Source organism: Ischnura elegans, chromosome 5 (genome assembly GCF_921293095.1).
Source record: "Ischnura elegans chromosome 5, ioIscEleg1.1, whole genome shotgun sequence".
NCBI classification, from domain to species: Eukaryota; Metazoa; Arthropoda; class Insecta; order Odonata; family Coenagrionidae; genus Ischnura; species Ischnura elegans.
In genome coordinates, this window is record NC_060250.1 from 120,712,961 (window position 1) to 120,785,049 (window position 72,089).

A 72,089-nucleotide genomic window follows, 5' to 3' on the forward strand; every position below is an offset into this window, starting at 1 on the left:
CGTAAAACTCACCATTTTGAACCGTTTATCTTAAAATTCCGCAATTTATTACTCTCGTACTTACCGCTTATCCTGGTGGGTAGTCCCCACACAGCCCGGTATTAGTTGAACCTAAAAATTCCCCCCCCCCCCCAACCTTAATTCCTAGCTGCGCCCCTGATATCGGGCATGTTATAAAGGAAATAAAAGAGAAGAAATACATCACTAGTGGTTTGGAGAAAGGAATGGAGAGCTGCGTCAAACCAATCGAAGGATACTGACCAATGGTGATGAATGTGAATAGAATAGTTTTCTTCATCAAAGAAAACGAAAGGCATTGATAGCGATTCGTAACCCACCCTTAGTGTATTCATAATATACAAATTATTTGGTTTTAGAAATACCTTCCGGTTTAGACGAATGGCAAGGGTCAATTTTATCCTCATTTGAAAAAGTCCAGATTGGCGCCCATGCGATGCCACTCCACGTGACGTCACAGGGACCTAATTTCTATACGAGTAGATAGGAGTTATACATCGTCTGAGATTACCGATGCATGCATGAGGCACAGAGCTCAGGGAAAAATGTCTTAATAATCACTTATTAAAACTGGCTAAGGTCGGAAAGTTTTCTTCGTTTGATAAGGTATTAATAATCCTTATTTAAGCCAAGCGCTACCAGCTAGCAGGATACTCTGCTACCTGCTAGCAGCCTGCATCGCAGCGGCGCACATATCCTCGCCTCAAGGTCACCTCACACGGCGGCAGAGGGAACCAGAATGACTTCACGCGGGCTTTTCCCAGCATTCATACTTAATCGTCGCGTTTCGCGCGCTTGAAAATTTTCGATTTTCATTTAATCGCGAAAAATAGATATCTTCATTTAAAAATATAAAAGCGTGAAATGCGTACTCCAAGAGTAATAATCTTTCGATTTAGGCTATAAAAATTATAGGAAACCACCTTATTAACTGACAGTGAAAACACAGCTGTACTCAAGACAATTTTATAGTTTATTATGAAAAAGCCAATACGTAATAAGTTGTATAGTTGTACTTGAATCATTAAAACCTGTTTCTGTAAATATAGTAAAGGGTTTTAATGTATTTGAGGCGTGATAATAATTTCGCGGAGTTCCCCATGGTATAATACTTTTTGAGTTATTTTCAATTTGTTAATTTCAACTGTGATGCGGGGAGTTTAGAAAACAATTTGCTCAGGCCACCCCTCCTCTTCCCTCTCGATCCATTGATCTCGAACGATCTCTCTTTCGACATGGACCAAAAGGAGAGAGCTTTCAAGAGCGCTGTTATTAGTCAAATGTGGTCTCTCCTGTCAATACCTTGTTTTTATTTAGGTTCTCGAGGAGGGCTTAAGCTTGCCACGCTGATGGAAGTTTTGTTTTGGGGATGGCAGAGTTGGGCTAGGGGCAGTGAATACAGTGGTCAAGTGGGCTGCATAGAGGATCCCCAATTCCATCCCGTGGAAGGATGATTTCTGTTGCCTCATCGCTCTCATTTCCTTGGTCGCAAACTTTTTTCCAAGATTTCTTCGCAGTATTCTTAAGAAATTTCTACTTCACACTGTGAAGTAAATTTCCAGATTACCGTATTTCGTAAACGAATGATAATGTCCACTTTATTTAAAATTTCACGCGAAAAATGGGTACGCCATTTTGTGTTTGTAAAACCATGCAGGTGAGAACCAAAATCTTCAAAAATCATGAACAATATAGCCAAAGCATCTGTTCAAAGGAATATTGTGTTTTTATTCCATAAAATTCATACAACTACAACATTTCAGACCACTGTGCATCGGTCGCATTTTAATCGGTTTTCAAAAATGTCCGCGGCGCGGTGATGAGTGCAATGAGATCCATTTTGTTTTGCGATATTTTGCAGTATAATCGTTGTAATTTCGGGAAATAGCATTGATCCTTCATGAATTTGATAGATCACATCATCATTTGTATTAATTTGGTTAAAACCCCTAATTATAACATATTTCCCCGTGAAACTGGGATCAATTTGTCCGTTAGCGACACGAGTGGCGATTTCTGTAAACCCATTTAAATGCGCAGTGGGTTACAAAAATATTAAAGGCCGACTTGAGAATTCCCTATTGTAATGTATGATTGTAATGTATGATCTTAGGTTTTCCCGGCGTATCAGTGGCAGAAAAGTTTCTTGAGTTTTCCACCGGTTGATGTCGCCCATGTCTCCCGACGTTTCAAGCAGCGACTTGCTTTTCATACTCAGGGGATCTTCCGAATCAATCTTCGGAAGATCCCCTGAGGATGATCAGCAAGTCGCGGATCGAAACGTCGGGAGACATGGGCGACATCAACCGGTGGAAAACCCGATAAACTTTTCTCCCTATTATAATATTCGCGACAGTGGTTCAGCCACGCCAGCGCTTGGCTATGTAAAAGCGATTTCACGGCGTGGACCGGCTAACTACCGTATTAGTTGCCCGGGGCGAATTTCCGTCGTTTGAAACGGACATTTTGAGTCTCACAGTCATTTTTTCAGTCCTTCAGAATGATAGCAAGGTAGGGAAGATATCATGAAATGTGATTGCTCGACGTATCAATTTCGGAATCTAAATCATTTCACCGTCCCTTTTTCCAACGCTTCATTCGTCGTTTTGGAGAGTCTCCTCACGAATGACGGTGTCCCCAAATCGAAAATGGCCGGACGAAATTCCAAAATAGATTTTTTTGCTGTAACTTAATAAAAATAGGGAAAAATACCCGAAATTGATTGCGAATCACGATATTCTAAGTACGTTCACATAAGTATCACCCGTTACCTAGAGACAGAGGCTCAAACACGAACGAATTTCTAAAAAAAAACGCCAACTCTCATTGTCCTTCGAAAATCTTTAAATATAACCTAACATTGGAGTAATGTAACAATTTTTATTCAATAAAAAATTATCAGTTGTTAATAGAATGTTTTATTTATGCTATGTGCAAGTTTCAGAGATTTTTGAGAATATTTGAGCAAAGCCACTTTCTTCCTTTGGGTCTTTAAATAAATATATGCCCATTCTTCCCTCTGAATAAACCAAAAGAGCAGGCCTTTTGAAATAGTAATACTTTGTTGTAGCCTGTCTTGTAACCACAACGAGGCCAATTTTGCTTTGCTATCATGTTTTGAAAGTCCTCCCTCCTGCCAGGTACGAGGTAACCTTCTCATGCCTAGTGAACTTCACCTACAGCAGTCATTTATTTACATCCTTGCGATACCCTTCTTTTTCACCCTCACAGCTGGTTATGTATGAAAGTACGGGAGCTACTTTGAAGATCCCATGATCATTCCTGTGTGTACAGAGACCAAGGACAGTGGCATTGAGAAGACTACGATCTTACCCAATATTTACTTGCTATGGTAAAAACTGGGTCAAGAAATTGCCTGCATCTTTGAAAATATGACAGAATGGTTAGATTTATTACCAAGGAGGATGAAGTGAAAATTTTGTCGAATCAAGGCAATTTGTGAGCGAGAAATCTCTTATAAAATCGTATCCAGCTCGATTTTGTGGAAGTTCTTTATATCCATGATAAAAATAAGAACACAATGGTAATTTCCACAGTTTTAATGTCACAACTCAGCAACCGACCATGGTTTCAACACGTAAGTGTCATTTTCAAGGGAAGGGAGAAATCTCTTACAATTTTATGCCCAACAAAATACTTGAATCTGTCTCGTGAACTAAACTGTACATTATTCCATCCATAGTTAGCATGCGTGAGCTCGAGCTTTTTTCTGGCCATGAGCAGGAATTGACAAATGCAGATCAGTGGTGTCATGGCAAAATTAGCAGTCCCGGAACGCACTTTCCTTAATTTTTTTACGAGTGAAATATTATTACATGTTTTTTTTACAAGTTATCATTTACATTTTACTAGAAATTTTTGTTTTGTATACGAATGTTTTATCAGAAATGTTGAGGCGCCAAATTGATAATAGTGTTATTTGACTATTATGTCTTTTCTTAACCATTTGGTGCATATATGAATAGCTTTAGGCGAGTTTCTCGGAAAAACATTTCCTGTTCTAAATTTAAGCCCTTAATTTCCATTTTGGAAAGTATGCGTCTGTAAGAGAAAAAGGGAGCTTGAAGTTTTTGCGATCATTGATCATGCCCTTTCATGTATCCGTATTAATACTCGGCATGTCATATTGATTTTGTTCTCTTTCGGCACGCAGCAATTGTTTTTCTTTTCAACGTCGTTATTTTAAGAGAGAAGATTGATTGCTTTCGCTCGTATTCGGCGCTCTCACTATTTTTCAAGGCTGACGGGTGAGAGACGTGGACGCACACATATGCATTCCCGCTGATGAGTAATAGTTTAGCGGTCCTCGCGAGATGTTACCGAGTCATACATGTGTAGCGTGATGTCATCCGCGATGCCCACCATCCCCCCTCATCCCCAAATCGCACGCATCGTGTACGAGTGTCAACCCCCTGCAGAGTGCAAACGCCCACTCGCGATTCGGGCCAGCACGGATGTACAGGATGTCGACAACCGGAGACGAGGATTCTGACGAGATGTCGAACTCAGCGGGCGCTTTCCCTCAAGAAGCCGATCTCGGAGACTGCACCAGTCAAAACAAGCGGGCCCATGTACTGCCAGCCCATTTCAGGTGGGATGTACGAAGACTGCCAAGGCTATTTTCCGGAATTAGCAACATTTCAGATTTTAAAATTTTTCAGCTACTTAATTTTATTTAATACTAGTCTTAGATTTCTAGATTTTTTAAAAATTCTTAAGGTATATTTATTTCTTATAACCATTGATAGATTATGGGGGTTTACATAATTTACAGCCGTTGAAAAGGCCACAATCACGAAAAAAAGTGAAATAATTCGGGCCCCTGGCAGTTTTCGCTTAACCAGCGAGGGCCGATATATCGGCCCGGTGGCAGTGAAAGGGTTAAGTCCACTTGATTCCATTTATTATTCTGGATGGTGTCCTTCTGGAGAACCTGGACAGAAAGGGAAATACGTTTGATTTCGTGGTGTCTGAAAAGTCAGGCGTTAAAAAAATCTTAAGGTAAAGACAGAAAAACGTAGTTGGCCACATTATGAGGCATGATGGCCTGGTGAAAACACTCGAAGAAGGACAGGTGGATTGGAAAGAAGGTCATAAGAGCGAAGGACGGCGCCAAATGAGTTACATAGGACAGGCTATAAAGGACGTTGAAGAAACACGTCGCTATGAAAAGGTTAGCGGATAGGATAGAGGAATGGAGAGCTGCGTCAAATCAATCTTGGGAGTGTTTACTAATGATAATGGTTGTGATGACTGAAAATCCAATGAAATAAGGTGACGAATAAAATACCAGCAACATAATTTAAGGTTGGCAGGGCTTTTATGTGCTCCTGCTAAAGATATTCCTAGTATCTACCTATTGCATGCATTGATGGAGTGTAGGAAATTTTTATCTGCGGCCATTTATAAAATAATGTGAGGCTCCTTTGTGAGCCGAGTTATTCTCTGTCATGAATTAACCCTATGGTATTACTTTTAACAATCTTTTGTTGTTTTCATACTTTTTTGGAATTTATACTCTCTCTTTAGATGAGGCGTTCATTAATTCACCAACTCGTTATAGCACATATATGCATAGGTAAAAAATGTTGGATTCAAAACACTGCAGTGAAATAAATAGGTCACGGAAAATGACAACAATCCCTGGATAATTTGTTTTTGCTATTAAATAAATCAACTACCGATTTTTTCTTCTCATTTTATGCATGGTTCAAAACATACCATTCCCAAACATGTCATTTAGATGATGCTCTTTAGGTGTCGAAATTGATTTTATTATCGTGATTTTATTTAATTCGCATCAAATTTAATATTTTGCTGCTACAAATACATATTTTGATCACCTAATGAAGTGAATATTTGTTGAGCTAAATGTCTGAAAAATGCGAAAACCGTCTGGAAAAGTCTGGGAACATTTTCTCTTTGTTTGAGTGGCCAATCTGTTTTATGATAAAACTTTACTTTTCAGTAAGGAGGCTCGGGAGGATTCACCTATATCGGGTGCCAGGCTCGGGTTAGTCTTATATATTGTTACATTTAAGGAGATTTAATTTAACATCTATAAATTGCAACTGCACGATTCAAAACAAGTATATATGGTATGAGAAATGTATTTTCCCACTATAGACAACGTCCGCCGATTAAAAAAAGTAAATTTTAGGCACAAAGAAGGTCGGTAATGCAATTCTGTAAATTTTAATTAAAAGATTTTCCAGTTAATAGAGCTGACCTTATCGCCATTTTTACTTAACTAACGTGATTTGACATCGATTACACCCTTCATTTGCCAATTACTCGAAATGCAGTCCGGAAATGAGCCTACATTTTACTTATGTCATTATTCTTAATATACTTATAACGGAAATATTGTCAGTTTTGTTCGGAAGAAATTCAGCGTAACAATAATCAACAAAGTGTCCCCGCATGAAGTGGAGGAAAAATGAGGGATTTAAAAAGCATTTTCCATCAAATGCAACTTATGAAGCCAATATCTTGTGGCCGACAGCCGATGAGGTACCATCGATATGTTTTGAAAATTTCAAGGGAATGATATAATAATACTAACCAGACTCATTAACGCTCATTCAAAAATATTCTTTCTGCAGCAAGTATTGGCAACAATCGTAGTCTTTTAGATTTGAATTGAGAAATCTTCTTATCTTATTTTCAAGATTTTGTAAAGTTTCTTGGCTATTGCTGCACGGATCGCTGATTTAATAACATGTACTAACTATATACTGTGATACTAATTTTGGTTCAAGATTTTTCCGTTTTTTTAGCTACCAGTACATATTTCAACATACTTCACTGTATTTATCCACATTGAGTTTGCAGTGTTCGGTTTGGCGATATCTATTACATTCGAAATCTTTTCTTGTTTCAATTGAAATTTCAGTCTACTGTATAGACGAAAATACGTTTTATAAGGATCCAAGGTTTTCCCGGCGAATAGACTGGAGAAAGAGATCTCGGGTTTCCAGCTGAGTCCAAGGGTTTTTCTGCACCGACGCGACGTTTCGAAGGCTAAGTCTGCCATCGTCTTCAGGGTGAATGAAGACCCTGAAGACGATAACGTCGGTGCAAAAAAACCCTTGGACCCGGCTGGAAACCCGAGAACTCTTCCTCCACTACGTTTTATACTTTTGATGTAATGCAATTATTATTATGATTCGTCATGTTACATGCTTTCTGTCGGTAAATTAGGTTTTTTTATTACATTTTGTTAATCACCCCAGCCGATATTCCATCCTTCCCTCTATGAATCTAGTTCCTCAGTGGGGTATAAGTTTTTCCGTCCACCGCAGGAGTCCTATTCCCTTCATCCTTCTTCCTCACCTGCGCAAAACTCAATCCTCTATATCACGGATAGCAGCCTCCCCTCCCCTAACAGACTGGGGTGATTATTACATTGGGTTGTGTAGCATTACTCAGTAGGCTTGGTTACTCTAATAACAGTTCATATTGGCATTTATGTTCACATATGGTTCCATATGGTTGATATTAATCTTTCATTGGTTGGGGCTTCATTTCCTTCTTGTAATTAAGTGTCATTAACATGCTGATTATATTAATAAAGCTTACATCATCACCTAAGCCCGTAAAATATTTATTCAACTCGGTAGAATTCAAAAAAGCATAACTCATTGTTCTCTATTTTCCTCCAGAATTTTTGTTTTTGAAAAATAAACCCCCTCGAGATATTTTTTTTGGCCGCATTGGTCGCTGAATTTTAAAGATCTAAAGTGCGTTCATGCACGAATACAGTGCAATTGGGCTATAAATTGATGCACAATTTGGAAAAAAGTTAATGGGCACTTCGCTTGTTAATTTGCACACTTTGAAGTGCTGAAATTTCCAACTGAGCTGCTGAATAACATGATGGAAGACCGTTTATACTCAGTTATGCATAAAACAATTTCGTGTATTTGCTGAAAGCTTTGAGCGTCGATGGAATTTATGATCACGTTTTGAGCCTTTCTCTTGTGAATGGAATCGAAAATGTAACTTAAATACCGTGAGAAATTAATTTCCTGTGGTAATTAAAACGAATTACCCTCTCAGTTAACTCTCAATTAGCTTAAGAGGCGTTGTTTACCCTTTGATATGCTTTGAATGAGAATATTTACGTAGGTATCCACTCCTTTAATCAATAATCAGTTTAGAGTTGCTTTTATTTTCTCAGAATATTATCACTCAGTATCTACTTCGATGTGAAAATAGCATTATGGTTCACAGGCGTGGCCAAAGAATCTTTAACTTGGAATAATTTTCACCAATGAATTAATGGATGAATATGCGTTAAATACTAAATAGTATATAGGTGGATGTTATGTTAAATAAAGTTAAGAAAAATATAACCACTGAAAAAGTTAAAAAATTGAAATCCCTTAGCAATATCGGACTGAAATATGAAATTATCCTTAAAAATGTTACGTTCTTACGTTATGCTTGGTAACGCACGGCCTGTCATCATGTTTGACCATGGTATATTTCTGTAAGAGTTAAAAACTAAAATCCGTAGGAGCCTTGCTCCAGTTCTAACGTTGTAAGATAAGTTATATGTTTATCAGTCACTTATAGGGTTTTAATTTCACTTTTGCTTTGAATTTAACGCATCATGCATATGCATAATTTAATACCGATGAATGATTGGCAGAAGTGTCTTTTTTATCCTAATAAAGTTTTTCCATATATTTACCTGTTTTGATCGAGATGTTAAATTAAAAATATCCTTAGTGGATGAGATATAGCGGATTGTTGATTTGAGGTGTGTTATAGCGATTACAACTATTTAATTGGTACGTGTGAAAACTATCAATAACATGAATTTGAACCTTATTCACATTGCCAGAAATTTCCTTTCGTAAATTAGTTATTTTTGATGTATTTTACATTCGGCAATTCTTGTTTATCTCTCTTTTCGATCATATCTTCCACCATAAATCATCGAGGCATCCTTTATTTGGCAATGAATTAGGTATGGAGACAGTTCTAGAATGAAATATTCATTTGAATTTTCGCAAATGCTACTTATCACAGTTTGTCTGCCGCCGGAGGCTGTGATCTAAACATTCCTATAAAATTGCTTTGACCAAATTTCTGATTCATTTGCGCACCTTAATCAGGCAAGACTATTTTCTGATCAGTGTGCAATGTCAAAAGGATTAAATACGAGTAGGATATTTTACGTCAATTGTGCAATGATCAGCGTTAATGACTTTATGTTGGTTAGATATTGTCCAAATGAAAATACACTACCCTGGTAACTTTTCAGTGGAAAAATTATTTCTTGGTACGACGCGTTTCGATGCTGAGGCGTCATTCTCAAGTACTTATGTAAGTATTCTTAAGGTTGTTTATTTTCATTTCAACATGGATTTTCACAAAGTAAAAGCCGAATCAACTGAATTCATAGATATTGTCCTTTAAGAACCTTGAGAAGTTTACCCGTTGGTTTAAAAATTATGGGAATATTTGTATAAAATCCTCTTAAACAAAATAAATATACTATAAAATTTAACGTATTACATAAGTTAAATATGCTACTAATCAATCATATGGACGTGGAATCCGGAATTTGTTAAGTAGGTACTTCCTCAAGTGTGGGTTCGTGCTCAGCTGGCTGTGAAAAGGACACACTTCTTCAGATTCAGTTAGTCTCAGGGGACGCGGGCATCGTAAAACTAGCTGCAATGTTGGAGAGGCATCTTTGTCGGGGTCGTTTATAGTTTTGAAATGGCGATGAGGTCGGGAGTGGATAAGGAAGGCTCGCTTATTTCGTAATCATGGCTTGTGGTCGCATCACGCTTCTACACCGTCAAGTAAAAGGGTTTAATATTCCATTACCGTGCATGGGTCACGTGAAGTGCTCCCCTTTACCTGCGACCTCAACTGCAGTCGCACATGCAAATTGGAGAAATAGCGAAGTTAGTTTGCCGCTCGGAGGCAAGGTTATCTATCCTCTTACTCTTGACAGCCTTCCGACCAAAGGAATAATTAAATTGCTCTTGCGAAAAATATTAATTATTTTGAAACTGTAAATTTCATTTCAATTCGTAGGTAATTGACCTTTTTATCTGCCCATTTTGCTCCTTTATTCCGACTGCCGTGGTGGCGCGGTTAGGTCTTCGCATACTTATGACTCTGAATGTCATTACTTACTGAGGCTGCGGGATCAACCTCAGTCCGAGTTCAGCTTCGCTCAGAGCTTGGGGTATTAATATATATTTCCTGGCTCCCGCAGCTGCAATAACCGCCGAGCATATATGATAGCATTAAAAATAATAAATATTGAACGCATTTTATTCCTTGCTTCTGGAAAGTTGTTCTACTTTATCCGTGATTTGACTTTTAATGGGAAAGAATATTGATAACCTTTTCGAATAGCATGAAAATCTTGTTTTAATTTAAGTTTTTAATTAATAATGTTATATCTACGCTATTTTATATGAAAAATTGCGAAAATAGTTTTTAAATTGTTTATGTACTCAATTGGCAAGTTAAGAACCTATGATTTATGTACATTTTATCTTCATGCACGATATTGGAGGTGTTCTTCGCCAATGAGTGGTGAGGACATTAGATAGAATGATGACGACTTTGTTGTCAAATTTTTCGACTCTTTGGAAGTAAAGAAACTAAATTTTTTGAGTCGTAAATGCATGATGGCTGAATGAGTAACTTCTGGGTACCTGTTCTGATCACATTTAAAAGGGGAAATGCTTTATTTTGGCATTTTAAATTTAATTAAAATCGCTTTTCAGAAAAAACGCTGTGATTTTATTTTTGGAAGAGCGAGTACAAATTAACTTTCAAATATTTTACAGGCTCTTGTAGGTACTGATTTTTGTATTAGTGTGATGATTCGAAAATTCAAATGGATACTATTTAAATCAATGCATTCCTTCGTAATGATTGCTGTATACTTGTGTAACATTACGTAAAATGCTCATCGATAAGGGGCGTTAATCTAGCTCAGAACAGGACTTTCCGATAAGCCAGGGCATTGACTGCCAGGTTTAGCGGTAGTCCTTGTTATAGAGTGCCCCTCGAGGTATTGTTGATAAATTCTGGAACAAAGCCGAAAGGAGGACGCTTGTTCATCAAAATCCCACGAGAGAGCAGCACCGCCGCATCTGCCATATGCATTCATCGCCTGAACTTCGACGAGAGGCTCTGAATATGCGAGGCGGTAAAGTGAGGAGTGATGATGACCATGGCGGTGCATCGCGGTGCAAGATCGTATTCGCACTGGTGACCATCCAAAATAAAGTTATCTCGCGTTCTTTTTATGTAAATATGACCGTTCCGTTGCAAAAAGTAGGCAATTCATTTGATAATTGAAGCGAAAGGAACTGGGCTGTTTTAAAAATGTTTAATTTTTAAGGCCAAAGTTAACTTTTTCTTCAAATTCTCATCCGTTTTTGAAATTTTCTAATGACAAAACTATTAAATGATCGTAGTTTTTCCCGGCGAATCGAATGAATAAAATCTTCTCGGGTTAAGCACCGGGTCAGGCTTTTTGAGGCCAACTATTGCTATTGCTTGCGTTCTTGCTTTATACTCATCAACGGCAAGTTATGCCTCTCTTTTTTTTAGTGGCATGAACTACTACTACTCGTTCTTCTTTGGTAGGAAGATTCAGGGATATATTTAGGGAATATTTTATGAAGAAGAAAATTTCATTTTTAATTTCATTTAATTCGTCCAAAGATTTGCGGAAGCAAACATAGGATACATCAAGGTGATGCCTGTAAAGTAGTCGGGCTTAAAAATACATGATATATTATATATATTGTAATATAATAAAAATCAAGATGATTATATAGATAAAAAGCTGAAAGACAAAAGAATGGATAACTATTGGCATTCTTGAAATCATTCACACTTTAAAATGCATTTAATGACAAATTTTCCTCGAGATACTGTTTAAATGCATTACGTTCTTTTAATGACTTGAGGGCAAGAGACATTATTATAAAATCTAATACCAATGGCTAAGGGACTGCTCATTTGAAATGATGGCAGATGATGGCTCAGTTGAATATGGTGACGAGTATGAGTGAAATGCTAATGGAAATTGGCATTGGATTAAGCAAGGTGGAGGTTTTGTTTTATGAAGAGTGCCAACTTTAAGATATAGGCAAGAAGCACGAAATAAAGCAATGTTCGTAATATGCTGATAACGTAGTTTTCTTCAACAGAGGTCGGCGAGAATTATAATTTCGGACCCTTTCGCTGACATCATCGAGAATGAAATAAATGCAAAGCCTGTGACGTCAGAGGTATCTTCGTCATGATCACTTCGGAAAGCAATCTATTTCTCGTGACGGTTTTGCTATAAAATTAATAGCAATTAGAGGGTGTGATTTTTTTCATAGTCGTATTTTGCCTTTAATCGATAATGTTGCTTTGTTAAAAAACCCTTGAGGCAGTAGCTTTTCCTTGGCCATTTTCATCCGTTTTTTTCACTGACTAGGGTGAAAACAAAAAAGATATCTTTTTTTTGTAACAATAGACAATATTACGTACTTCATGCATGGAATATTAATTCATAGGTTTACTATAATCGCCAATTACTTCAAAACTTGAATCTATCCGTGCTTTGCACTACCATATGTTTCCAAAATGGCATTATTTTTGGAAAATATAAATCCATAATTTCTTTTGATAGGGGTTGTATGGATCAATTTACTTACCTAATTCAACCTAATTTTTGCCTTATGGAATTCTAAATTCCATTGATTTCATCTTTCAATGAAAAGCCTAGATAAACTGAATCGCATAATCTAAAAGTGTGAGTCAGAGAAATATGAGACCAATTGTGTTTGAAAAACTTTTTCTACAAGAAAAAATATAGTTCGTTACTGATCTCGAGAGCTTTTTGATCATTTTTAACACTCGGAAAAAACTTTTCTGGAGCAAATTTCTAAAAAGAATCATTTCAGAATCTGGTGCCTCATAGATTCTTTTTAAATGTGCGGTGACGAAGACTGTCAGATTTCCTTGTTTGTGAAGATTTCAATTGATAGATTAAATCACCGTGCAGGAAAATTCAAAACACATAGTCTCATAAAAATATCATTATTCTTAAGATTTGTTTGGCGCAGCTCTATATTCATTTCTGTGATTGGATTATCTTGGGTTCCAGTTACTTTATCCATATCATCTTATCTCTTTATCTTGTCATTCACTTTTCCCGTGACGATTGTCTTCATGAGGCTATCATGCCTCAAGATATCATCGATAAGTTGTTCTTTCTTCTTCTAAAACTTTTCACGAGGCTCCTCTTCTCTTCCGCTCCTCTTATAACTTCAGCATTGCTCACTGGGTTGATCAAAAACAGTTTTAATTATTAACATTTTTTGCTATATTGCCCACCTCAAAGAGAATTCCTCCACGTGCCGGTGTAATTATTACGGGCTGTGATGAGTTTTTGCGCTTTAACTGCCTACAGGTCCAGATTCTCAAATGTCAAATACTTCAACACCCGAGGGACGGATCAATACTATGCAAAATATGTCGCCTTTTTATGGACTGTATCCTCAAAGTGAAGTAATTTTTTCAAGGAATAGCCTCCAAAAGGTGAAATTAAACTTGGATGTTACTGAAACGAGACCATCGATCAACTTTTCTAAAATATTTTGCTGCACCTGCTTAATTGCTATTCTATCTAGGTGAAGTATTTTGGCATGAAAGTTTTCAGGCCAAGCGTACTTACCGAGAAATCGAGACTCATCGAATGACGGAAATACTTAGAGCCTTCCACTTTCTTTACGTGAGTAAAACGCATTGAATGAATTGTTATTATTAAATTCTCCTTGGAATTTTTTTCCAAATGTAACTCAACTATTGCCATACTTTAATTACCGGCGCACAATTTGTGTGAGGAAAGTTAAATTATGTCACAATATTTTTAACCGAGCGGTTTCGACACATATGTGCTATTCGGAAGATACCCTGAGGATGAACAGCAAGTCGCTGCTCGAAACGTCGGGAGGCATGGAAAACATAAACCGGTGGAAAACCCGAGAAACTTTTCTGCGCCGGATACGCCGGGAAATCCTAAGATCATACATCATATGCGCTATAGTTACGGAACAGAGAAAATAAGTAAGTAAGTGAGGCGTATATTTATTTTATGAACCGCAGTTAGCTGGGTCATTCGTGAGAATTTTTTACATGGCGTTAGAAAATAGATTGTCCTGATACATGTTTTTCAAGCATCAATTCAATCAAAGGAAGGATTGAGATGTTAGATTAGGGGTTAGCATGGTGGGGGACAACTCTTTTTCCGTGAGTGACACATACCACTTACACGCGAGAACGTACGCGAACTCATCCCTCCTGCGTAATACATGCCGCGTTTCTTCATTTACACCGCTTAAAGGAGACGGAGAATCGTTTCTCGCGGAGCAGATTTAAATCTATGCCGACTGGACCATTTGTCACGCGGCACTCCTTCGCATTTACACAAGAGGTATGGCTTTAACGGCGGTTATTACCTGCACTCCCTCTAGTAAGGATGAAAGATAGGGACTCTTGGCATGTATTCTATTACGGCGCTTTTGGACCGTATGGATGAAGTATTTCGTACGTGCCCTAAGCGTGGGATAGGTACGTCGAGCTTTTCTCCGCGGAAATTTATTTATTTATCTAGTTGTTCACATATATCATATTTGCCAGTTTACAATGGCACAGCATAACAAGCATAAAAAAGTACAAACACAATCGAACATAATAAATTATTGGTTTGAGGCGTAATTTTGTGAAAGCGATTCATTATGAAAAATGAAAAAGAAGAAATTTTTTTCTATGAATATTTATTCACACATTTCCACGACCATGGTTTCAGCGTTAGACGTCATCATCAGGTGCTGATGATGATTTACAGATCTAACGTCGGAATCAGGTCCTGATTATGACGTCTAACGTTGAAACCATGGTCGTGTATATGTGTGAATAAATATTCATGTGAAAGCACAAAGTTCCTTCTTTTCCATTTTTCATAATAAATTTAAATAAATAGAAATGCATTGAATTTAAATCTTATTGACCTTAGGAGTATTTATTAAGGTAGGAAACAGCGCGGTGTTCAAAAGTGTGTTTAGGAAAAGCGAACGGGTCGATGTGGTCTGGAAGAGAGTTTATGTGGGAAGAGAGGCGGAAGAGGAGGGAACATTCGTTCAGTGAAACTCTGGGAACGGGAATTTGGAGGAGCAAACGCGTGCGAGTGGTTCTGCATGGAACTTTAAAAGCTATATTGGAGACGAGATCGGGACAGTCGATGACAGAGATTAGAATGTATATAGGAGTAAGTTTGAAATCCGATTTGAGAAATAAATCTGGAATACTAGATGTAGAGAGTGTGGGCAAAACAGTATTAGGCTTATTACGAAAGATGACTCTGTACTTAACTATTTTAATGAAAAAATTGTCAATTTTTAGGGTCAACATATTGGATGGGGCTGAGATGGTCCAAATGAGGGAACGACAATAGTTGAAAAACATGCGCGTAATGCATTCGGGTCTGCAACTTCTGATAAGCGGTAGAGGTGGCCAAGGAGAAACATAGCTTTGTTTTTAATTTTTGTGATATACTCACAGCACTTTAATTTTTCATCCATTAAAACACCTAAGTTTTAATTGGTGAAGAATCGACTGAGAAAAAAAATTCGCTCTTATCCACAGTATCCGGGCATTAGATCACCGTTACGCCATCTTTATTGTGAGAGAAGTATTCTCTGTACTTAACTATTTTAATGAAAAAAATTGCCACACTTTTTAGGGTCAAAATATTGGATGGGGCTGAGATGGTCCAAATGAGGGAGCGACAATACTTGAAAAAATATGCGCGTAATGCAATCGGGTCTGCAATTTCTGATAAGCGGTAGAGGAGGCCAAGGAGAAACATAGCTTTGTTTTTCATTTTTGTGATATGCTCACAGTAATTTAATTTTTGATCCATGAAAACACCTAAGTTTTTGATGGTGAAGACTCGACTGAGAAAAAAAATTCGCTCTTATTCACAATATCCGGGCATTAGATCATCGTTAGGCCATCTTTATGGTGAGAAAACTATTTTAATGAAAACTATTAAGTCATAGAAGGAGGAAAATGGGCTCCAACCAATGGGAAGCGACCACAACTGCGATACAAGTGTAAATTCAGGTCACGGTCATGGCACTAGCATCATTCCCTGATGACAAAGAAAGTGCCGGACCTCGAAGCGTTGGAGAAAATGGATACTCTCACGCGACTGGGTACGTAAGATAAACTTATGCAGACATATTACTGCTGAGAGGTACACCAATCGGTGTATACCTTCTAGTAGCTTCGGAAAGTAGTTGAAAATAAAAAACTCTCAAAATAAGGTATGTAATTAATAGCTTCGAAAAGTAGTGGAAAATAAAAAAAATCTCTCAAAATAACGTAATTATTCCGCCCCTACATTCACAATCATAAATGTGTCGAAATAACTTCATGTTTTTAAGTAAGTATGTAGCATATGTGAAATCACAGTGCAGTGTTTTTTTTGATAAGTAGATTGCAATGTATCAGAATCGAAAATAGTGTGGACTTTATTCATAAGGCATTCATATATCACGAATCATAGTTGATAGGTGGATAGATCCCCTGGGCCGGGAGCAGAAAATCTAGCTCATTCAGTTTTTTTGCGGGATAAATAAAGATTTTTTCCATCTCCAATTCAGAGTGTAGCAGGCATGATTTAAATAGCTTAAGCCAACGAAAAACCCTTTGGTAATATGACTTAATCCTCACGTCAACTTATTAAGTGTATACACAATGTTTTTTTTGTATGGGAAAACATGGCACTTGAGAAGAGAAATGCTTCTGTCTAATTTTAAACCTTATTAGATCCCCGTAGAAGGAAATTCGATTGTGTTCACATTATATGGGGTTCAAAAATAGTTTCATACTCTAGTTTTGGATGAGATGATTATTTAATTAAACCCAATGAGTTATTGTACATGATTTTGAAGCCGATATTTTGGAACGCAAAACCTTTAATTTGCAGGCGAATGATATCTTAAGGCTGAATAGAAATTAATCGCCTGTCCGTATGCATTGAAAAATGCAACGAATACTTTGCAATCGGAGCTTCATTGGAGCCAATGTTTATTTGAAAAATGCTCACTGATATCTGATAGCGTCGGTAAACCATTTTCCAATTGATTTTTACCCGTTAAAGAAAATTTGCCTACACGTTTAATTTAAGAATTCCGGTTGATGCCCCTTCATGCCTACTCCATTTTTTCCAGCAATTTTTGTCGATCCCTCGCCTCTCTTCAAATGAACGTTTTATGGAGGATCTGAAAGCCACTTTGAATGACTTTTCGATATTCCTTGTAATACGTGTTGAGCCGAGGGCTTTTCCTTGGAAATTGATAATTATCATCCCCACGATGCCTCGGCTTTTACACCATCTTCTCTCCCTGTTGGAACGTATTGCTTTCCTGCGAGTGTTCACTTGTTTCATTGAATATTTTTTTCGAGTATTTGCCCATCCATAGTAAAGCCTTGCCCATCGATCTGACTGGATGAATTGGATGAAATACTTCCTTTTCAGTCTGTATGCTGTGGGTGGATAGCCATATCCCCCAGAAGGATACTTTATTTATTATTTTATCGATTTATTAACCGATTTTGAGGAATGCTAACATGGGGGAAACCAATTTTACTCTCGTAGTTAATGGAGTGAATACCAAAGAAAAAGAAGACAGGTTGTATATATAATTATAAAAAATATTATATTTCTCAGGAGAATTCCATAGTAACTAAAATAATAATAGTGATATTTTGCTGCTACATCTATTTTAGTGATTAAACATAATACTTTGTATTCTTAAACATCAACAATATATGTCCTTCCATTCAATAGCACAACAGATGATTAATTACAGATATGCAATATTCATTGCTAATTAGCAGAGGTATTTTCATTGAAAATTATTTTAGTTGATTTTGTATGTCATCTGAAGACGTATAATACATTTGGATGCGTTTATTTAGAATTGGAAAAAATACTTCGATGTTATCAACATTTGTACAGATCTTTGTCGCATGCTGTTAAAAAAATTCAAACTTACGGTTTAAAACTTCAATTCATTACTCAATTTTAGTGGTGGTATGTTCATTGTAGATTATTCTTTCAACTAATATGTTTGTACTTTGATTGAAGAGTAATTATCTAAGATTGGAAATAGATTTCTGTGAATTTTATTCGTCGGAAATGCAAATAGCTGATAAACACCAATGACTGGAGGCGTCGCATTTTTACGAATAGCAATTATAGCTACAGTTATTTGAGCAGAATTCATATCCATCGTTGTAAAAAATGTTAAAAGAGATTGCGTAAGTGGGATGGTTAGCATTTATTCAGGAAGAATTTCAAAATAATGTGGAGAAAAATCGAATCACTGAATGCGGAAATTTCGTAATTCGCGAAAATTCGGTACCTCTACCAATGAAGCTATTGGAAGGTGCTATGGGAGACTTTTATTAAATTAAGTAATGCATGGATTTGATAGAATAGTATTAAAATACCACGACTAGATTGTGAACGTACGCTATCTTTGAAGAGCTATTCGCCAAAGTGAGATTTTATGGCATTTTTCCTCCTTGCGCAGCGAGAGGCTGTTATGGCTTCCTGCTTGCGAAAATTCTCCCGTCTCTTGTTTTTGCTCTGAAATCATTCCGCTGTGCGAATGCGCTTGTATCGCATCCGTCTTCACTCCCGGGGAGGTCTTAATTACTCCTCCATTAGCTCTAAAAAAAAACTGTAGGGAAGCCCTCCCGTTTTCCACTCCATTCTCTCCTCCTACTTCGCCTCCTTTTGTCGCTCCGTCTGAGACAAATGAATACGCACAAGCGAGTGTGGTCGATGAGTGGGCGCTTGAAATCTTCGTTGCGCCCTATAGCTTTTGAGCCGATGGGCTTGTAACCTTTTCTTGTGGGATAAACTCCCCCGGTGGTGCTCTCATTGCAAAGCTGTTATGCCATTCATTTAGGGATACAAAAGGGAGACTGTTGTAACAAATCGATAAAGAAAGGCGTTGGATAGCTACGGTGTGTGACGAAACACGTAATGAGGGCAATGACTGACATATTTTAGTTGCTTGCTATTATTCAAATGTGTATGGTGTTATTAGTGATTTTCTTCCCGTTTAACTGCCTTTAAAATATTATTCGTGGATCAAGCTATTGGAATTCAGTGCCAAAACCAATTTGGTTTACATTTAAAGAGCTTTTTAAATGCAATTTAAATTGTAACCCTTTGACATGTGTGGTGTTATTAGTGATTTTATTCCCGTTTAACTGCCTTTAAAATATTATTCGTTGATCAAGCTATTGGAATTAGTGCCAAAATCAATTTGGTTTACATATAAAGAGCTTTTTAAATGCAATTTAAATTTTATAACAGAAACAAAAAAGTTTAAAGCCAATAGTCTATCATGTGTGGTATCTGCTAAAAATTATAATATCTCGTAGAATTTAAGTTTTAATGGTTTAATGATAATATCTCGAAGAATTTAAGTTTTAAGTCAAGGGTATAAATACCAGCAAGAAATTGACTCGACATTTAACCCCTGAAGACGATGGTGGAAACGTCGCGTCGGGCCTGTGACCCAAATCTACACCCGGTGGGAAACCCGAGACCTATTCCTGCATGATAATATCTTACGTATTCTGCTATTCATTTAGCAGCGTGAAATTGTAAAAATGCTTTTAATAACTATTGAGGCTGGAATCGGTAATTATTTCTGTCTGAGGATTCAATATTGCTTCAAAGTTTCATTATGTGCTGTGGGTAGCCGAAAGATGAAGAATAATGAAGGTTTTTGCACTGATGTTAAGAGTATTTCTATTCCTAATTTTAATTTAACAAATAAACAAACAATATAATTAATTTTTATAGTCATAATCATTAATTTAACAAATTTTGTTACATTTAGAACAACTTGGATTATGTAGCTGGTCCATGCTGTTCAAATTGCTTTTTTTTCCCTCCGAAAGCAATAAAAAGTCGTTCACTAAGCTGTTTCGGAGGGCTTTAGCCTTAAAAGATTCTTTTGAACATTCAATAAACTTATTTGATTAATTTAATCAAAGTTAATTCTAATTAATTCTCACTATTATTTAAACCAATCATGGTGAGAAACCCTTTAATGGAGTATATATTGAAGCAAGTACTTGTTAATTATGGCTGCTAACTATTTTTGATATTAACGAGACATGACTGAGTTTAGATTTTCTTTCTTACACAAGTATTTACTTAATCTCATTTGAAATTAGATCAAAGGAAAAAATATTTTACACTTGAACAGAGGCTACTATGTTTACATGTTGACGGCTTGCATTCAAATTTTCCAGTGAAATTTATTGATGTTTACGGCTTTACGATTACGTTTACGATTTACGGCTTGCATTCAAATTTTCCAGTGAAATTTACTGATGTTTCAAATTGAGCCACGGGTCTTCAAAGTCAACTTGCGTGGTTTTACAGATAATTATCTACTCGTTTGTGTATTTAGAAATAGAATTAGAAGCTTGCTGTCACTTGATTACTCTTGGCATTCTTCATTGTTTTTGCTTTAATGACATTCAGGACTTCATTTCCACTAGATATAATTTTACCCCTAAGAAGCAGGCACATTATCCAACATTTGGAATTTGAATAATGAACTTTTCTTGGGAATGCTTAATGAGGGAATCTATTTTGGTCCATCTCGGAAAAGATTTATTAGTAGCCTTTCGTGTCCACATTACTCAGCCTGTCCGGAGGCCACGCCAAGTAATTATGCTTGTTAGCATAATTTATCTATCGGAAAAGCTTATATTTAGCATAGGTAATGAGAAGATATCAGTGAAAAGAAATCGCATCTACGATGATGAAAGCGCCTAATTCTTTAAAAATTTTACCTCTCTCAACGGGAGTGTTTTTGTTTTGGTAATTTATTGTTATTGAAGTATAAAAAACAACGCAGGCAGCGAATGCAATCGAATTTAGAGTTGGTTGAAATTTGAGCAAACGTTACTTCTGCTAATTTTTCTTCAATGAAGAACTTAGCAGGTCTACTCAGCCGTTGAGGTTTTTTTATATGTACATTAGAAGTATAATTTATAATTTCACACACAAATATTTATCATTCCGACCTTTTCATCGTGAAATGTGCCGTTAATAAGGCTAAATACAAAATTATCGAAGAATTCTGACTGGCGATTAAAACTTTTTATGAGATAATATGAAGTTATTATTCATCTTCTTACTTTATTTACTGACGTTACTTCTTTCATAGAGAAATTCCACTAAATAGCCAGAAACAGTCAAATAAATACTACACCCTTAGTTATTGATTAAATTTTGCGGTGTCGTACGTATTATAGTAAAAAAGTAATATATTATTAATTAAGAAAATAAGATACAAAAAAACTAAGATAGATTAAATAAGCAAAGAGTGATTTATCTTTAGATATCTTCTTCCAAGGACATTAATGTATTACAAATGATGACATTCGTACTGAAGGGTAATCATTTAAGTACCATCATAAACGAAGCGCTAATACACTATTAATATGAAATGTGTTTTTCCTCAGTATCCTTTCATACGGTATTATTTCGATTCGAACGCCGATAAATTAATATTTATATGAAGCGGGAATATCAGAACGGTAGAGGATGAAAATATTGCAATTACTGGAAATATCGTATTACCAGAAAAAAAGTGCCCAAAAAGTAGAAAAAATACCTATATTTAGCCATTTAAATATTTGCGTGAATGGCTGATGAAATAAAAAGAATGTATCAATTTCATTCCTCTATTTCCCTTAATTAATCAGAGGAACGCTATTGATTGAAATGGATGAATGAATCCTCTGTAGTCACGCGGGCATGATAATTAATTTTTTATATTAATTATGAGAATATTAAATGCCCTTTTTTGTTATGGAATGCGTCCCCAATTAAAATGTATTGAGCACGGTGGGATGCACGTCTGATATAAAAAATAGTTGCTCTGTGTTTTTCTGACTTTGATGACCACCTATTTAAACCTGATTACCTAAACCAATGATGACCGCCGTTATTGGATTGTCAGTTGTTTGCTTTTAGCTGGAATAGGCCTCCGAGAGTTGGGGTTACTTAAGTCAGTTTAAAGTAGGTGTTCAAGTTATTACTGCAGCAGGAGTTAGAGCGGCAGTGGCGCAGCGAGGGGGGGTTTTGGGGTAAGCTTATACTTAAGTGATTCCCCCCTCCTCCCCCCCCCCAGAGCTGAGAGAAACTTTTAAGTTTAATCCATTTTACTTAATTTGATTGATGTAATAATAGAAGAGTGCAAGGATTAATAAAATATCCCGCAGAAAGCCATAAAACCCACTATTTTAAATCATTTGTCTTAAAAATTTTCTGGGGGAGGGCTCCCGCACCTCCTTCTTATCCTGGCGGTTATACCACACACCTCAGGTCTAGTTGAGCCTAAAAACCCCATAGCTTTGATTCCTAGGCACGCCTCTGTAGAGCGGGTGGGGAAAAACCGGATTTTAGATTAGTATGTATTTTAAGAAAGACCGAATGCTGTGTCTAAATTTTGTGTACAAGGCACAGTACCTATCCGATCGGGGATTGACATTAACTTGAAAATTTCCCACATCATGAAACCCAAGACTATTAGAAAGAGAAGCTGCTCCAACCGCGTGCTTTTTTCGTTTAATACTGTATGCTATTATTTTTCTGAGTGCAAGGGTGCTAACAATCCATCATTTCGACATTTTCTCCAGAAATGTGTTGAGTCGCATTCTCAAACCCAGTCGAATTATTATAAATTTTTATTCTCTTAAGTAAATACATAAGTCATTTCATTGATTATATTGGTGGAGTTCTCATCATTGAATAGCATATTCTTTTTATTATCGTATATGAAATGATTTGCGATGGTTCATATTCCGAGAGATGTTCCACGAGAAGAACTTAGTTCGTCGGAACTGTAATTGCTTCTAAATTACGTGTTAAATGCATATTGATGACGTAAATTCACGATTAATTATTCAGTACGAAGATTTATAGCAGAAATTATGCTTTCCGTCCGATTTATGCCTCTACTCGCGGTTTCGGTTGTTATATTGATATGAGTTGAAACTTTGTGAGTACCTACCAAAATATTCATATCTCAATTTGGAACGATACACTAATGTACGAATATTGTCGGTTTGCTGGGGTTTTCTTGCATCTAATGAATAATAACCGTCAATTATGCATCATGAGCGTTGGCAGTATATGTTGTGTCGAGCGATAAAATATTTCGATAATTCATGGAATAGATTACGGAATTTTTGGAACAACTTGGGTACGGCATGCGGAAAACTCTAACTCACTCATGCACTTTTATCGATTGATAATGATAATATGAGCCTGCTTAAAACGAAACTGTTTCATTAATACAGATTTAATTAGCACTATTTTGTTTTTACTACTAATTAACACAATTTATTTTTTGAGTATTATCCTGAAAATAACGTAACTATTCTAATCAAATCCTGCCATTCATGAGCTAATAGAGGCGACATTCCTCGCTGTGAATCTCATGTCCAGATGAAATTTAGCCGCGCTTTGTATGTGTGATACAGAGATAATTGAGCAGTGGGGGTAACTAATTCTTACGTGACGAGAATGAAAAGTAACTTTATGCCCAAGAAACATTCAAGTACTTTACGCCATGATTAACCCTGTGAACAGTATTTTTTTTACCTCGTTTTAGTTTGCCAAACGCCTTTAAAACCCACCCTGAATAGATCCGACGATGAAGGACCAATATAAGCAGCTGTTGCGTGTTATCTTTAATTTTGAAGTCGAAACGACGGGGATGTTGGTTGTAAAATTGGGGAAAACGTTTTTAGGCCTATTCTTCCTCTTTAACGTTAAATATTTTGTCACAAAGGCTGCAAAAGTTCAACTTTCCTTACCTTAGAATGTACGTAAAATTCATGCGCACTATAGCCTAGGTTAAGAGACGAAAGGGGAATCTTTTAAGCGTGAGTAGTACCTGATCTAATTTGGTTCATGAATTCGTACATGTTCCGTTCCGGTCCACAAAATCTTCCACGCAAACAGAAATTAACTCTTGTGTGATGTGGGGCACGATGTGTTGGAAGTTTTTATATATTAGTAAAAACAGACATTGTAACGTTTACACTGGATTTTATTACACGACGAGTTTCCTTGTCACAAGCAATTGATAATGATGTTCATAACGACTAAACGCGTCGAGTAAAAATAAAAATCCAGTGGAAATATCGCTATTCATCATGTAAATAATAACACAGTAACTCGTACGTGTTAATGTGCCATGCATTCAGGCCATAATTTGAAGAGAGTAAAGAGTTTTTTTTGGAAAAGAGCAATATCGTCTGACGTTACGTGTGATTCAGGCTTAGCAGTCAGTTATCTGTTGCTCCGTCGGATGTCCCTCATGAAGTGGACCAGTCCGCGATGTGGAATATTTTGGCGTGCGGGGGAAACGTCGGGGAACCCGTGGGTGACGTAGTGCATAGGCGTGGCCAGACGTGAAGGGTTCAATGGACGCCCTTCCCCCCTACTCTCCCCTCCCACCCCCAACCCCCAGTATGTTCGTCTGCTGTCTCGTCTGGCCGCCGCACCCCTTCTTCTTAGCAGCCACCCCCCTTCTCCTCACCGCTCCTTCTGCCGCCGACGGCGTATTCTTCCGCTTGCCAATTCCATCTTCGGTCTCCCCTGATTTATTTTTTTCCCTTCCCACCCTCCTTTCCTCTCGTCACCATCCCCTGGGAACTTCAGAGATTTTTCTTTAAGTTTTTTTTCATTAATTTATTTTTTTTCTATCGCCTCGCTCCTTGTGGTTGAAGTTCATCCTGAGCATCGAACTCAATTTTCAGCAGTGTGAACGACAAGTTTCGCCGAAAAAACTTTTTCGATCTTAATCGAAAATTCTGTTCGATTAATTTGAATAAAAAATATTTTGTCAAAATTAGTGAGATATCATTAAAGAGAAATATTATATAAAATAGATTAGATTGTGAATGCGTAGCAATGTATGATATTGTTAACAAGTAAATCAAAATTAACGGAGCAAATTTAATTGAAATGAAATAAAATTTGAATAATTTTTATTGAATGAGTGAATATCGTATGAACTCAGCTAACGGAAAATCACATGGTGACATAAAATATCTAAAATCTCCTCTCTACTTCCTTGTTACTGAAGTGTATTCCATCATCATGCTACATTTACAGCTGTGTTAACGACAAGTTTCATCCAAAAACCTCTATCGATTTTAACCAAATATTCATTTTCAATAATTAAGTGAGTTGTAATGTATTTTTTTGATAGTTTGTTAAAAAATAGTACGTTATAACTAATAGGATAAATCTGAGAAAATAAATGCGGTTTTTTAATCAAAATAAATAAGTATTAACGGTTATATAAAGACGTATATATAAAAAGTATATATAAAGAATAACTATTCGGTCAGAATTAAATGGAAATATATTTTATTGGAAGCGAATCAGGTTTCAATGAATTTGAGTCGAATCGGGATTTAATAAATTTGAATCGAATCGGAGGAACTTTACCGATAAAATCATACCATTAGTTGATGAGTTGACACCGAATCGAAAGATGAGAAGCTGATATCAATGGGTCAGAATCAACTCTCAAGACATTTGTAAAATTTCGGTCGATATTTTTATTATGTCTTAGAGGAATAATGCTACTTTTGTATCTATTGAGAACCATATTTTAGCCTCCAGTGATTGTATCTGGAAGGGAGATATGGTGATGTTTTCTCTCGTGTTTGTGCAACGATTATTGACGGAGTGGATGCTGGAATTTATGTTAGAACGAAGGTTTTCGCGATGATGGTTTGATCTTTTAATTTTTCTCGGCATTTCTTCCGCGTCATTTGTCTTGTGGACAACAGACGACATGGGGACGCTGTCAGGATAGCCAGAGAAACTGTTGTCCACAAGCCTACTAACGCGGATGAAAACCCAAATATTTAGATATATGGAAGAAAGGAATGAGAAAATATATTAAAATATCCATGGATACATTTTCTTACATGGTTGTGTGATAAAAGGGCGTGTGACTTATGAAAATCTGATGGAGGAAATCCAAGAGTGGATGATATTAGCGAGTTTTTCATCGAATATATCATTGTCTTTTTTCCGAAAATATAAGATTATGGCAATAGAGAAAGGAGGAAGAAATATTTTTATTGTGTTGTCTCATTGAAAATAAGTGATATTCCATTTATTTAATAGAGGAGATGAATTTGAAGTGTAATTAATGCACTTCGAATTATTCATAACCTGCATGTGGATCCCGTTGTCAGTGAAAGCTACTTGATGATGGTTTTTTGCAGCTACCCAAGGCCAATGAACATGACTGATTGGAGGAAGACTCGCTAAAATTCAGTAACACTGAGAAAACCAAATAAGTGGTCCAAAGAAGCGAAGGTAGGTATTTTTTGTGGCATTCTACGAACTCAACACCGTCTTTATGATTTTACAACTAGGAGAAATTGCAGCACTTGAATAGAAACTTGATGATACGTCCTAATATGATCCTCACACCCATTACGCTAGAGCAAGGTGCTCTTGCAAGCACTTGAAGAGTGATATCCGTGAGAAAGGTCCTTTTCTTGGCCTTTTTTTGGCACTTCATTGCCCTCCGAAGTTAATTTTTGACAAAGTCGTTGACCTTTCCCAACTTCTGACCTTCAGGTCTACATTGACATGTGGTCAAAATCTATTCACAACTAAATATCCCTTCCCATGTATTGGCAGAACCTTTTCATCATAACTCCATTCACCACATAGCTATTTAATTACCTAATGTTGCTACGGGTCGCAAGAAATTTCTTCGGTAGGCCGCGAGTTCTATCGAGCTCTGCATAAATCAGGCTCTTCGGAGAAACCGAGAAAAGTATAGCAGGGTATGATTAGCGTTTCAATTATAATTGTATTTGATGCTATAATTGCTTTTGGATATGCTAGCCCTAGAATATGGTAACAAAATACCTCACTCTAACGAAATTCCTGGGTTAAGTGAGAAAAATGCAACGCTTCAATAAGGGGAATTACAAGCCACCCAATGCATGGCTAGCAAGGGAATTCCCTCTAGTGTCAGCAGATCTCATTCAAATTTTGTTAGATGATAGGAAATGGAGGGTATTTTTTGCTTCAGCTGCCAACACTAAATACTTTTCGAGTTATTAGCGATGGAATGTACAGGCAAAACTTCTAAGCTTATGCAACCCGCAGCTCAACTACAGACCATTACGATACCTTCACTGCACAAACACTCAGCAATCCCCCACCGAATCAAATCCACTCATCTATTAGCCCACAAATACGAATGCACTCAGCTGGAAGTACCTATTCGAAACATAAACGCTCAACTCCGGAAAGTGAAGAATTGGAGGTGAGCGTTTATGCTCCGAATACTGCTAGCTGAGCGCATTTTTATTGTTGGGCTACTAGATGAGCGGATTTGATTCGATAGGGGATTGCTGAACGCTTGTGGAGTGGAGGTATAGATTACACTGAGTGCTTTCCATTCATCTGCACACGTCGACACAAGTCGACTTGAGTCGTGGTTTTACTGTTCCATTCTGTGTGTGTCGCCGACTTTTGTTACACAAGTCAACACACGATTACGCGCAGGAATTGGAGAGTTATAACCAGTTTCAGTGAGTCGACACTAGTCGACGCGTTAGTCGCACGAATGGAAACCATCCACTCAGTTACTAGGAAAAATGAGCCCTGACGGCGTATTAAAGCGATTCGGATTATATAAATTTAGGCTTTTATTCCGGTAACCTTCCGTCCGTGATATCTCGAAAAGTATTGAGTGTTGGCAGCTGATACAAAAACCATACCTCACTTATATCCATATCCTATTGCCTAGCTAAATTTGAATGAGATCTGCCAGTGGACTTCCCTTGTTAAATATAATGTATGCTGTGAGAGAGTGCTAGAAAACTGGAATGAGAAGTAGTAAATAAGTACAAGCGGTGGTCATTTCCTGCCCCGAACTTATATAATCTTAAACCGAGAGGCGCACAGTTGATTTAGAGGTCGATACCACTTGAATAGGTGCCCAAAATATTTTCTTTCCTTAAGAGGGGATTCCACTAGAATGGAACTTTATTAAGATAACGCCAAAGTTTATCCATCTGAAGGAAAAGGATAAACACTAAAAGACATTAAAATATCCATCGGTACATTTGTATAAACTGGTTGTGTGTGAATACTGAATAGGTTGTGCATGTCAATCATTAATGGAAAATTATTCTAAAATGAATAGATACTACATTGAATTTGATTATGTATATGTAGTTTATTCTAGAATTACGGATATTTAAATTAACTCCGAAAGTTTCAAGTCGTGAATTCTATATGGATAGTTCTGCATTAGTCAGACAAGGAAATTCTCTAAAAACTATGATCTTTTCTCAAATATCTGCGAAAAGAAAATTTCCATTTCATTTCGAGGAACTTTTTTCGGTACATTGTTAATCATAAACGGGATTATTTTAGGGATTAGGTGCTCCAAATTTTTTTCTCTGTGACCTTTCCCTAAAATTACTCGAGTGCCCTGCCAATACGCTCACGTGGCATCGCAGGTACTCAAAGGGAGGTAATTTATTCTCAAATCTCCTGGGTTATATGACGAGGAACATCAATCAGAGGACTTATCGGGAATAAAATGCGGCAAAGACAGCGGAAGGAGGAATTTGTGAGCATCTTTTGTGAAGGGCTCACTCAGAATTGATGAACTCATATTACGTGGCATGAGAGAGAGAGAAAGAGAGGGGACCATTCTCAGCCGTATAGAGTGGGAAGGTAGAGGGCACTGCCGCATCGTAATGAAAAACGATATCATCTAGACGGCTTAAAGAACGGAGGCCAACGAAAGAACCCCAACGTAGTTTCGTGAAATGAAGTCCCTATATGAATTAAGCGAGATATAAAAATGAAAAGTGCTGAAAAGACGGGAAATTAACACATTAATGCCGATTGAAAAATTTTATTGACAATTTTTATCAAAATTTAGAATGATTATCTCCATAGGTACCTTATTTCGGGATGAAATAACTTTAAAATTATATGATACAAGTGTAACAATGTTTTTTGCTGTTAACTTTAGTTGCCAGCAATGTTCCATAGTTTATAAATCACAAGTAAAATACACGAACAGCAAAACCTTTTTCTCAGTGGCATTAAGCGTGTGTTACGCATGTGCATACCACAGAAATATTCAGAAATATGCAAAATATATCATGAAAGGCACGAAAAAACACTTCAATGTCATGCTCGGGTATGACCACTTGTGTTCCCTTCACATACTCTCCCTGATAGATGCGATTAGGTTTAATATTATTTTCTTTTTTTCTCTTATCCTGACCTCATTTAATTAATGATTAAATAATTCCTGGGGTATATGTCAAATGTTATGCAAAAAGTTACTATCCAACGTTTCGTTTTATTTAAAAAAAAACCTTCATCATGGCTATGATTGAAAAAATGAGAATAAAATAAAATACAATAATATACAGTGTTGATACATAAATAAGGATTACAAAACAGTTTTTTTACAATAGTATAATTTAAAAAAATGAGAAGGAAATACACAAGAATTTTGACATACCTTAGTTTTAAACATATTTGTTTGTTGATAGTAGGTAACTAAGCTATTATCAAACCTATTTACCATTTATTTAATTAAAAATTAGTAGTGTAAGACGCAAATAGAGTGAGAAAGGAACTTTCATAAACGAGAAAACATTTTGGCAACAATTGACACTGATTGGTTAAAGTTACGATGATGGCGTGTGATATTTCAATTCTGCTGTTTAAACGGCGGAAAAATTCTCAAGTTTGGCCGTGAAGAAAATTTCGCCTGGACCGGGAATCGAACTGCAAAACTTTGAATAAGTACAATTCAGGCGTGAAATAGTCGAGTTCGACGTATTAAAATGAAAGACAGTTGCACCTTTCCACGATAATTAATTCGCACCACACGTTTCGGCTCATGGAGCCATCATGTGGTACAAGACATTGATGCGATGTTCTTATGTACCACAGTGTCTTGTACCATATGATGGCTGTGTAAGCTGAAAAGCGTCTTACGAATTAAATTATTGTGGAAGAGTCCAACTACTAGTGATGAGCGGAACTTTGATATTCCAATCACTTCGTTACCTGTGACTAATACTCATCAGTAACGGTGATTCTTAAATGTGATAGCGATCACCGAGGAGAATCACTCTTAAAAGTCAGCCGTGATCTTAGGCGCTGCTATTCCTGCTATTTTGTCCAATTCCAAGGAATGAGCCCTCCGTAAAAGTGACGAATAAACTTATTGAAAATCGGAAAATTAAGCAAAATAATGTTTTGAGGGAATAGTTCTGATTATGAGTTTATAATACGATAATTAGGTATATTCGAGATGGTAAAGTAATTGATGAGAGGCACTCATTAAATTCCCGTCTGCATTTTGTAGCATATTTTATATTCAGACAATTAGCTATATATTTCGTAAAAATGTATCATTCATCAAAAAAATGAAAATGACATCCTTTATACGATTTCGAGTATTTAGTGATTTAAAACTTAATCACGTAAGGAAACTTTTACTAAAGTTACTAAACGCTAAGACGTTGAAACCCGGGTCGTGTTCTAGTTTTTATTTATGCGGTTTAGTAAAAGTTTCCTCACGAAATAAAGTTTGTGATGGAATACCATAAAGTTTCCCAAGATCGTGTTTTATTCTTTAGTGATTTAGTCACTGGCAGTGACGGCTATTTCTTTTCATTCACAGGTAGCGATATATCGCAAATGACTTAGTAGAAGCCTTAGCTATCTTCACGGAATCCACAGTCACAATGATTTCGAGTATTAACTCACCGGCAGTGACTGCTACTTTTCAGTAACGGTGATTTAGTCACAGTTAGCGATATATCGCCCATCACTATCGGCACCCTTTCATTTCAATATACAAACCTTTAGCTTTTGTGGTGCACTGCGCAAATCACTACATTATCCAGGTTCCTCTCCTCACGGCAATTGTAGCGAGACACTAGATGTTAGCATAAAATCTAATACCATATAGTACTAGTACCATTGTTATGACATCTATTACCATGAGCCTCGTTACAATTACCTACCATGGAAAATTGGAAATCTGGATAGCGCAAGGGTCTGCGCAGCGGCCCCGAAAGCCTGAGGTCGCGGTTCGAATTCTTGTCCGGGGTATTTCTTTTTACAGCAATTCATGTAAATTGCATCTATGATGTCTAAATGAAATGGTTTTAAACTATAATTTTCTATTAAATGCAGAATTTTTTTTATTTGAGTGGTAGCCATTTGAAGAGTAAACGCCTATTGCATAAGTGACTAGAATATTTTCTAATGAATGAAAGGACCCACCCAGATTTGCATTCTTAAGAAAATATTTTTGTATGTGTATGGCATGCAAACTTGTGACCCCTGCAAGATTATTTAACGCTTTTTGAAAAGTAACACCGGGTGACATTTCACCTGGAGCGCATTCCAGGCTGGAACGCATTGAACTCGGGAAGGTCGGAAAGGCCATTTGCTGGAGTAATTTCCCTCATATACTGAAAATTAAATTCTCAAGAATATTTCCTTAAATTCTGCCAGTTTTAGGCTAAGATCATTCAATTGCATTAGCTCTCATAGTTAAAGAAATAGTTAATTCAAAATCTGGGTTAATTTCTATGATTTTCTACGTTAAACGTTCGGAACATTTCCTTTTTAATTTCAGAAAGCTTCATTTCGTAGTAAGGTTCTGTTTTTGCTAGGACAATATAATTATGACATTCGAAAAAATATGGATACTTGTCTTCATTTGAAACGTGTGCCACCCGTAATTACGCAAAACAGGCAAAGTACAATGCGTGTAAAAGGATATTTTTTGAATGTGTGCATAGAACTGGCGAGAAAAGATAAACACATATTCTGTTATTTAAATTGACAGCAAAGTTTCAAAACTAACTGCTTTATATTCTTTGGATGATTAAATGCATGGTAGCAACTACGGTCGTCTTTCAGCTCAGTGTGTAGTTCAAAACCAAAATTAGAAAAATATATGCGGCTAGTTCCTAGATTTTTCCTATTAATTTTTTCTTTCTGGGTATCAATTAGGTTTCGAAATATAAGGTGCTTGTGATGTGTGATGGCAGTGATCAGTATCTTGTGAAAACTTCAATACCTTGCAATGAATTACTTTTGCCGAAAAGTACCAGTACTATAATTAATAAAATACTATAATTATCAGGACTATAATTACTGTTTTATATAGTACTATAATTCATGTTTTTTTTCTCTTTCAAGATACGAGATCTATTTTTTCTCTTATCCACGCCACGCTTGCAGCTGTTAGAGATAAACATTCCCTTAAATTTTATTGATGCAATAATTTGCACGTGCCACGTTAGCCCGATTAAAAAATCCATTCAAAATTTTGACTTGAACTTGACTAAAATTTTTCATGGTCCTTTATTTTTCCATGTGAATATTGGTTCATGGATGTTGGTAACGAGAAATCTGATTCGTAAGGGGGGATATTCGTCTTTCCTCGTATTCTGTAGTGATAGGTAACATGGATAGGATTTTATCTAACCCACATTTAAGTAAACCGATAGAGAAAATAATGAGAAACCAGAAAATGTTTTTTTGGAAAGGACTATGCTTCGTAGTGCTTCGAAAATAATTAATACGGGACGCTTAATATATTTGATACGCTATTGATGAAGAAATATTTGGACAGCGACATTCCCATTCCTAATGCGAAGGAAACAATGAAAAAAAACGGCGTATTCATTTCGCCAGCTGTTTGAAGAGCGAGGAAAAAGGCGCCATGAAAATTTTGACAGAACGGCCGAGAATAATTTCTTTCTCTGAAAAATATGCTACTAAATCGCTAAGATTTTTTCATTGAGGAAATTGTAGTTAATATTGGAAGATAAGAATAATGGTTTATCATGAATAGACATTTTATGATTTTTACGTTTGAAGTTCGTTCTTGAGGAGATATGGAGTCGAATTTTATTCAGAAACTGTAGAAAGACTGTATTTTGTGCACTATTATAAAGCATTTATTCGTATATTTAAAAATTATATAAACCACCAACAAATAGCTTCATTAAAGCGAATTATAAATTTTTTTGGCTCTGTCAAAACAACAGTTTTTCTAAAGATTTTTTTCCGTCGATTTGTCTTTACCTTTAATGAAACTCTGTATATCACCCTTATCAATTTCTTCCAGCAATCTATTCTCTCTCTTTTATCTCTTCCATCGTCTCTTCACCGGTTGCCTTTAGAATTTTCTTGTTCCTATTTCTATTAACTCGTCTCCACACAGGGGTAGTTTGGTATATCTTTAACTTAAAAATAATTACCTTTATTCAAATGTCACAAACCAAAAATTGAAGTCACCGAAGCAAAAGGTTTTGGGAATTATTCCCATATTATTATTGGGATTGGGATCGGATTGGGATATTAATGTATTGGGATTATTCCCATATTTATCTACATGAGTGTTCTTATTTATATGTGTTGCTTTTGTGGTCCATGGATACCTTTGTTCCGGTGACTATTGTTATAAAAGACGCTTCTGTCTTATTTAGTGTCGTCCACTTTATTAGGTGGTAACTACGTAAAACAAAATGTAACCCTTTCCTGTTTGTATACCAGTGTTTTCTCCCGTCAATTGTCTTCCCAACGTTTGATCTATTGGCAATGGTGGCGATGAAATCAATTTAAATACTTGCATCTACAAGGTCTGGGTGTAATGAAATGCGTATGTAATGATACCTTTTTGCTGAGAATCCCTCAGCGAGTCATCAATGTTGTTGTATGACCTCTTCTGCAGTACTTGGGACATTGTCTCGTCGAACTTAACGGAGATCCTACAAAAGTTCACAATTAGCAATGGCATACACTCGCAATTCAGCAAAATGCGAAGTCAAATAAAAATCACAAACCCGATGAACACATTTTATTTGACGCAGTGAATCTCGATTTCATACCGTTAATCTTTGTCTTCACCTTTTCGCCATTCGTCACAAACCCTTCCATCTCCTTAAAATCTTCGGCAAATTCCGCCCAAATTATTTTCCTGACAACGTAGCTCTCAAACTTATTTTAATTTTAATAGTCCTTATATCGTATGAGGAGACGAGTCTCGTCGTCGCTAATCTTTTGGCTCTAGGCAAACAAATAAGTGTACCTTCTCCACAAGTGCGAGTGACTAATTACCCAGCGAAATCTCTTTAAATTTCAGAGTAGTAAGTGTCACTTTCACTTACTTTATGATTCCACCTTCCCTACCTTTCCAAACATCACTTTCGAATTGCGAGTGCTCTGCCCTTTCCGCCATATTATCGAAACTTTTACTATTTTCCCTGTGATTTACTAAGACGTTCCTCCCGTATTTCAATGCAGCCCGTTTTTAAGAACTCGGTTGACATCTAAGAGGCTATACTTAACTAGGGTAGTGGTTAAAGATGCATTTAACTACCGTGTGTCGACGAGGCATACCTCTACTTGTTAACGGAATGCGTGTTCCTCTGAGTTCTCTTTTACCGCTGACATGCTCACGTTCCAAATCTGTTATGAAGGAAATAGTTTAACATGTTATTAGTCGTACATGTATGTAGTTAGATAAAAATCATGTTATTCTAGCCCGTTTGAAGCTTTTATTTTGTGTGCTGTAATTAAGGTTGCTGGCAACGAAAGTAGCCCTGACATTGGGTAAGAAAAATCTTTATGAAAGAAATTAATTCTCATTCGTGATACATATCCTCGGTAAAATGTTATGCATACAAATAACATATTCCACGTAGAAGGTCGTAGAAAGAAGCAGCTAGTGTCTTCTTGGCTTCATTTTATACTTACTAGGTTGTAAAATGTTACCTATTGGGTCATTTAAATGCAGCTTAATCGATAACTCTTTATCTACATTCATTCGAAAAAATAATTTATGATGACGGTCGGTTTTAACGTGACTTCCTTGTAGAATAATTTCGAAGAAATGTGAACTTGAGCATCGTAGGTTAACACTAGGGTGTTGAATGATCCTGTTGTGGAATCTATTGTTATTGAATCCATATGGTGACCCGTATCGCATGAAGTGAAGCACTTAAACTTTATGAATAATTTTTCATAATCGCTCGTTTTTTTACCAAAACTTTACGAAAGAGGCTGCTGTCTACACTCCGCGAAACCGTAAGCAGAGATGGATATACTGCTAATAGAATCTCCGTATACACAAAGTAATGGGGTGTTTGCTAAAATCCACCTCTATGCGTCACCTTGATCGAAAACCGGAACAAAACAGTGCGTAGTTGATGGTTTTAATAAAAAATGGTTAAAAATTCAATTAATACAATACATTTTTCTCCTTAATATATTGACGATAATGCTCTGATGAATCGAGTATTTAAGTAACAATTTAGCAATATTTTCAGTGAACATCAAAATTGCAAATAATTAGACAAATTCCTAATGATGGACTATTCCTCGATAATTTAGATAAATAATCCGACAAAAAATTTAAAAAGACAAGGCGTCCGTAAATTGCAAATAAGAAGTCGGTATAAATCGTTCTATGGCAATTCTAAATTGTAGAAAGATGCAAAGCACGCATATATATTTTTTGTATTGCTTTCCAACATCTTTGAGTATCCTCACATTCAAATTCGTACTGGAATTAGAAAAATTTGGTCCATGAAGTTATTTGTTTCATTTCCTGCGCGCTAATTTAGGGAGATTTGCCTCTGAAAGAGAGAGGAATCCAATTTTGGTCGTAGATATTACACCCAATTCCGTTTTGTTGCTAAACAAATTCCTTTGCATTTGACAGGAAATTAGATAACCCCTTAACTGGCGCTAATAAGTTGTCCGACTAATACCTATTTAATGTAATTATGACTGTGATTTCGTTTGTAATTGATGGCGAATAGTGCGGAAAAGCTCAAAAATTTATCCGAATTGACGTAAGCTGATTCGGTTAATTCTATGGAATATAGTCAACTTCGGAGGCGTTAATAAACGTAAACCGTATTTAAGGATCGGAAACAAAATTCGAATCTAGCTGAATGTGACAGAATAAACCAAGGTTGGTAGGATTACAAATAATGCTACATGTGCCACAAACAAATGGCGGAGCAGTGTGTCAAAATAAAAACCAGAACGTCAGATTCAGGAGTGAATTATAATTGTGTAGATGTTGGAGAAAATATGTTTGAATTGAAGTTTTCAAGCAACTACCATGGAATAAAAAAATAACTATTGCGGCGAATAATGGATATGTGACATTAATAATGAATAATTATTTCAAGGAAAGCAGTAGTAATTTGCTTGTCAATTAGTAAATATAATTTGATAAATACCTTGTTTAAATAGCTTGCAGTAAAATATTCCCTAGAAATCCTTTAATTTTAATCACTATCAATTAACTTCATATAAAAGTTAAAAGTATTTATATCAAATGGGATCCAAAGTATGGAGTTAAATTTTGAAAGCTTTGCTCAATCACAGAAAATTAGTAACGTCATTGCGCCTATGAAAGAGTAAATTGATTCACTGTACGCATTGAATATGCTTGTTCAATTCTACTGTTCAAGACTCCAATAGCTGTCGCCACCTATTTAAGTTTTATTAGTCTTTTTAGCTGCATCTTTACAAAAAAAGATTTATGAAACGTGTTTACTATGTTTTTGAGTACCTCATTCGAAGTTCATTTTACCGTCTTTACCGAGCGTTGCTTGGAAAATTTTCATTTTGAAATAAGATAATTAAATATTTTGACATAAAGTAGGATGAGTTTTATGTGGGTTGAGAAAAGCTGTAAAGAAGACAAATATGTAAGGAGAATACTATCCACACTATCCGTTTCCTGATGAAGCTCTTGTTAACATAGTTTCCATAGCTCCATTATCATCATCGATTAATTTTTCCTTTATTTCTGCACTGGATTCACATCGCTCGTCGTTCTTTTTTACTTTTGAATTTCGTTTAGAAATTTTTCTGCTGTAACTAGAGGCACCAAATTTTCGTCGTCCGATGTATTGGAAAGCTTTCATGAAGGATAATTCGCAAGAGTTTGGCAATATTTTTAATATTCCTAAATAATGAATGCATGTGAAATCGAAGGATGTCGCATAAATTATTTTGTGCAGGAAATGCTCGTAGAAAAGTTTATCGTGTCAATTGTTTTAGTTCTCTATATTAATGGATTCTGGAGTCAGGTAGCTTTTGAAACTCCTCTTTCCAATTATTTTGTTTCTTACTCTCTTGTTTCCTCACCATTAAGCTGCTTTATCTCTAATTTCACTCAACGCTTCCCCAATCAGTCTTCTATTCAATTAATATATGTTCTCATGTGTGATCTTAATGATTTTTCTTTCGACTTTCCTCATCGCATCATCTTCTTAAACGATATTAGTTTTTATTATGCTTCCTGAATGCTTCACTGCAAGATCATGTGGGAATCCTTCGTCTTCTTTATCGGGGAAGTTCATTAAACCGTGATGATCTTGAAACAAATGGGTAGTTTCCAGTTTCTCTTTCAATTTCTCAAGGTGGTTATATAGCTTAGATGCTTCGTCAAATTATTTGAGAATTGTTATCGCCGCTACCTTGGGGGTACTTGGAGGAACATGAGGCGATGGCTCAGTCTCCTTCCTATTAGAATCAGGGACGTAGGAAAGGGGGATTCAGCTACACGCGAATTATTCCCGTTGTGGCGATTTCCCGCCATACACCCCCTAAGGAGGCATTTAGACCTGGGACTTTTATCTTCTGATTTTCTCATAGCTATTAAAATTGTACACTAAGGTCTGGTTCTAAGATCTGGTATTTGCTCAAAAACGGATATTATACACTTTTGCTCCTGTTAAAGGAAATAATCAGCTCTAAATCGCTTACTGTTTGACATTACGTATGTTAGTATGGGTAAATGTAGGAATCGATCTTTGTAATTGAGCGTTACGTTACCAGAGCAAACGTGGAATTAAATTTATAACAGTATCAATCGCGTGATTTTAATTTCACAACATAAGCTAGAAAATTATTGAAAAATTTCAGCGTAATTATGTCTCTTCTATGGAAGGAAGTTTAAAAAGTGGTTTTGTATCACAGAGTGAAGATAGACTGAGGTAGAATGTGAATGTCTCATTTATTTTCTTGAGGAGTTAAATTATGGAATTGTTCGCAACTACTTCAAGCTAACAATGATGAATCTACACTGTTATTCATTGAATCGCTATAATTTTACTTATTATTTCGTAATATCTGTAACTAAAAATATCAATTTTTTAAGTAAAAAATAGTTACATTTACAATAAAGAATAAATAATTTATTAAATAACTTGGGATGTACCCAACACGTCATTTTGGAGGAAATATTTAAGCATAAACATTAAATGAATTTACTTGCGGGTCAAGACACTTTTTTGTACATTGCGTGAAAGTATTACTTTTAATGTATAAAATATTGTTGAATGCATTAAACTCAATCATGTAACTGCTCATGATATCGACTTTAAGCTACATTGGGCTTCCTTGTCTCTGTTAAGCATTATGGAGGCCGATATTGAGGAGTTTTCGGAGTCAGATTTTGCGTTGTAATGCATATCTTTATTTCTTGGAATAAAGAGAGAATACGAGATGTTATCAACCGGAATATATGGCGCAGAATCTGTCCCTTCGCTCGTAAAAAGGGAATCCCGCCGTTTTGCATCCAATTCCCCATCGCGTAGTCCTCACGGGGAGCCCCCGGGACCCTCAGCGGCATTTACCCGTAGCATACTTACTTTTTTATGGCTTCATATATTGCGTCACCAGCGTGAAATTTGGAGCATTCTCATTTTCCAATATGTAGCAACGCATCTTGATGTAATCTTTGTCGCTGCGTCGTTTAAGGGCTGTTTCAGCTTTTAGATGGAGATTTTCACGAATGACGTTTTGGATCAATTTAGATGTGTTCAGACTTGTGCAATGCAATGAAAATACTTGCATGTGCGTCATAATTTTTTAATATCTCTGTGTGCTGAGCCGTAATGAACACGCATTTAGACCTTTTTCGTGCTTGTCACTTTCCACTCACCTTTCGTCACCTTTTTACTTTTCAGAGCACAAAATTTTCCTCTACCCAAGAATTTAGATTTACCTGATGCAAATGGCGACAATAACTTTATTTTACCTTCGAACCCATGAAAATTAGCCTTTCTCTTTGTTATGGAAACACAAAATCAATATAAAATTTAAAAATTGTTTTCTCAAACGTTTCCTGCAAACAGCGTCTACTTCCTCGTTTAGCTTATTTGATTGTTGATATTGACTCTCCGATAATTGCAATTTTATTTTTTTTCCATTTTAAGCCCTTGCGAAATTCGTTTTTCTCATTCAGAGAAACGAATATTTTACTTGAGGTGAGATACGGTGACATACTCGACAAAATGAATGTTTGAACATTATCGCATGAATTCCTTCCTATGATGAGTTTAACAGTTATGTTTAACAGCCTCGGTAGCGCAGTAGGCAGCGCGTAAGTCTCATAATCTTAAGGTCGTGAGTTCGATCCTCACCCGGGGCATATTTTTTTGCCGGCCTCGGTGGCTTTGGGGTGAATTTCTCGCCTGCTAAGGTCGAGGGTTTGAGAACCCGCCTTGGCTGGTCGTCCTTAAAATAGTGAATTTAAAACCTATATACAATAGTGTAGTAAAACTAACTACGATAAAATAGTCTCCTGAGAATCTCTCAGGCCTACCGTGATGGAATTATGACACAAAATGAATGAAATATTATTTGCTATTTTCGATTTTCTTCTATGAAAAAAACAATCAATTTTAACACATTAGTAAGCATAGAAACCTAATTATCTGCGGTTTAATTGTTTCTTCTGCAGGAAAATTACTATGCACACACTATTTCTTGATGATAATAGACTTTAAAGTTCTACTATTTCCATGAAAGTTCACAGTAAATTCTGCATACTCATAGGTTGAGGTTATTTGCAATTAGATTTGAATTTCGTGATCGTCCTTCTACGGAGATTTAGAAGTTTTTGACTCACCTGGAGTACTCTTGAGTCGTCGGGTTTTTGTTCGGACAATTTTGTCGATTAATCAATAGAGTGCTCGTGTGAAAATACGATGGCGAGCGGCAAAAATTTATGTTCCACTGTCTTATTCACCGAAAGAAGTAGTGTCTGCGTGGTAAAAAACCTTGCACCTTCCAGAAAGGAGTAGAGAAATGAAACTAAGATATTTTGATATTGAGTGTTCGAAGTTTTCACCTGGGATTTGAATCCGGGACCCCTCGATCAACAGCCAAGTTCTCTGCCCATGGGCGAAGTATAGAGTTTTATGTTGGTGAAGGGGGGCGAAGCAATCATGCTGGGGATTTAGCGGATTTGGATCAACCCTCAGTGAAAGGAGGGGTGTTCCGTAATGTTCCTGGAAAATTTGTATAAATTTGCCTCTGAAAACAGCATTTTAGATACTATCTGAGACTAAAATTTATTCAAACTTTTGATTTTTTTGTTTTCATTGTACTTGAATGTGCAGGTTTCGCACTTTTCATTTTGGACAAATTATCATTTAAATTGGGGAGGGCATGGGGATTCCCCTGGAACCCCCCAAGACTTCGCCCATGGCTCTACCCACTGTGCTACCAAGCTACCCAAAAACATTATCCTCCCTTTTTGGAACGATGGTTGTCATCAAGGGGACTACATTACAAGGGGCCCAATGCCCCTGACCGATGTTGACTTCGGTCGCATTTTAAACGGTTTTTAAAAATTGTCTGCGGCGCGGTGATGAGTGCAATGCGATCTGTTTTTCAACGGTTCTTTTCCAACGATTTGAATACTAGGCTTGAATTGTATGAGTCCACATACCCGTATTACAGTATAAAAGGAATCCAAGTACATGTGTATCTTAAAAGTGCGTCGTGTTACGACAGGAAAATAAAATAAAGCAAAGAGAAAAATTGGGAAAACATCACATGCCGCATGAGGACAAAAAAAATGTGAAAGAAAACGTGAAAATGTCAGTGAAAATCATGAAAATAATTGTGAAATGCAGACTTTTGCAAAAGAAAAAGTAGAAAGAAATATTGAATAAAGTACAGCAGACGAGACTCGAATTTAATACCTAAGCGTGGGAGTGGAACACCGTAGCCACTGTGTCACGACAATGTTTGTTTCGTCAGGAGTTCTGAAGGGAATTCAAAGCCAAATGCATTCACAGCAACCGATCCTTGCGCCACTAGTGACTAAGGTTGGAGTGCGAATCTGTGAATTAATGTGCGGAGACCAGTTTCACAGTAACGCGGCAACTGCTCCCAAGTGGAGCCTCCTGAAGTAATATGAACTCTATGCATAGAAGGCTGATTTCAGTTGCCTCTATGGTCAAGTTTTAATCTTTTTTAAAAATGTCCGCGGAGCGGTTATGAGTGCAATGCGATTTACTTTTATCCAATATTTTGCAGTATAATGTTTTTAATTGATGGAAAAAGCATTGACCTTTTATGAATTTGATGGATCATCATGCATATAAATTTCTATCAACACACCTAATTACATCTTACTTCTCCGTGAAACTCGGATCATTTTGGTCATGAGCGACACGAGTAGCAACTTTTGTAAACATATTTAAATGCGCGGTGGTTGACAACACATGTTGAGGCAGATTTGAGGATATTATATTGTAGTATTCGTGGTTTTTACTCTCGCGCCCACCGATATACCGAGAGAAATAGCGCAGTGAGGAATCTTTCTCTTTTCAGGAGAACGTGCTCTCCCTACGGTTTTAAGTGTCTCGAGATCCTACCTAACAAAATGAGTAATTTTTTCCGGGCAATTGTCCGCCAATTATTTTGATCGCATACCACCGACGCGGGAGCGCTCGTTTCCGTGGCCCCTGCGATCGTGCGGTTAGCTCCAGTTCCTCATCACGAGCGTGCGTTTAAGCCTCCGTGGGGCATCACGCGATCGCGGGTGACGGCCACAACTTTGACGCGGAGCACGTACTGCCAGCGCACGCGATACGATGAAGAAAACAAGGGTTATAGGGAGTCGGTGCCGGTGTATCAAGGCGCTCGTGCCCCCAAGTACTCCGAAAGGAATGGTTTGAAGTCCGCGGTGGCGGGGCTGGCGCGATGGAATGTACCTACGTATCCGAGTAATGGTTTCGGCCATTTGAGTCACGCGACCGGCTGCACTCCGAGCTGCCAACTATCGCCACGTCCCCCTCTGGAACGACCTTCGCGTCATTTAATTGCTATCGGCCGGGTCAATGCTCCGGTATCAGTATAAATCAGGGCTGTTTATTCATGGTGATGGTATAGTATTTTTGTTGCTCCTGAAACATTGTGAAATATCATTGATACAAAACCAGGTTGGAGCTTTAAATGACCCTAGAGAATTTTGCCTATTAGTGAGATCATCTTCAGAAAAAAGTCGTAATAATTGGTATTGACAAATAACAAAAAGTCTTCTAGATACATAAGTAGAAGATTCATTGCATAAATAACATAAAGTAGTGATGCATAAGTAGTGAAAAAGTAAATAAAAATTAAACATGTTAAATCATCATCGATACAAAACCAGATTGGAGCTTTAAATGGCCCCAGAGACTTTGGTAGATTTTTTATTTAAATAATTTTTCACAGGTATCCATGACGCCAGTTTAAAAAAAGATACGAAAATTAAAAAAAGACACGAAACGAGAAAAAATACATTAAAAATATAAAATATAACAAAGGATAAATTAGTGGAGAAAAAAAATGCAGTTAGTAGACAGATGGAACACATCTTGTTCGATGAAACTGTTGTATTATAAGTAAAAAGGATTCATGGGAGGAGGGAGAGTGTTTTGAAGGGAGGAGAGGTGATATAAAGGTGAGCGCTTGGTTCGAGAGATCCTGGGAATAGGCTGATGGAGGAGGGAGAGGGGGCGGGTGGATCGAGTTGGTATTCAACATAGAAAGGAGTTCAGGGCAGTCAGAAGTCGATTTTAGATTATTATGAAGTAATTTCAAATCCATTTTAAGTATCTGATTCTGTTGCTTAGATAAGGAGGGAGAAGGTAGCAGAGCATCAGAGGCCAAATTTTTAATTTTTTAACTAAAACCATACCAACGAAAACAGCCCTATACGGCCTTTTAAATCGACGTTATTAGCATGTTAACAATTTCACGACCACAAACGACCATGCTCTGGATAGGGGTAACGTACCCAGGCGGGACTCGAAACCGTGACCTCCTTTTCGGCAGGCGAGGACTTTACCCCGCCATCACCGAAGCCGGCAATCCCACATTGTGTAAATATGGGATTCAGTGTCTAACTACTTTGGAGAAGAAGTGAGGGATACAATCAAGGGATTTTAGATTAGTCGGGGCTGACGTGGACAAAAATTGACCAACTTCGATCACTGGATTGTGACCGGACATGCGGACGCTAATTTTGAATGTGCTCTTCTCATATGCAGCTTACTCAATGTTTTTTTGTATCATCATCAGAGAAACATCAACTTTAATGAATGCGAGCAAAGCTTGACGGGATGGTACTTAAGAAAAACAATATTTTTGTTTTCCCCATCACGTGTTGCTAAAAGGAAAATTTATGTAGAGAAAGGGCGATAAAACAGCTTGGAAAAATACATTAACTTTACTGAGATTTGAAGACAGTTATCGATCATAAACTCTTATTCAGGCAGTGTGGACATCTAATTCAACCGGGAAGCTACTCTTCTTATAATTCAGGCAGTGTCCATAGAGACGTACGGTTGAACCAAGTGATTAATTTTTACAAATGGTAGCAATTTAATGATTGAAATTGCAGTAATTATTACATACACATTGCCAATTGAAATTATTAATTAAAATTTAAAAATTTGAGTTGTTTGTTTTGTTAGTACCTTAAAATTGTTTATAGTTTTTATGGCATATGCCGTAGGCGAAAACTTTGTTGCTGTTACTAATGCGATAGGTACACGATGCATGAATATTATTGCAATAGTTTCAAAGATAAGTATAAGAGCCCAAGAGTAGAAGTCGATAAGAGAACGACTTAGGTTTATTTTATTTATTTATTAATGTTGATCACAAGAAAACAATGGACTTATGAGTTATTGGCAATCTTATGCACTGGTAACAAGAGAAACCAGAAAACAAAAACGCTTAAGGATTTAAACATGACTTTTAGATTGTTCGAAAGTCAATTGATATATCCTTGAACCTCAAGGTGCTCTTTTTTAACATAAGTATATCATGCTCTGCTCTTTTTGCCGGGATCTTATTTTAGTTGAATGACCCATTGCCGAAGACTTAAAATATATTTGACTCCATGTTTGAGATAGTAATATTATCAAAAATCTTGCGTATGAAACAACCTAACTTGTTATTTCATTTTAAGAGGGATCATGACAGTTGTATTCTTATCTTGCTACTCATTCAGATTTTGGTAAAAATTCAGTCCGTGGTAATTAATAATTTACCCAGCTAAGAATTGTATTCTCGATCTTCAGGGAGGATTTCACCCCGCCCCTGGTGAAATTGAACGTTCGCACGTAAAGTTAAGGATAGCATTAGTTTTTTATGAGATTAAACGGTATTATGGGCATCTCGTTTAAGTGCAATCGACTACTTGTTGTTTCAGGTAGAAGTTAGCAGCGCATTCAAAAGTCATCGGTGAAGCGAAGTTACGTTTATTTGTAGGCGCATTAGTCCGCTTGGAAATTATTCCGACAAATGAATACCAAAGACTCTCAGCTCCCACTTAATTTTCAGATTAATCTTCAGAGAAATCTTTCAATGCCAAATATTCTCTTTTGCCTGCAAGGGTTCACATTCCATTTTTTAGCGGATGTTTGTATATTCGTACTTCCCTATTGAGAGAATTGCTCGATTTCCTTGTTGAATCGAATCGCGGCACTGAGAATATCTTATTAAAATCCCACTTTATTTCCAGGTCCAACAAAAATGATAATTCAAGAGAGAAATTTTTCCGAACGGATAGGCATTGGAATTCCTTTTTGACTTTAATAAATGTTAGGAGGAACTTTGTCTGGGAATTTATATTTTTTATTAACTGCTGGTGCACTAGCAACCTCCGCCACACACCTATGGAGGTGGCTTGCGGTGTAGCATGGAGATGTAGATGAAAAGGCGAAGAGTAATACCCTTTTATTTTAAGGGAAATAAGCCACCAAAGGCGACAGGATTGCAAACTTTATTAACTGCAGTGTGAAGCTAGTTTATAGACGAGGACATGAAATTAATCGGACCCAGATACACTGGACTGGAAAATTAACAATCTCTCTCACAAATTGGCCGAGATCGCCAAATGTTATGGCGCCGCTGAAAGGAATTTCTCCTAATCACCAATCTTAATTGATGAGCGCAATCTGGCTACAGGTGTAGTGGAAAGTTAGGCGCGGTATGAAGTCGTCTCCGAAAAGATATTTTATTCGGAAGCTTTAAATTAAAGAGAAAATCACTTTCAGATACATTTTCTCCGACAGATCGCTCCCTTCTTTTCCGTTCATGGAACGGTCGTAATTATCCCTAAATCTTTCCGAGCTCCCGTAGACCATCTCGTCCTCTATTTTTTTTCCTCGAGAAAATAAATAAAAGATTCTCGGAGAAGAAAAAGGAAATTCGCATTCCATTTAGGCGGTAATTGCTTTTATCCGAATCTCCGTTTCCATGGCGACGCCGATCCGCTCCTCCAGTCTTGTCTCCTGTCTTCCGAACACTGCCTACTTCTCTATTCCTGGTCGAATTCTCTCTCTTAGGTCTTCCCGACTTTCCGCGGAAATATTTCCTCCTCCATAAGTCTTAACTACCCCCATTTGAGCAGCCCTCGTCCACCGATTATCATGCCTTTTCCTGTTCCCTTCTGTTTCTTGATGTTATATATCCAACCAATTCACTCAACACTTTCAGCGCGGCAAAAATTCTCGTGAAACTCACCCCATGATGGAATTTTCTTTGTTTAGAATAATGGAAAATGGCGTAGTTTGATAGGATAGCAAAGGAAGCAAAGTCTTTTTCCGTTTCATAAATAACGTATTCTTGGCTCTCTATCATATATTCATGGAATTAATCACATTAACTGATTTTGAAGATTTCCGTGTTAGCCCTGCTGTTTTGACGATATGCCTCACCTCGTATTAGTAGTTACATTAGTATTAAAATAGAAAATATTGGTACAGCTCCCCCGAAATCCCATGAAAATCGTGATTACTCCTAATGCACTGTAGTTGTAATCCAAGTTTTTTAAACTTTGATCTTGGGCGCTTTATATCAAATCATAAACGTATTTTGTCTTCGACTTCATAAAATGCAGAGCTATTTGCATTTAATTTGTCATGTATTAGATCATGGTATTGCCTGATTACACTTCATTAAAAATGAAATCAATTCTGCATTGTATTAAAGCATCAATAAATTTAAGAGGACACATTCATAAGTCCTGATGGTAGAAAATTAGGTAAATTTTCAAAATTGGAGAGATAAAAATTTGCGAACTTTTCAGATCACTGCATTTATATTTTCTTTGAATAAAATGGAAATGCCTCCAAAAATGTTTCTAGCTACCTACTAAAAAGAGTGACAGGAATATTTTTCGAGTCGAATGAGGATATCCAATTTTCACGTATATAAAACCCTACCGAACGACGATTGTGCAAAAAAGGTGTCGTAGACGTAACTTTTGGATTTCAATATCATATTGGGATGACATTTGCTTTGAATAAATATCATTTTTTTTTTTTACATATTTCCAAACCTTTGTCAACAAGTGAAATCAGTCTTTTGTTGATTTAAAGTAATTGATTCAATTTCAGCTGAGGTATGAATTTATTCCTTCCCAATCCGTGTAAAATTAACTTGTTTCCTTTTGTGATCAATAATTCCTTTGGACTATTACTTTAGAAAAAATTAATTCTTACATGCCAGGGCACCTCAAATACAACTGTTTCGGTGATCAGCTCCAAAAAAATAACGACTGCTGATATTGAGATTGGAACTTTTCAGGCCGAGTATGAGTGCTTACTTATGTGTTAGCTTCGTAAAGTCGTGGAAATAAAAATTACAGGAAGCCGATTTTTTTCTTTTCTGTAAGCTTAAATAAAATTTCATCATTAATTCCCTGCTTGTTATACTTCGTGGGATGGAGAAGCTCACTTCTATGACTGACAGGTATTCATAGAATACATTATTTCATTGAATTTTGAATTTTGTCTGGATAATCCTGCGGAAATTATAGAAACTTTTAATTTTCTTCGATTCTTTTGTTATAATTTCGAATCATTTGCCACATTCTCGGTTTGCTGAAGCCGCTCCAATTCCTGTTTCACAGAAATACCATTTACGTCTACTGTCACTCACTATTTGCCCAAGCAGCCCTCTTCTTCCTCATGTAAAGAATTTTTCAGTTCCCTTCTGTTCCTCATTTCGCCATTATTTGGGAATTAGATCCAAATAATTAACGCTATACTTACTCGCTTCTGTTGTAATAAAATTTTTAGTAAAGAGAGTTGTTTCAGGTTTAATCTCGTTGAATTGTAACATGTTAATTAATAAATGCTTCTGCAAACTTTCTACAAGTAATAATTGGATTGCACGACCGATTTCAACACATTTTGTTCCATTTTCAGGTGAAATCCTCTTTCAAACGTTTCGTTTCACTGGATTCTCCTACGGGAGATGAAAAACTAATGTTTTGAGAATCGGTCAACTGAAGATAATACAAAACGTATTGAAACCGGTCGTGCAAATTAACTATTTGTGGAAAATTTGTGTTCAATCCACAATGCAAGATACAATTTATTGTTTTGCACATTAAAATATGCATGTATAATAATATTTAATTATAATATATGTAATAAGATAATAATAATTATGTATAATAATAATATAATATAGAATAATAGTTTTGGATTTTTAGTCTGTTTTAAATAGAAAGTAACTAAAGTATGATTTCTAATTATGGAAAAGTTTAATTCTTTTTAAGGCGTTGATTAGTGTCTTGGATAATAGGTATTTAAGAATGAAATGCAAAATATTTTGCCAACGTTTCAGTATATTTCTATACCTTCTTCAGGGCTTTTTGCAATGAATAAGATTAGCCCTTCACTCCAAGGCACTTATCAACGTTAAAAAATTGAGGTCAAATGAAAGAAAATAACTCAATTCTAATTAAGACAAATCGACCATAGAGATTCAGAGATTATGCGACTGCTATTTACACAGGGATAACTTTCAGCGGTATTTACACAATGTGTTTAAATAGTATCTCATCTTTGAGAAATAAATAATACTCATGACTTGTTTTCGTTTTTAATTGATATGTCAAGTGATGTGGAACAAGAACCGTCAAATGTTCGAATACTTTACGTAGAGTTAAGTTATCATGGATTCTGTATTATCTAAAAGTTTGAAAATGTCTTCCAAAGCAAATAAATAATAACGCGAGTAAAAGAGATTCTGGAGGGTTTATCCATACACATTAGGCCGGCCCTTATTTTTCAGAATTGAGAAAAGTTATGTTTTCCTAGTCTCAAAATGATCCAAATGAGGTTCATATTCACGTGTTAAAATTTGGTTACTTTAAAATAACGGCAACCCGTGCCCCAAGGGCCCTAAGTACTAAGGACCCTCAATTGAGATTTTTGAGGCCAAAAAAGTGCTAATTCTATGTAGAACGTAAAAGTAAAGCCCTTTAGGGCCGATTTTTGTTTGTTTTGACCTATCTCTAAGCGTTTACGAGATATTGTCCGTCGTAATGCAATCCACCCCCAAGGGCGCTACCCCGCACCGCGGCGCCGCTGAGGTACGGCCCGCACCACTTACTAGAGACCACCCCTCCACCCCCTCCCCTCCCTCGGCACAGACTTTGCTTCTGCTGGCAATATTTGCATGCTAGTGGTACAGAATTGAAAAGTTCCTCTTGTGTCATGATTAATGTTTTTAAAGCATAGACACAGACTCGGCACAGACTTTGCTCCTGATGGCAAGATGTAGTCTCTGAAGAAATGTGCTTGCGTTAAAAAGAATTTAATTGCCTTGACAATGCTTCCAATCAAAGTGATCAATTTACTCGTATTTTCACTTGTCCATGAATTTCAGTACATATTAACCAAAACAAAATACATTTTCGTATTTCTAATATTTCACTGACACCCCATATTTGGCATTTAAAGTGTATTTGCGCACGTTAGGGGCTGTGCCACGATGAAAATTCACATTTATTGTTAGTAATTTATTTTGAAAGCTCTCTTTCTTCTACGTGACTGACTTAAAATCTTGAATTAGTTTCACCCCTCTCTCTGCACAATCATCTACCGCTTGAAGGCCCCGAATAATTTGCAAATCGTTCTTGTAATCAGGATGTTCATACCATTCTTGCGTGGACACATCAATGAATGCAGTTCATATTTCCAATGCATCAAATAGCCTTCTCGAATTAGTAGTGACAACATTTGATAAAGATACCGTTTTCAGGTCTTTACGTTTATAGAATGCCATCTTTGGTGGATCATATTTTCCCTCACGTGTCCTCATATGGCATATCACATTTTCCTTTTCACACCCAGAAAAGAATCCGTCAAAGAATGACAGGCCTATGAACTCCTCAATCAGGTACCACAAGTGGTTTGAAAACCTCTTTTGTACTCCTTTCGCTATGTCCAGGTTAACACTTTCGTAATTTTAGGATCTGAAAGTCACTGTTGGGAGCAGATGCAAAACAAGGAGCGGGAAACCACAACTTTTTCTTTTTTCTTGAGCATATTGAAATCTATTCCACCAATAACTGCATTTCGTGCTCCTATTTGACTGCATTAGAATTTTACTTCTTCATCCCACGCACATTTATCTGAGAGATTAACTGCGAGCGTCAAAAATTCAATGGCACCGCCCCTTGCAATATCAAACAAATCATCAAGTTTTGTTACGAAAGATTCTCTTCTCTAAATCTCCACGTTAGTTCCCACTCTCTCTTTATGTCGTCGCACCTTCATCCATTCATTATGTAATGTTTCTAACATTTCAGTCACCTTATTTTTTGTAATAACAGGAATTCTCATTTTGTTCCATGGATGAAACGCATTTCTTTCTGTTTTTCTCGCACTAAGTCTGATACATTTCAAACCCATCAGGTTATAGAGAAACATACAGCACTTCTCTCACTGTAAGTAACTTTGAGCCAAGTATTTCTTCACTTTCTTTTTCAACCACTTCAATGTGCGAATTTAGTCTTAATTTCATACTTTTTCTTGTTGGCCTATTCTTAAAATGAACGCCACGTGTGTTCATGATAAACTAGTTTTTTTCACCACTTTTCTCCGTATATCTGAAAAAAACTTAGCACATTCTATCCTTTGCGCACTATAAATAAGAACTAACTATCTCTTCACATTGATCTACAAATGTGAACTGACTGCCTCGTTTCTTCTTCATAGAATATTTCTATCAACTGTTATGGCCCTGGAAGCCCTGCTCATTTCCTACATTCCTTTATAATTCACAAACACAATTGTATCAAATACTTATAAAATTTGGTACATGAAGAGCAGTTTTGAACAAAGCGTGCGGTAATTGTGCGCGGTCGTATGGTGGCAACAAACTAAGGTTTAAGGGGTCGGTGCACAGTACATAGGACGGCGTTGAAGGGTTAAGATTGACATTGTATGCTTTAAAAACATTAATCATGACACAAGAGGAACTTTTCAATTCTGTACCACTAGCATGCAAATATTGCCAGCAGAAGCAAAGTCTGTGCCGAGGGAGGGGAGGGGGTGGAGGGGTGGTCTCTAGTAAGTGGTGCGGGCCGTACCTCAGCGGCGCCGCGGTGCGGGGTAGCGCCCTTGGGGGTGGATTGCATTACGACGGACAATATCTCGTAAACGCTTAGAGATAGGTCAAAACAAACAAAAAATCGGCCCTAAAGGGCTTTACTTTTACGTTCTACATAGAATTAGCACTTTTTTGGCCTCAAAAATCTCAATTGAGGGTCCTTAGTACTTAGGGCCCTTGGGGCACGGGTTGCCGTTATTTTAAAGTAACCAAATTTTAACACGTGAATATGAACCTCATTTGGATCATTTTGAGACTAGGAAAACATAACTTTTCTCAATTCTGAAAAATAAGGGCCGGCCTAATACACATCCGCCTTAGCCGCTCTGTTTCTCCTCTGCGAACCTATTTTTCTATTTCCTTAAGTTTATAATTTCATTTTTTTGTCAGCTATGTGACTTAATTAATGTCTAACTTGTTTATTGAATCTCTATAGAGTGATATTTTCCAGAAATAAACCTATGAGGATCCTCGGAAATTCGAATAACCAGAGTGCATGAGTATGGAGGTGAACTCGTGCTTAAGTTAAGCAATTTCTCTGACGTGGATAACTAAAAACAGCAATTTGTAACATCTAGCCATTTCGTACCCTAACATGGCTTATAATTACGCGCGAGTTCGTGATATTCCGGTTTTAATGCTGCTACGGATAAGATGGTCTAGTTAATCCATTCAACACATTTTAATTACGAGCCAATACTCATTTCAACGGAATTATGAATAAAAACCATGTAAACCCTTAGCGTGGATGAAAATTCATAAGGGACTTCAAATAAAGTGATAATCCCAGCTTCTATTAGAAAGATATCTACTGTAAAAGATTAGATTGGCTGAAAAATACAACAATATCCTAATTCTACGAAACCCGCACAACAGTATTTTCCAGAAAGGAATTTTTAAGCGATTTGGTTGTATCTTTCTGTTCAGGGACTTTGGATTTGGGTTACGAATCTGTTGTATCAATTGAAGAACTTTGTAGGTTAAGATCAGTATTTTTATTGCGACTAAGAACTATAAAAAAATAATCAAGTACCTCCTACGGTAGGAAAAAATTTTTGCCCAGGGAGCTTAAATGGATATGTTGAGAGCACTTGATAATAGGTTGTAAGAAAATCAAATATCAGTATTAGTTGAGGAAAGCAGCACCCATTTGACGTGTTAGGTTTCAAATGGTTGCGTAAAAGTTTCCCCATTCCTTCTGTAAGCATGTGAAGCTGATGTGAGAGTAAAGACTTGTTGGCCTCGGTGGCGGCGGGGATAAGTCCTCGCCTACCATACCAAAGGTCGCGGGTTCGGGTCCCGCATGGATAGGTTTCCCCTTCCAGGACATGGGTATGTATGATCGTCTCTTGTTGGTCGTTGAAACTCCCGATGTAAAGGCCTAATTGTGCTGTTTCCTGGGGTAATTGAGATCAATAAGAAAAAAATCCATCCTGCCATTGCCGTATTTCTCAGGCTGTCTCACGTATCGTGTACATTTGCGTTACTTACTGATTCAACTATGAGATATACTCTAAGATTATCTTGGAGTAATTTTCCATGTATTGACCGTCAAGAATCATTATTATTAGTTAGCAGTCCGAGGATTGGTTTGACATAGCAATTTGACGTAGCATTGGCATATAATGCAAAGGCAACATTGTGCTGTTTTCGGGGGTAATTGAAATAAATAAATAAAGTTGCCAAGAATAAGGTAAAGGAATGCAACCGTCCTTTCAGCATTGTTAAATATATCAACTTTATGTATTTTGTTATGCTTTTATTTTCCATAGAAAGTCTTCAAGTTTCCTCCTTAGTTCTTTTCCTCCTCAAGCATTATCTGTTGTCCCGGCCCGGTCGCTTCTTTCCCCACCCCAGAACTTTACTCTTAGTGCATAATTGTACTTTTTAGAAAAATTGTTCAATATAAAAATTCAAATATTAACACTTTCAATGCTGACCATGTAAAACTCAAAATCGACCCCCGGTGCGGCTGTCGTTTTTTAATGCAAAACGCATGCATGGGTGCCAAAAGAGCTGGAAAAAATAATGAAAAAATTTTCTTGGCCCTAATTTGTTAGCTATGAATTTTTTTATTCATGACGTGATATCACGTCACCCGCACAGCGGGATATTAACGTAATGCGGGTTGCATACTGTCGGATTTTTCCCCGCGCCACCGTTTTCTTTCAATTTTTTTCTGCGCTATGTATCCACAAAAATACGAGGAAAATGAATTTGTTATGCTCTACTGGTATCGCCATTGGTATTTTGCCACTGCCATAGGGAAATTTTTGGCTTAGATGGATGTAATGCAAGTTATAAGTACAAGGAATCGCCGTGAACAGCTGTTTGATTGTGATGGTAATTCTGCACAAGATATTTCGGCGTATTCCTTGTACTAGTAATCCTAAGTATCGGGGTAGGGTTTGATAATATTGAATAATTTCTACATTTTCTTCTGAAGCCACTATTCTCGTCACAAATTCCTTCACTCGTTTCATGTTTTCAGATCCAATTCCTTTCTTCCCATACGACCACCCGTAAGCATCAGATATTTAACAAAAATGGTTTTCACATACCATTATGTATTCCCTTCACTGCAGGTGCTTGAGATGGGTGGCACTCTGCTTTCGAGATTATTTTCCGACGGTGTATTAGGGTGTTTCTTGACGTGCACCACTCCTGCCGGCTGTTCTAAGGTTGGAGGGGGTACGGAGATGAAGCGAGGGGTGATAGTAAGATTTAGTCGGTCCACTTGTGAGAACTAGGAATAACCTTTTTGGAAGTGCTATCGGCACATCAAAAGGATGGGGAAGGTATGGGGAAATATTTTGCTGATACGTGTCCTTTTAGGGTTATTGGGGTATAGGCTCCGTTGCCGAAATAAAAATGGATGTGGAAACAGAAATAATCAACCTATAACTTCCTCATTACTATCTTCTGAACTCAAGCCAATAACATATTTTTCAATATGATGTTACCGAGTTAGAAATTAATGCATAAAAACTGGAACTAATAGTATTTGCAAGCAAACATCTTACAAGTAATCTTCATTTAGGCCACGTATCGCGGTTCTTACTACGAATATTCTGCGAAAATCTGAAAATGATGTAAATTTTTACCGCAATAATATTTTTTCATTTGGTGCATAATAATATCAATTCGAGTAAACCATTCAATAATACGTATTGCTAGGAATAGATTTGCAGCATCTATGCCCCTTATTACTTACCCGATTTCCGAAAGCAACGATACGTTTTCTTTCTAATTACACGAGGGAAAGAGTAATTCCATCGCGCTAGGAAATCTCTAGTTACTTCTTATTTATGTAAGAGCCCTAGACTATTGAAAAAAGGAGCACATAACATGAAAAAAAATATTTTATTTACCCAAAACAAATTCAATACAATCGAAATGATGACCATTTTTAAATTATATATTATATACCACTACGTACAGTCATGTATGTTTTACCTGTGTAGGAAATACCTCTCTCACAAATTTTATAACAATATAACAACCTACAATACTATTGCAATATAACAAAGCTACTAAACAAGGCAACCTATAATACTATTGCAATATATGATACAAAAATATATAATACTATTTATGCCTTCTCATGAAAGAAAGAAAAAAGCTCGGGACAGATTAGAGGAGACCTAGCAGCCAATGTAGATATCTGCGGTCTCTTTCCTACGCCCAAGAGTCCTTGCACCGCAATAGTGCAATACTTGCACCATCGATTTTTCTTTCTGCCACCTTCCTCTTGGATGAGTTCAGGGAAGTGAGATTGATATATTGATGGTAAAAGTGGCTTGGGATAAGGAATGTGGGATGGAAGAATAAAGGATCTAATGACAGAAAGACGGAATTTATAAGGGAAATCTTTCCGGCGAGTTCACGATAAATGAAAAAGCGTGCATAGCTTTCGGGAAGGAATTATTACGGAATCAATGGAGGAGTGAAATGAATCTAAAAGGGACGGATTTTTTTAGAGGAAATACTCAGGCTCTGAATCGTTTGGGCCGGTATTCGCTGAAAAATGTAGGGCTTGAAGAATGCTAAAGAATCCATCACGACTCGTGTATATCCGAAAGCAAAGCAGATGAAACAAGATAGCAATGCTCCATAAGTCGGATATATTGGTTATAGGAATACTTACCTTGTGAAATATTAGGCCTATGAAGGTAAAACTCTTCATAGGTCAATTGTTTCCAATTCCTAACCTATTCTTTCGAAGATTATGAGAAAGTATGTCTGTATACGAAAGAGGGTGTCTGGGAAAAGGAGACGCAAAAAACACTTGGGTCCTTGGAAGGGGGTGGAATGGTGAGAGCTGGGTTTTCTATGAAAGTGATATTTTGAGGGGTCACTGAACTAAGGGTCCACCGCAAAAGACGGACGGTATTGTTAGAGGGTTCAGGAAAGAATAGGACAAAGGGGATGGGCCAGTGATTGACATAAAGGGATCTGGCGTAGAAGGAGGCAACGCAGTACCTGACTGTGAGGGTTCAACCTCCTCCCCACCCTCCTCCTCTCTAATTTCTAGCTCGGAGTCTTCAGAGAATGCCTGATCCCGCTCTCTTCCAGGAGCTCCCCCTTCTTCGTGTACATTCTTCTAGAGAAGGCAGAGAGCTAAGAAGGAAATGTTTGTGCCCTTGCGGAGGTTTCCTCCCTCGACGTCGATGGCTGCAGGTCCTGATGGAAGGTCGAAGACTACTGATCATCTACAAAAGCTGATGAATAGAGAATTTCACCTCTTTCAGGCGGCATTGACTACCTGCCAGCATGAAACATTTTCCGTTTTACTTCTCGCTTCCGTACCATCTGCAATAAATACATTGTATTTTTTTTAATTCCGATAAATAACAGGATCAAAGTAAACACTCTCGGTGAAATAGGCCAAAGCTGAATTGCTACAAACAGCTTTACTAATGTAAAACTATGTTTAAGAACTAAATATTCACAATGGCGAGACAAAGAATTGAAAGCACCCATAAGCCATTGATTTCACGGTTATCGAGAAAATAAAAGCATTTTTATAAAGTAACTCCTAAGCACTTTTTCGCCAATCCATGGGATAATGTGCAAACAGTTATTTGCAATTATAATAAGAATGTTTATAAGTGCATAATATACATATATCAACAATAAATATTATAAATTACTTACACTTTTTCCGTAAATAACTTCCTTCACTCTCGTAATATTGCCGCTTGTCGATCCCCTCACTGCTTAGGAGTTGCACTGACAAAAAAAGGAAGGGTGCAAAAGTTAGAGATATGTTACGTTGCATAAAAAATGTAATGGCATTTTCAAATTTAAATTAAAGTTTAACTAATCACAGTACTGCATGTATTAATTGAATAAAACTTATTAACATCAGACAATAAAGGTTCGAAAAATGAAAGGCTCGCAAGAAGAAAAAAGGAAGGATGGAAAAAATCTATATTCTCGCTAAACATTATTAAAACAATAAAAAATTAATAAACAGACATAAGTAAGTTCCAGTTAGTAAATACTTTTGATTTGTAAAATAAAACTCAAATAAAATTTGTCAAACTCACGCATTAATAGAAATAAATAAAAATAATAGCATAAAATACAGGGGAGAAAATGAATGAAAATTGGCTTACCTTAAGATAAAAGAAAAAATTTCTCCCGATCCTCCCAGGAAAGGTTGCCTGAAACGGCGTCCACAAATGCGCTCCTAGATCCCTGCTGAGCAACTTAGGGGGGTGAAATGTCATAAAAGAACTGAACCGAGCTCTTACGGAGGGCCGGAACCCTCGGGGTACACATGACGTGATATCACGTCATCAGCACCAGGGGATAGCGCACCATGACGTGATATCACGTCATGCCGCACTCAAGGTGTTAATAGATAGGAGCAAAAAAAGAAAAATTTAAGCAAAAAAAAAAACAAAAACTGAAAAAGTTGAAGTAAAGACAGAAACGAGTAATCTTATAAGAGAATAAAAAGGCAATCACAATTGAAAAGTGAATCAGATTATCAATAACTATCCACGTCGTTGCGTCGTAAGTCATCATTATCTCCATTGCATAATGCAGTATTCAGACAGGAATGTGTTAATGCAGTCGACTTGCGACTTTCACCTCCTCCTCTTTACAATGTCTATTTAGTCACAAACTTCTTGCCAACCTTAAACGTCCAGGGTGTGGATCAAAGCCGTAGAATGCGAAGGGAAAAGGTTGAAATTTTAGTTTTGTCCCCTCCAAATGAACACCCTCCATATAAAAAAATAGATATCTATTTTTCCCTTGGTATGAATGCGTGGAGAAAAACTACTTTGTATGGAATATTAATTTTTGGAAATAAAGAAATAAAACTTTGTAAGGTTCACTATTATACAAAGTTTTATATCTTTATTTCGAATATGGAGTGAAGTAAAGCCTGAAGTTATCAGTTATATATTAATTCTTGTTGAATGCCGCAGTATTCAGAATATCCTTCCACCATGGTCTTCATGAACCTCCCATCCATTACTACTGGTAGATGCTCCGTCATCACCGTCTCGATCCTCCCTCTCCTTTTGCAGTTTTCTATCTCTACGTATCATGTCCATTATTCTGCTTTTGATTTTCTCAATCCACATACCTTTCATATTTGTATCTTGAACTCCTGATCTCACCCTTCTTACTTATTATCTGCGTTTCCGTCCCGTATAATGACATGATTTCAATATGAATATATGAAAAGAGTATAATAGAGCCGAATGAAGTTAACTCAGCTATCGGTTATAAGAGGTTTATGCAGTTGGAAAAGGGGGAATCTACGAGGTGTGATCAGAAGATGACGGGAATTTTAGTTTTTTTGGAAAAAATAGTATTCTACTATCTATTCGTCTGCATTAATGTTGTCGCCTTCAAAATATTCCTCATTACATATTATGCACTTGTGTCTCCGCTTCTTCCAATCCTCGAAACACTTCTCAAACTCGATATTTGGGATAGCGATAGATTTATTTTAATGCCATCTTTGCTTGTAAAACACCTTAAGACTCTTGAATGGCCTTGTCAGCCCTTTAAGGCTCTCTTTAATCATGAAAATAGGAATAAAATCAGGCAGAGCTATGTTTGGCGAATATAAAGGCTGGGGAATTGTTATAATATTCATTGTTTTCCGCCATAAGTTCACAAAAAAGTAATAAAAAGTGAACTGAAACTCGCAAAGGTAATGAAAACACATTTAACCTTAGAGGCTGCCACAGACAAAGCAAACAATAAATTCAGCTGAAATTTTTATCATACTTCGGGGACATGTTTACCAGCATAATAAAAAAATTTACAGTCAGACTCACCAAACTTGCGATAAATTTAAAAATTTATTTCTCGCTATTTTCTGTACGCACACCTCGTATGGGGGATCACGCGCTTTTGAAGAGGAGGGAAACGCCAAGGTTTCAGGGAGTAGCTGAAAGAGGGAAAATGAATATAAGGCAAGCGAGAGTGGGAACTCGGGTGGAAATAAGTGACGCCGAGTGTTGCAGTAGGGTGGCAGTATAACACAGCAGTGAGGAAGAAGGAAGTGTGTTCCTGTCGGCCGATTACCCTCAACGCCACTGCCGGGAATAATGGAAGCTCCGAAGCGAATAATTATTGGATTTGCGGTAAAGCGGGTCGAGAGAACTTTGAAAAGACGGAATCTTGATTCAGTGAAGAGTCAAAGCTCGGCATTAGAGAACGGAAAATGGTGGAAACGGAGCCTCGTTGGCGTTTCCCTATTTCCCTGAGTATTTTGCAGTTTTCTTTTCTTCCGCTCTTTGCCTCGCTAAAGATGCGGAATGATGTAGCATTGTTGCAATGGCTTCCTTTCAAAATACACCAACTGAGAGATGCCTACACTAAAACGCGTCGAGTGTGATCGACCATAAATTTTTTAGATGAGAATGAAAACGTTTGTAAACTCAACGCCATTAATCCTAAACTGGAGGATAATTTGTGAACGAAGGCCTTGCACGAGGCAATATGGCGACAAAAAAGTTTTTCTAGATTCGAAAAAGAAGACACTCCAGATTCCTGCATCAGCTGGAAAGTTTTGGACGCAATTTTGCAATGCGGATATTGGATTAATTGAAAATTGAATGGGCGTGTTTATAAATGAAATTGACTTTCGTCGCAGCGAGCCCTTGCTAAGGGACTACGACCAAAGGAGCCCCCGAAGCCAGCATCGCCGTCTAATTTTGTTGGTGTTCGAACAATTTTAATACGAGTGATTGAAAAACTTTCTTTTTTTACCATGCTATAGTACGAGATTGATCACGGGAGAAATAAAATTTGCTTTTAGGAACATTTGTGCAAATATGCAAAATTTGTTCAAACTAAAACTGTAATTGATAGGAAAATGCATTCATAAAATATCGTGTAATTCGCAAATGTCGTAGATCGCAACACCCAACAATTTGTGCCGGAGCAGCATAAGGGCTTCCATGATGACCCGCCAAGATCTAAAACCCGAACGGGACGGCGATGTTGAGGGGTCAGTAAGGCACGCAGCAGAGATTAAATATCTTGTCGTTGCTGATTGGCCATGCAATCTACCTCCGCGATGGAGCACCACCAACCCTGCCGCATCAGCGAGAGCGACAAGATTTCAAATTACCTTTTCAACGGTTCTTGTAACGCGAGGTTTCACCACTAACTGATTCAAGAGTTGGTCACCCCAGTGTCAAAGTAAAAACCAAACTTCCCGAAGGGGAGATGGATAAGGGGGGATAGATTCAGAAAATGGCCATAGAAGACGCTTACAATGCGGAGCGAAACGTTCATTCGTTTCAAAAATGTATACAAAGAATTGAAATCCAAATATGCCTGCATTCACGAATCAAAGAATAATGGTCTTAATTTTATTAAAAAATTTGAAGGCGTTTTCTCCGCTATAAAAGTTAATTTAAATCATCCTAATGCCGTATTCAACCAATAAAAAATCATGTTGCCTCGGTCGGCGTGAGGGATCAGAAATATCTATTTATAGTTCCTTATGTTATTTTAAGTTCCTTAAGCATAAAGCTGTCGATCGCGGTCGCGATCTTTTACAAGTGAAGATGCTTTTGGAATTGGCCACGTCATGTTTATTCCATTGATCACGCTCATAATAAATGGAGAAAATCGATTGGTAGTTGATCCTCAAATGAAAAGATGAAATAATACTCTAAACTATTCACATTTAACAACGTAATTCGAAAGAAAATATACGTATGACAACAAATGAATTTGTAATGGAAAAAGTTTTGACTTATTTTTACGATCGAGGTCGCAGTAAACAGTTGATACCAGGAATCGAGACATTCTACGGAAAGTGTAGGAAGTAGTTCTTGAACGATGCGGCCGATCTAATTAATGCATTCCGTGTTGTACTTCGTTGCGCACGCATCTTGTTGGAGACTTTTCCAGTTTTTCTTTTGTTTTCTGTAGAAATTGTCAGCTCTATCTTGTTGATCCATGAACCAACCGCGTTCCTATGAAAGGGCGCAAAATGTTGAATAGCATTACAAATTTAAAGGCGAAACAGTACCGAAAAGTATGGGACCATGTATTCGTCAAAATAAAAAGATTTTACACTGTATAATATGTCTAAAAACTCAGGATAAGATTTGTTTTGGATAAAAGCATGCATTTAAAATACCGTTTTCATAAGCCTTCGGAATCAGGACAGTATGTTGAATTCAGGGAAATCTGATACGGTTTTTCGGATCAAGACATGATCGCTGTCATGGATTTAATTGTTGATTCCCCTCCTTCATTCCTTCTTCATGGTCAGCTATTAGTCAAAACATAATTTTAAAGTTTGAAAAGCTTTATTTCTCGCTAATTGGTTAAAAGTTAACTTAAAATCATGTTACCGTAAGCGATTGGCGTGAGGAATCGAGAATATTGGTTGAAGGTGAAGTTACAATGATGTCATCCTGATAAAAGCAGGTTATATATTAAATTGTTTCACCTTCATTTTCATCAAAAAAGTTAAAGATCTTAAGCAGAACTTCAACTTTGAAAAGCATTTTCTTTCATTGTAAAGGGTTTGACGGTCATTTTGAATATCGTGTGGCCGTAAGCGGTTGGCGTCAGGAATCGAGACAATATGTTGAAAGCTGGAAGTTACTTAAAGGGAGCGGTCGTTCTAAGAAAATGTCGGTAGGTGCTCCATTTCGGGCTTTTGGCTTATATGCATCGCCGAGGAAAAAGAATGCCTTGTGCGTGAGCAGAAAGAGACGCCTTCAGAGAGAGTTTAGTAATTGAATTCTCCGGCCAATGTTTAGCCATTCGAAGTAATGGCTCTCCCTAAACTCCTCCGCCATTCCGTTTTTCAATTCGCTTGAGAGTGTGGCCTACACTCACTCTGCCCTGTGTCTATGTGTGCGCCTCTTTTGCATAAGCATCACACTCACTCACGGCAACCGAAAAAGAAAAAAAAAACCGCAAACGCAATTTTCTTCGACGCGTCGTTTTCCGCGAGCAGTAAAACCCCCGGAGAAAGTACATTGGGGACTTCTCTATTTCAATTCCTCCACCATTGTTTATCGCCTCCCCTATCCTATTCACTGGAGTGTGTCGTAAACTCTATTTAGCACTCGAAATTTTAGCGTATTTCGAGTTGATTTTCCAGTTTAAGTTGTAAATTTATCATCTCACGAAGGAATAGGAACTTATGGAGTTAATTTTTTTAGTAATTTTGATTCTTGCAAGAATAAAATATGGTACCCATTTAAACTTGCTAGAAGAGATCTCACTCTTTCAGTAATTCAACCCGCAGATTGGTTTGGACTGGCTACGGTAGAGCTCAATCTGAATTATGCCATAGGCTTGTGAACTTTACACATTTAGGGTTTGGGAGTTCCTTACCATGGGCCACTTTGCACATCGAAGATTTTATTTGGGGTTGTCCGAAGCCTTCACCCGCGATTTGAATCTGGGACCCACGATTATTAGCTAAGCGCTTTACCCACAAGGTTACCATGCTCCTCACGTTAGATCTATTAAATTTTATTTGTGATGTACAGTTTCACACAGAAATGACGAGGGCAGGTAGATATGATTACTCCAATATATATTAGAGCCCATTTTTATGTGTTTCTTGAATACATTTTCTTTACCTCTCAGAAAAAAAAAATCGCTTTTCATTGAGGAAGTGTTCTTGTTTGGTTTTTGAAAGAAAGAAAGAAATTTGATTAGGAATTATATTTTCAAAGATGCACTATTGATATCATGAAATGAATTAGAAAAAAAATGATTTTATTATGAAAATTACGGCCTTAAAAATTTTAACGCCTAATATTTTTTTTAGCATCGGGATCACTTACAATCTTATATTCCGGTTTTGTTTTATTTCATTTATACTTTCACTTCCTCATTATTTCGTAATAATATCCCAGAAAACATATAACAGGGAGGTGAGGAATATTTAACGACTACATTCACTTCTTCAAATAAGATTTAAAAAGAACCAAGGAATTATTTTCGTTAAGAAGACCCTATTCCCGTGTTTTTATGTTTATGTTTATTCTACAGTAAATATCCGATTTTATAACAGTAATAAAAACTTTTACGAAATAATTCTACTATAATAATAGATAAGTAACAGAAGTAGAGAAAGAATGTCCATTTGGGAAGATTGGGTGAATATCACCTGTACTAAATGCCGGGTCTAAATACATTCTTCAGTACTGTATAATATCAGCTTTCCCAACATAGTGTTATCATATAATTATTCGAAGCAGTTTTACCTTGATCACGGTTAATTGAATCTTTTAACCTTCGATATGTGGTAGATACGAAGACATTTAAAATATCAGGTAATAATTATGTAACCAGAGAAGTGAAAATAAAGAAATCAATTACATTTTTTCAGACCAAGATTTATATCTGGCACAGCTTCTTTACTTCTCCCACAATGAGCTCGTGATTTTTATGAATGTCAATTTGTCACAAGGTGCAAGAGATATGACATTAATTAATTAGGCGGTGATATGGCGACCTGAGTCACACGACCCAATCTCACCCGGCGGGTACTGGTGTCAACTGCAATTGACAGGTGATGTTTCAGATAGAGGCACGAGCAAACATATCGAAAATCGATCGCTTTATCGATGCATTGTTTCCTGTAATTTTCCAAACGTAATTTCCTCGGCAAAAGGCCTAGTACTCTTCACCCATGTGCTCCGTGACGCTGTTCCTTTGCTTCCCCTTACCTGTGTACCTATCATTCTTCCCTATGTCGTGATTTTCAGCATCATATCTCCATTGGGTATGCGTTCTATTGACTGCTTTTATCTCTGTTAAGGTTGATAGGGTGATCATCTCATGGCGAATAAGATGTAATTTACCAATTTAGCGAGCGGACTCACTTTGATTGACCATATCATTTCCGAGTAAGATAATGATAGAGTTTATGGAGGGAAATATTCTCATTAATGAGTGAAAAAGAGGAATATGGGGTCTTTTACATTCTTTATAAACTGTCCAATAAAACTCATTGTGGGTCATCCTTTTCCCTTCTTCCCTTCCACTTGTTCTTCAACGATTGTTTTCATCGGGCCATCATGCCTCACATTATGGTCAACTAAGATTTCTCTTCTTCTCCTCAAGATTTTTAGAAGACTTCCCCTTTCTCCCACCCTTCTAAGACCTTCCTCAGTAGTTACTCGGGTGATCCATCTTATCTTCATCATTCTTCGGGAGCACCACATTTCGAATGCTTCCACTCTTGACTTCTCTGCTGATGTCAACCCTCGCTCTCATAGGGAAACATGCTCCACGTGTAGTATCTAATGAATTGCTTCCTTATTGTGATACATAACTTATTTTATTTACATTTTAAGCAAAATATATTATTATTTTACCACTGAAGATTGATGGGTATCTATTAACTGTATGAGCTTAGTTGCCATTAATAAAAAATTTCAATTCATTGCTAAAAAGTTAGTCAAAATTCAAAGTTCAAATTTTAGTCCCTTATTTTCAATTAATTTGCAAACGGTTTTTTATCTTTTTTAAATTTATATTGGAAGAACATTGTAATAGCTTTTTATGCCAATTATGTTTCAAAATTATGTACTCATATTCATGCGACTATGGTGTATAAAGAAACCGTAACGTAGCAACGCGTTGGAAAAAATTGCATTTAAATTCTTCAAGATCTATACTCCAAGAAGCTGATTCAACAGTAAGCATGGAGATCATGTGAAAGAAAAAAAATCAATTTATGTTTCAATTATCATTTCAAAATATTCATTCTAAAATATTGCTCAGACGCGATTATATGCTCCGTACGGGCCGTAAGAAAATCTTTCGTCACAGCTTCTCTCCTTTCCCTACCCTCTCTTGAGCATTCGGCAAATAAGCCCTTGAAATTTGTCCCATGTTCTCTTCAACCACGACGTCTCCCCTAGACTCCGCCGTCATCTCCTCCCTTGGCCTTTTCAGAATTCTAACCCGTGAACCAAGTCACACCCACCGCCGTTTCTCAGCGTCTGTCTCTGTCCTGCCGCATTTCGAGATCCTCCCGCTGCTCAACCCTCCTCTCCAGTTTCCTTCTTGCTGCCCTTTCCGGCTTGCCTCTCCCTCCTTCACATCTGCAGGGAAAGAGGTTGGAGCAAATTTTGGAGTGGAAACTTACAGAAAGCGCTGAGAATCCCTATCCTTGTGCAATTAATATCTACCGCTCCTTGCCGCAAAGAAGTATCTGATCAAAGCATTCAATTCCAGCGTATCTAGCATTTATCGTCCAGAAAATCGTATAAGTAAAATTTGAGCCTTATAATTGCCTCTGAAATTCGTCCATGAAATCGTATTTCAGAATACCACAATGGACGATATTTCAGATGCTATATTTCTGCTAATGCTATATTTCAGATATTTCAATATGGCTCAAATTTTACATGTTTTATGGACTAGGAATTCAAGATACGACTGGATGGCATGATTTTTTGAGTTAAGTACTACTTTGCGGCTGGAAGCATTCGATATGGAGTATTGAGCCTTACTTGATATACCATGTACTTTCAAATTATTTTTGAACAATTTCTTTGCACACCATGCTTTAGAGGTCGTTCACTTGGAGAAATTAGATGATTCATTGCAAAACATGTTAATTATATATGATTTAACTATTAAAATCTTTAAAATATTGTATATTAAATTAGGTATGCGTAAATCTCCTTTTTATTCCTCATATATGCTTCGGAGGGACGAGACTGATATACTGTAAAATGGGAATACGAGCCTTTAAAATGTAGGGGAAGAAAGAGGATACATGGAAAATTCCTAAAGGAACACCAAATTTATTACTAATCCGTCAATTGTAATTCATTGTTCCTTTGAAGAAATTCATGGCTAAAAACGAGCTCGATAGAGCACGGAAATACACAGTCAATGCATTTCACGACCAGTCACACAAATTTCTCATTAGAATGACTGCGTAGAGAAGTTAGGCGAATGCATTTAAATTTTATCGATTTTTTGCTTTCCGAATAGAATTTTATTGAAATATATGACTAAAAATTCTGCGGCACTTTACGGCTATATCTTCTTGGACGGTGTCTTATTTTATAATGTCGATAAATAATTCGAAGAATATGTAAATTTTACCAGCTGGTTGTGGATTTTAATTAATTAATTTAACATATTCGAATAATGTGTAATATAAATAGAGAAAGAGAGTATATAGGTCCTTTTTTAACTATCTTTTGAATATCATGAGTTAATAGTTCAGGTTCCACCACTTAGACAGTTGCGTTTTCATTATAAACTATTAATGAGGCTCAGTAACTGAGCTGCCTATTTTTTAGAATAAGAATTGGCCGTGTTTACCCACTTATAAAAAATAAATAGTGTTTTCCCATTTTATGTTCCTAGTTTTACATAGCTAAATTTTACTTTAATAGCCGTGGAATGACACATCTGGTATCATGTACCTCGGTTAATTTTCATGGAAATCAAGGTTAGTTTATGGGTTTCACTGCGGCACGGAAAGGTCCGTGGTTCGATCCCCGTTACAGGAAACTTATCCCCGAGGCAATTGATGTGAATTTCACCGCGTTCTTGCGGAAGCACGGAATGTAACTACGCTTGCATTGAAATGTAACTAAATTGAAATACAACTGCGTACTCCGACATGCTAGCGGGTACGCAGTCGCTTGATTTATGAAACGTTATTAATTTTATCACTGAAGCGCTCGGTAAATGGTACAATAAACCTCAAAAGGCGGAAGGGTGGAGAATATAGAAAAACTCCTCTCACGAAATACTCGAGTGGCCCCTAAGTTAGATGATCTTATAGGAAATCGGCATCTGGTCTCTCGCTTACTTCCCTTGGTAGGCATATTTTCTTGCCACGGCCTTTTCCTGCGGCCGTCCACTTAAAAAGGCTTCTCCGGGAAAAAGGGGGCGTTGTCCCGGAGGTTGGATCCTCCATGTTTATTTTTCTCTCCCTCCTCCTCCTTCGCTTTATTTGAAAAAAGAATCTGCTTGAGCACACAAATTGTTTGCTTTGTACCTCAAGAATTCCGCGCTCTTCCCCGTTTCTCCGCTGCGGAAGGAAGACTCTTTCGCCCGCTTACGCGTTTATTCCCACGATACGGCTCCATTCTCGAAATTCGTCGGTCGCACTTCCCTTAAAAGGGATCCGAACGATTCGACCCCGCCTCGCGCTTTCCTCATCTTAAGAATCCGCTTCAAACCGGACCTGAGTACCTATACCTCACGCGATACTGACGATGAGAGTGTGGGCATCGGTGCACTTCCCATTAGCAGTTAGGATAACTTCATTACTCCTGTCTAAGGTTTCTATTTAAATTACACTCCTGGCAAGTAATCAACATTTGAGTAATAAAAAATGATACTTCATAGAAATGATACACATAAAAAACAGTCCTAATAAAAGATCAGACGACGACACTTTAAGAAAATATATTTTTATCTAATTATTCAAAATTCAAATTGAATTGGTGACTATGAACTGTATTAGTCGCTCCATTAGTTGCTGTGTTAGTATAGTTACCATCAATTAGCAAATGCAATTCTTTGCAAAAAAGTATGCCCAAATTTTAGTCTCTTCTTTTTAATTGGTTTATAGATGACCAATTTTTATTTTATTATTGTAGAAAAACATTGTAATGACCTTTTACGCCTACATCTATCAAATTTATGTGCTCATATTCATTCATAGCCCTTATGAAGGTGTATTTAAATATTGCGAAAAGTTGGAAAATTTTTCATTTAAATTCTTCAAGATCTATATTCCGAGACACTACCATGGTTATTCAAATAAAATAGTAAAAGATAGAAATGGCATTTTCTTATTAGGTCCACGTCCTTGATTTTTAGTTTCTTTTAAAAGTTGAGATTTTATTGATTGGGATTAATTTCTACTCCGGAGAAATAAATTAATTTTTTTGAACTATTTTTCTGAAACACCAGAAATCTAGTTTAGTTTTTTTTTCATAAGACTTAAACACTAACTTACGCGAAGCATATATTAATGGAATGAGCTAATCACCTAAAAAACTGCGATTATTATTTAATCGATAACTATGTGCAAAAGAGAATACTTTTTAAGAGCACAGCGTTTAGTAATTATCTTATATATACGATAACTGAAACACCGTAAAAATCATTAGCGGCGGTAATTTTTACGGGTTAATTTTTATCTAAATATTACTCCTGATGAATGAGAAAAATCCATATTTTCCACAAGTTTTATCGCCCTTCATGCTCTACAGTAGAGGAAGCCGAATTATCAGAATTAGAGTGATTTCCTTCCTTATAATAAGCTGATATTTGAGAAACAATCTGGTCGCACAATCATTTAAGGGTAAAGTTTTAGTACGTCAAAGTTTATGGAACATACTATCGCGTTTTAGTTTCTTTTATGTGAATTGTGAAACCATGCAACTTAATTTTAGTTGCAATGTTTGTGATAGGAAAAAGCGGATGTGAGCTGTATATATATACTGGTAAAATATTATTTTTTATATTAAAAATTTTAATTGCCTTCGAAGTTCTTTGTGATGAATGGTTTCATTGTCAACAATCGGTAATGCTGAATTCTTAACAAAATCTGAATCTACTGAGTACCCAAGTAATGGCTAAGTCCCCCGGGTTATCATTTTGGTTGACTGAATACTGTTTTAAAAATTGCCAATGAAGAATGTAAAGTTTGAATTTCTGAAGCGTATTCTCTTTATCCCACCCTTAACATTGCAGACTCGTTGGCGAATTTACGGAGGAAAAAAAATAACTTTATCAAAGTATTTTGTTGCCAACGTGTCCATCCCGATCTTAAAAAGAGACATTTCCCCTGGCACTGGTTACTTAACTGCATACACATATGGAGCACAGGTTCTGTATAGCCATTAACTGTGACAGGTCTTTTCATTACACCTATAGTTTTAATCTAGTGTGTTCACCTAGAACAATGTTTCCATGGAAATTTTGCAGGCAACCCCTGGCATGATATCACGTTTCTGCTAAATATTCCACAAACTTTAAGCATTAATAAATAATATAAAGGAGTTAACTCACTTAAAAGCATAGGTAATTTGTTTATTTATTCTCACAATTCACTTTGGGAATAATTTGTGCAAAAACTGCATTGAGTTTTTTTATAATACTATTTAATTTTAATCTATTAATCTAATTTAATTTAATAATCTAATAATCAATAATCTGATTTAAATTAGATTAATACTATTAATCTAATTAAATAATTAATCTAATAAATTAGACTAATTAGATTAATACTATTAATCTAATTTAATATTTGTAATACTAACTAAGTTATGTTCGTTGGTAGGCGACCAAATATATTTATTTACATGTTTTCTGAATAACAATACTCCTCTCACCTGGTGTTAATTAAATGAAGTGTTGAAGTTTAGTTTAAGTGTTGAAGTTGTTGAAGTTAAATGAAGCTGAGTTGAAGTCATTTACGCTTAACTAGTGTCCTCTATTAGCTCACGTCAAGAAACTAACAGTATTTTAGTTTCAGCAATTTTATTATGAAAATTTTTAATGAGTACATTCTGAGAATGTCTTTTGAGGATTCATCCCATTGGCACAACTTCTGCTAATGGGATGAATGGATTGGATGAAATGTTATTGGATTGGATCGGATGAAATGTTAAGTTAGTATTACAAATAACAACAAATACTACATATAAAAAAGATCAATGCTTGGATAAATTGGATGGAAAGTAATGAATATTAATGCGTTGGTAAGTTTTATCTGTGAAATTTCTAGCCATATATCTGGTCTACTTTTAATGGGTGGATTTTGAACTAACGGGACAAATGTGAGTTATTATGTTAATGCATTTTCATAATATTTTTATGCGTATCATAATGATTGTGGCAAACTGCAGTGGCCAGGAGATGGAGCTGTGGACTAATTTTGTCGCCTCTGTGATCGGATGTCCTTTGTAATCATATCGCGGTTTATCCTTCTCTGATTACTAAAGCGTTTACATTTCCGATTGGGAGTTCATAAATCCTACTCATCAAAGAGCGTTTCTTTCCCAAAATCAAACTGGCTCATTTGGTGGTGAACCCAATCACGGTAGACGAGGGGAAAACATTCTGATTCCTGCATTTTCAGAAATGAATAGATATTAAGTCCAAGCGACATCGTTGTGAGTTGAGCGTTGGGTCGACGTCGGTTGGTTCGGAATGGGATTAAATGGTGGAGATGAGGCATTTAGAATCAAAAACCGTCTTGTGATCAGCGCAATCAACTTTTGTTTGCATTGAGGAAAAAGGTAATCGAGGATATTGGATCAAATGAAAGTTCTGATCACGCGACGAACAGGACAACAAAGTAATCAAGAGTGGCGTTAAGTGCATATCATGTTGGTCAATTTTGATTAACTTTGAGTCAAAATTAGTGATGCACGAATCTACGCTACGCGAAAGCCGCATTGAAATCATGTTTGCGTACAATCGGCAAACCACGCGAGCGATTTTCCCGTTGAGAACGGTCGGAAAGTATTTACTTGCATGATGGGAATAGTAATCGGAACCACTCATCGGTATAACAAAGGACGTTTGTGCATTTTATGAAATATTATTTTTCACGGTCCCTTCCAAACTCGAGCAATGTTTAATTTTATGGAGAAAAATTGTGAAAAAGATATCTGAATTAACTCCAGAAATAAAGGGGTGATCTATGCGTCCTTTAATTTTGTTAGAAAAGAAAGAAATAGCTATTTATGTATTTAAATTATTTCAATCATGTTATTAAGATGTTCATTACTGATGCTCTGTTAATTTAGTTCTTTCAATCACTCTGGGAGATATATGCTCCAAGTATAATTATGCTCCTCAATTTTATCCCCCTTGGGACAATTTAACCAAAAACCAATGATCGCTGATGCAAATTCACTTGAAAAGTGCTATTATCACCTTAAATTTTTCAAAGTGTTATGACGAATTATTATTTTTTAAACCATATTTTTTGGAAAAATATGGACTTTATGTCAATAAACATTCAAGATTTAGAAGATCAAACAGAATCTTACGGCAGTATGATTGAAATATTATTTTGTTTGGTGATTATGGTGGACGTACTGATACGCCTGCAGTCCAAGTGAAAAGTGACAACACCACGCATTTCAAGATTAGTTATCGGAGACAGAGCTCATTGACATCAGAATTTTGTGATTAGGCCTCAAAAATGATGCTCTTAGAATAAATTATTAATGGAATAAAAAAATCAGATAAAAATAAAATTTCATGAACGGAGAAATCCAATGCATAAAAGGAAAAATTGTACCATCACGAAATATAGACTGGAAAAGTAGCATTCTCATTGAGCGTCACGTGAAAGTAATCAGAAAACACCATGAGGGGAGGTGTGTATTTTAGGATGCTGTGTTCGTTTTTGTTTTTCCTGAGCTCTGAAAGGTCACAAAGCTACTGAAGAAAATTTATATTCATCCATGAGTTCAACGTATAGACCGAATATTGTGAAAAGTGTGCGCCGATGCCTATTTGAAAATCGGATGTTACACTCGCAGTAGCGGATACAGAGAAAACTGAAAGGGGGGGCGCAAAAAGATATCTTGAATTATCTTTACTTTTATCGTAATAAAAAATAATCAAGTCACATGCTGGGCTTCAGATATTTTTAATTAAAGTGATTATACACATATTCAAGACAATGCCATCTTATGAAATAAAAAAGTTACAATTGCGGTTCAGCAATGTTTGGCAATACGGGTGGCCCCACAAGGGGGGGTGGGACACCCCAGCGCCTCCCATCTGTATCCGCCACTGTACACTTTTGGCATACACATAACAGTTTAGCTGAATAAAAATATATGGTGGAAGAGAAAGTAGAGCAATAAAAATATTCATGTATGTGTGTTAAAGGAATTTTATTACAAGGAATCGAAGAGACAACTATTTTCTAAAGCACAGAATTGACATATACGTATGAACAATTGACATATACGTAGTCACGCACACGTGCGCAAATACAAGCACATGAAGGATGAAATTTACTTGAGATTCATCTTAGAGGAAGATTACTTGATGAGTTGATGATGAATGTATAGGAGCATATTAATAGATACTACCGGCAATTGGGAGATCAGAGTTCGTATTCCGACCAAGCCAATACATCTCCCACTTTTTTGCTATCAATATATATTTTTAATTGGCCATCTTACAGTAAACTTCTTATTTTTCTGCCATTGCCCCTGTATTTTTACCTACCGCAGAATAATTATGACCTTAGCAGTATTGAATAGAATTTATTCCGTGTCCTCTTTGGCCTATGACGCTTCTGCTTTAGAGAACAGATGAAAACAGTTGCGATGAGTACCTCCTACGCATGGATTCACGTGAGCACAGCCCTTAAAAAAAGTTTTAGTGAACGTCCATCGCACGCCTAAGTTCTCAAATTGATTCAGGGATGCAATAGTCCAATGTCAGTAAAGGTGTAACCTTGATTAATAAGGAATATGATCGCAAGTATTCGGACTTCACGTTCGGTATGAGTTGAAGTTTTCTATGTGAGAGAATGAGCGATGTCTTGAGATCAATATTCAAAGAAATAACTGCGGATAAGAATTCTTACTAATTGTCAATGAGTCAAGAAAAG

At 36.7% G+C, this 72,089-nt stretch overlaps 1 non-coding gene across 1 annotated transcript; it reads left to right on the forward strand.

Moving 5' to 3' along the window:
• Window positions 1-39,646: 39,646 nt before the first annotated feature.
• Window positions 39,647-39,719, forward strand: Trnam-cau. The gene has a single exon. It is a non-coding gene; the product is annotated as a tRNA-Met (tRNA).
• Window positions 39,720-72,089: the final 32,370 nt, after the last annotated feature.